General features: G+C 39.8%; 1 pseudogene; it reads left to right on the plus strand.

Moving 5' to 3' along the window:
* The first annotated feature begins 9,563 nt into the window (after positions 1 to 9,563).
* On the plus strand, positions 9,564 to 39,895 carry LOC132684262 (large ribosomal subunit protein eL20 pseudogene; annotated as a pseudogene).
* The last annotated feature ends 32,194 nt before the right edge of the window (positions 39,896 to 72,089 follow it).

A 72,089-nucleotide genomic window follows, 5' to 3' on the forward strand; every position in this document is an offset into this window, starting at 1 on the left:
AACTAACAAAGAGTGATCTTTTTCCAAGAAAGTTTTGTTCTCTCTCTCCTCCCTCTCCTGATAAAAACCAACACCAAATATTCTGAGAAGTTGGAGTGAGAATTTTAAATGCTCTTGAACTTGCACCCCGGGGCTGTGCTTTAACATCTCAGCCTCTTAGATGGTTTGGGCTCTTTTCTCTGAAGGTGTGGAGAGCTTAATACTCGGAATATAATGTTTTGGTGCCATCTGGTGGATGATTGACAGTTTAGCGACTTCACTTAAGTAATGAGAGGTTTCTGAGGAAGGACAGAAGGAAGAGCCACGGGAAGGAAGGAAGAAATTGCTAATTTCTGCAAGTCATAGTAGCGTGGAGCCTGCCATAAGACATGCTGTGAATTATGGGTAAGGATGTGGAGGAGGGGCGCTAGTGAGATGACAGCAGGGTTTGGAGCTGTGACAAGCCAGTGGTGGTGAAGCTCAATTAGCAAGAGTAGAAGCCACGAGAGAGCAACTAGACAGCCCTAATCATTGTCAGGAGGGGTCGTGCATCGTGATCTAAATCGAAGTCACAAGCCTAAAGCACCTGAGCCCACTGGAGCCTATTCTGGGTGGCTGGGCTAGCTCTGGCTTCTGCAGGAGGGAGAGGTCAAATCTGAGGGGCTCAAGGGCATATCCAGCAAATGGTGCTAGACAGCAACACTTGATTGTCAGTCTGGGAAAACCAAGTTAACCCATACGATAAGAACTGAACCACGAGTGGGAAAATCAGAGGTAGGTGTCAGCAGGAACGGAGTTGAAAAGTTAAAGCTAAAACTTCATTACCAAAAATCTTTGAGGTCTCCAAGGTGCCTTAACTCAAAATTCATGGTCTTCCCTGCCACTCTCAACCCAATCCTTAAAAAAATAAAAACAAAACAAAATAAAAACCTGTTTCTAGTTTTCCTTTTTCGATGATGGCAAACCATCTAGTTTCCAAGTCAGCAACACAGAGTCTGCCTGATGCCACCCCTATTCTTCATCCCCCCCATATCCAGTCAAGTACAAGCTTCTGTTGATTTCACCCCCTACATAACTCTTGAATCTGCCCACCTCTTCCTTGCTGAAACCACCTGGCTCAAGCAACTACTCTCTCATCTGGTTGACTGATCACCTCCTAATCCTTCCCCCTCCTCTCACTTCTCTTACTTCCAATCTGTTCTCCACAGTGTAGTTAGGGCTGTATCTTCAAAATGATTCCTCTCCTGCTTAAAATAGTGTTATCAGAACACCTTGCCTTTAGGATAAAGATCAAACTCTAGCATGAACTGCAAGAATCTACGTGACCAGGTTCCTACTTTCCCATCTTATTCTGCACGCTGTCTCCCTCTGGGGTGTTCAACTCTAACCACTCAGGCTTTCTTTACAGCCCATCCTTCTTCCTACTACAGGACTTTGCCTATGCTGCTCCTGCCACCTGGGTGCTCCTCTCTTACAGCCTTATGTACTTAACTCTTATCTTTCAGAGCTCAGTTCTAGCTCACTGATTCACCCCTGGCCTTTCAAATCAAAGCCTTTCATGTTAAGCTCTAAAAGCTCCAAATTCCTCCTATTTGGATACAAATCACACCTGCAATTTTACTCTCAGAAATTATTTGAGAGGAGGAGTCAAGATGGCAGAGTCGTAAGGGGACCCTGGGCTTGTCTCATCCCTTGAACACAGTTAGATCAACATCAAACCATTTGAACACCTAGGAAGTCGGCCTGAGGAGAACGATCTGCATAATTTGAGAGAGAGAACATGGCAGGTACATGGTACAGAGAGGTGAACTGGGGGAGAGAAGAGCCGTGGTGTTGCAGAGGGGAAGGGGTTATTTTCACAGAGAGGAGAAAGAGTGGGAGAGAGAGATCAGTTCATCCGTTTTGCGCAAGAGGGAACTTCCCTTGAAAAGCAGCTAGAGACAAAGGGTGAAAACATCCATGGAAGCCTGCATAAGAAAACTGTTCCCCAAAACCATTGACAGGGAGTAAAAGGAAACAGTTTCAATACCTCCAGTTTTTTATAAACAGTGGAGCACAGAGTCTGAAGTTTCAGCGGTCAGTCCCTGGTGGTGCTCTGGCAAAGAAGCAGGGAAGAGCCTGGGAGCAGGCAGCGTTGTCTGGGGATCCCCTCAGTGACACGGGGACAAGTAGTTCCCCCGCTTGGAGTGCATTTGGTAGAGGTAGAGAAAGGTACGGCCTTTCTCTGGGCAAAAGACCTGGCAGGAACCATTAAGCCACCACGTTCCCCTGTATAGGAACAAAGATGCTCACTGAGGGCAGCGAATCTGGTGCTGGCTGTGTGTTGTGATTTGCCATGAATTCTGCACTGCTGCCACTGGATGGTGGCACGACTGTTTCCTGAGACAGGCCAGTGCCGGCTACAGAGCAGCAAGACCCTCCATCAGAGGATCGCTGCAGGTCTGACCCCCCGGGGTCTCTGAAGTTTGGGCTTTTGAAACACAGCCATGCCTGAAATACAACTCTGGACAGAGGTACCTCCTGGTAGGCAGATAGCTCAGACGCAGACAGAGGGAAGGTAGGGAGCTGATGGAAGCAGGGGACATGGGGGGACAACTGATCTTGCATCTGTGAGGGCGCGAACTCCCCGCTCTGGAGGCTAGAGAGCTGGATGAAGCCATTTTCACCATTAGCCTACCAAGACTGATCCACCCCAGAGAAGAGAGCCACCAAGTCAAGAACAGAGCCACTACACCAAACCCCACCCCACTGTGCCCTCCAGGCACATTTCCACTGAGGGCAAGTCAGCCTGAGAATCAGAGCAGCAGGGTCCTCCTCCAGAAGACCAGCACAAATCCCTTCCACAAGCTTAGTCTACCGACCATAGAATGCTGCAAAGTTTCAGCTCTAGGAGAAACTGGATCTAGTTTCATTTGGGTTTTTACTTGTTTGTTTGTTTGTTCGTTTTTGTTGTTGTTGTTTTTCTTTTCTTTTGTTTCTTGGATGCAAAAAGAGAAAAAAAATTTTATTATTTTACTTTATTATTCTTTAATTTTTAGTTCCTTAATTTTTTTTCCCTTCTTTTCTCTTTTCTCTAATAACAAGGTACTTTAAAAAGCAGGCGAAAGCACATCTAGGATCTTGCTTCCTTTATTTGATTTTTTAAATGTTTTACATTTTTATTTCATTCTATTATTATTATTGTTGTTGTTTCTTCCTCCAAATGACAAGACAGAGGAATTCGTCTCAAAAGAAAGAATAGGAAGAAATGATGGCCAGCGATTTAGTAAATGCAGATATAAGTAAGATGTCCGAACTAGAATTTAAAACAACAATTATAAGAATACTAGCTGGGCTTAACAAAAGCATAGAAGACACCAAAGAATCACTTTCTACAGAGATAAAAGAGCTAAAATCTAGACAGGCTGAAACAAAAAATACTATGACTTAGGTGCAAAACCAAATGGAGGCCAACAAACTCAGGATGGACAAGACAGAGGAGTGAATTAGTGATATCGAAGATAAAATTATGGAAAATAATGGAGCTGAAAAGAAGAAGGAAACAAAGGTCAGGGATCAAAAAGGCAGACTTAGGGAATTAAGTGATTCCTGAAAGAGTAATAATAGTCTTATCACAGGAGTCCCGGAAGATGAAGATAGACAAAAAGGGGCAGAAAGTTTATGTGAACAAATTAATGCTGAAAACTTCCCCAATCTGGGGAAGGAAACAGACATCGAAATCCAAGAAGCACAGAGAACTCCCATTAAATTCAACAAAAGCTGACCATCACCAAGACATATCATAGTAAAATTTACAAAATACAACACAAGAATCCTGAAAGCAGCGAAGGAAAAAAAAAAGTCCTTAACCTACAATGGAAGACAGATCAGGTTCACAGCAGATCTGTCCACAGAAACTGGGCAGGCCAGAGGAGTGGTGAGATATACTCAACATGCTGAATGAGAAAAATATGCAGCCAAGAATAGTCTATCCAGCTAGGTTGTTATTCAAAATAGAAGGGAAAGTATTAGCCTCACATTTTGGTAAAGAAACCAAAGTTTATTAAAGCGACTGATAGCTGTCAGAGTAAGATAAATACCATATGATTTCACTCATATGTGGAATTTAGGAAACAAAACAGATGAATACATGGGAAGGGGAAAAAAAGAGAGAGGGACGCAAACCATAAGAGACAATTAAGGATAGAGAACAAACTTGCACCTTGCTGATTTGGATGCCTTTATTTCTTTGTTTTCTGATTGCTATAGCTAGGACTTCCAACCCTATATTGAATAACAGTGGTGACAGTGGACATCCTTGTCACGTACCTGACCTTAGAGGGAAAGCTCTCAGTTTTTCCCCATTGAGGATGATATAAGCAGTGGTTCTTTTGTATATGCCTTTTATGATCTTGAGGTATGATCCTTCTATCCCTACTTTCTTGAGGGTTTTTATCAAGAAAGGATGCGGTATTTTGTCAAATGCTTTCTCTGCATCTGTTGAGGGGATCATGTGGTTCTTGTCCTTTCTTTTGTTAATGTGATATATCACATTGATTGATTTGCAGACATTGAATCACTCCTGCATCCCAGATATAAATCCCACTTAATTGTGGTGAATAATTCTTTTAATGTATTGTTGGATCGGTTGGCTAGTATCTTTTTGAGAATTTTTGCATCCATGTTCATCAGGGAAATTAGTCTATAGTTCTCCTTTTTAGTGGGGTCTTTGTCTGGTTTTGGAATCAAGGTAATACTGGCCTCAGAGAATGAGTTTGGAAGTTTTCCTTCCATTTCTATTTTTTTGAATAGTTTGAGAAGAATAGGTATTAACTCTTCTTTAAATGTTTGGTAGAATTCTCCTGGAAAGCCAGCTGGCCCTGGAGTTTTGTTTGTTGAAACATTTTTGATCACTGATTCAATTTCTTTGCTGGTTAAGGGTCTGTTCAAATTTTCTATTTCTTCCTATTTCAGTTTTGGTAGTTTACGAGTTTCTAGGAATTTGCCCATTTCTTCCAAATTGCCCAGTGTGTTGGCATATAATTTTTCATAGTATTCTCTTATAATTGTTTGTATTTCTATGATGTTGATTGTGATCTCTCCTCTTTCATTTGTGGTTTTTATCTATTTGGATCCTTTCTCTCTTCTTTTGGAAAAGTCTGGCTAGGGGTTTATCAATTTTGTTAATTATTTCAAAGAACCAGCTTCTAGTTTTGTTGATCTGTTCTACTGGGTTTATTGTTTGCTTGTTTGTTTCTATATCATTTATTTCTGCTTCAGTTTTTATTAATTCCCTTCTTCTGCTGGTTTTGGCTTTATTTGCTCTTCTCCTTTACCTCATTAAGGTGTAAGTTAGGTTGTATATTTGGGACCTTTCTTGCTTCTTGAGATAGGCCTGAATTGCAATATACTTCCATTTTAGGGCCACCTTTGCTGTATCCTAAAGGTTTTGGACTGTTGTATCTTCATTTTCATTTGCTTCCGTGTATTTTTTATTTTTTCTTCAATTTCCTGTTAACCCATTCATTCTTTAGTAGGATGTTCTTTTTTCATATTTATTTATTTATTTATTTATTTATTTATTTATTTATTTATTTTAACATTTATTTATTATTGAGAGACAGAGAGACACAGAGCATGAGCAGGGGAGGGGTAGAGAGAGGGGGAGACACAGAATCTGAAGTAGGCTCCAGGCTCTGAGCTGTCAGCACAGAGCCCGACGTGGGGCTCGAACTCACAAACTGTGAGATCACGACCTGAGCTGAAGTCTGACGCTTAACCAACTGAGCCACCCAGGCACCCCTTGTAGGATGTTCTTAAATCTCCATGTATTTGTGGTCTTTCTAATTTTTTTCTTGTGGTTGACTTCAAGTTTAATAGCATGATGGTCTGAAACCATACATGGTATGATCTCAATCTTTTTTTAACTTTTTGTACTTATACATCTATGATTTGTTTGTGACCCAGTGTGTGATCAATGCTGGAGAATGTTCCTTGTGGACTCAAAAGAATGTGTATTCTACTGCTTTAGGATGAAATGTTCTGAATATGTCTGTTAAGTCTATCTGTTTCAGTGTGTCATTCAAAGCCAAGTTGCCTTGTTGATTTTCTGCCTGGGTGATCTTTCCAGTGCTGTAAGTGGGTGTTAAAGTCCCCCACTATTATTGTATTATTATCAATGAGTTCCTTTATGTTCATTATAATTGATTTATATATTTAGGTTCCTCAAAGTTGGGGGCATAAGTATTTAAAATTGTTAGATCTTCCTGATGGATAGAACCCTTAATTTTGTTAGATCTTCTTGATGGATAGACCCCTCCTTCATCTCGTTACAGTGTTTGGCTTAAAATCTAGTTTGTCTAATACAAGTATGGTTATTCCAGCTTTCTTTTGGTGTCCATTAGCATGGTAGATGGTTCTCTATCTTTCATTTATAGATGTCTTTCAGCCTAAAATGAGTCTTTTGTAGGCAGCATATAGATAAGTTGTGGGGTTTTTTATCCATCCTGATAGCCTATGTCTTTTGATTGGAGCCATTTACATTCAGAGTAATTATTGAATGATATGAATTTAGTGCCATTGTGCTACCTGTAGAGTTGGTGTTTCTGGTAAAGCTCTCTGGTCCTTTCTAGTCTGTGAACAAACCCATAGTTTGTTCTCTATCATTAGAGTCTCATGTGGTTTGTTTCCCTCTCCTCTCTCCATCCCCTTCCCATATGTTCATCTGTTTTGTTTCTTAAATTCCACATATGAGTGAAATCGTATGATATTTGCTTTTCTCTGACTTATTTCACTTGGCATAATACATTCTAGCCCCATCTGTGTCATTGCAAATGGCAAGATTTCATTTTTTTTGATGGCCAAGTAGTATATATTTACATCTGTCTATCTATATATGTACACACACATCACATCTTCTTTATCCATTCATCAGTTGATGGACATTTGGTCTCTCTACATAGTTTGTATATTGTTGATAATGCTGTTATGAACATTGGGATACATGTACCCCTTCAAATCTCTATTTAACACTTGCCATGTCCAGCACGGGACTGTTTTATAACCTACCTCAGAGGACTGTCTGGGGGAAGTAATAGGATGGCAAGCAATTAAGTCTGCACTGTGGACCCAGAAGGAAACAAAACAAAACAAAACAAAACAAAACAAAAAACCCAAAAAACAAAAAACAAGGACAGTGAGAGGAAGTAGCTGATTGGAGGACAGTGCATTGCCTGCATCTGTAGGAGATTCTCAGAAGAGGCCCCTGAAGTACATACAAAAATGATCCACATTCAGCCTCCTGCCGGCCCCTGGGCACAGTGCCATCTTATAGCAGGTGCCAAACAACTAAGAGCTTTCCTCTCCCCTTCCCATCTTCCAGATGACAGAAAAAAGAAATTTTAACTTTAAATCAAATTTGGAGCTTTTACTTTTATATAGGATCAGACAATTTTCAGAATTGAAATAGTATTTGCAACCTTGAATATCTGAAAAACTTCTAAATCTCTAACATGAAGCAGAACATTCATCAATCAACCGGCATTTTCAACCAGCAACTGAGGAAGGACTTTCCTGCCAAATAAATTTTAAAAGGACAACGGGAGATTAAAATAAAGATGACTGTATCTTTATATTCTAATTATCTTGAGCCCTGCTTGTTCAACATACCAGATATACACATATTATTTATCTTAATTCTCAGAATGCTGTGGGGTAGGCCTAGAATTATTATGCACCATTTCCATTTTAAAGATGAGAAAACATTGAGAGTTTACACAAGTTTCTCAAAATGATCAGCAAGTAAATGAAATTCAAGATTTGAACTCATTACTTAAAACCAGGTTACGTTAAACTACTCTGTTATAAGTAGGTACACTTACAGCCATAATATTATCTTATGCAATCATATTAAGCATTTTAAGTTAATTTTTTATATCCACCATTTCTTTTCTTTCCTTAAAATGGGATCACCAAAAACTCACTCTATCAGTTTGCTGAAATGTTTGGAGGTTTCTGGGGAAATCCCAGTACCTAGGATCTCTCCTCCATAGAAAACCATGAAGCCACTCCTCCCCTCTCCTCAACCCACAGAGGGACTGCCATGAAGCTCTAGCTAACAATCTTTATTTCTGTGCAACTCATGATTTTATATTTCTTTCTGAATCCAGGAAACTCCATCTTTTGTCTTGGGGGAACCTCTCTCTTTTTCTAATTCTCTTCTTCCAATAAGGCTGGAGCTGGAACTTCTTAGTATTAAAAAAGTTGGATTTCCACTTTCGCTTTAAAAAATTGGAAGTCTGGCCTTTCTGGGCTCAGATCCCACAGAACAAAAGCTGGGGCAGTTCAGCAGCCGCCTTCTTTATCCAAACCACATGCCCTGCAGCTCGCCACAGACCCTTCCAGCTCACCCCTCCCATCGCTTTATCTGCCAGACTCTTCTAAGCATTTGGATTTGTTAACCTTGGCTTAGGCTTTTGGAAACAAAATCCAGGAAGGTTTGCTGTGACTTCTTCTTTGGAAAGTGTCATAATCCTCCCTGGAAAGAATGAGACAAAACAAGCTACCTTTCTGGATGACAGGAGAACAAATTCAGGGCGAGAGGGGACAAAAAGAAAAAAAAAACCTCAAAATTTGATCTATCTGCTACTTCTCCCTAGTAAAGAAAATTTATTTCCATTCTTGTACACCTGAGTTGGTCGTCTGAAATACATACCTGCTCCTGCTGAGATGTAATGTCTATATTCAACATTTTGCAATGAACTCAATGATTCAATAAATGTTTACTGAATCAAGGGGTTCTGTTCCCAAGCAGATTAGCACAAAAATATTAAAGATCAGCCTCCAAGCCTAAACACGGACAAGAATTTGTTCTAGGAACTTTAATTATATCTAGATTCACTAACAAATTTCCCAACTATAACCCTCTGGAGTTGCAAAGTACACGAGTGAGAATGACATCTTTGATGGCTGGCTAAATAATTAGTTCTCTGGGCCCTGGACCATTATCTAAAAGGGAGTCTTTAGAAAGCTGTCACTTTATCCCAGATGTGCCATCTGTATGTATCAAATCTACATAAAGTAACAAAGGATTCGGAAAAGTGACCTGGATAAATTCAGTAACCTGGGATTCCCTCTAGGTGACAGTGCTCCTGACTCGTCAGTCAAAGAAGTGCTTGTGCTCTTTGGGTAAATTTTCAAAGTAGTTCAATGTATGTATATCTGACCTAAGAAAGAGAAAAGGATAGCAAGGGAGTGCCTAAAACAACAAGCACTCTATAATATGAAGATGTTTGAAAGGATTTGTTGCCCTAACGGTTAATGATAGGCTGCTTCTCCAAGAATTCTCATGCTGGCTTTTGCCACTAGTGGAGCTCAGCAAAACAACACACTGCCAGCTTTCCAAACCACCTTCCTTCTTCTTTTTCACTTTTTCCACAGAACAAAATACTTCAAGGATTGAATCATAGGAGGCATATAAGAACAAATACTGGAACCATTATATTTCCAGAGCTCACTTGCTGTTTGGAAGCCCGGATCCCTTGCCACAGAGGTCGTACCAGCTTATCGGCTGAGTTCAGTGAATACAATGGTAGGTAATAATAACAATGGCGTCCATTGATTCTATATCGTGTGCCAAATATTTGGCATGTGTTTTAAGCATTACCTCATCAATTCTCACAAGAACTCACGTTTTAAGGTAGGATCAAAGCTCAAAAAGGTGAAGTGACTTGTTCCAAGTCACACAGTAATTGAACCGTGAGTTAAGAGCATCTCATTTAGTTTTAAGTCATCGTTCAATTCACGATGTATCCCTACACCCAAGCCCTTGCTGGTGCCTTTAAAACACTCTACAGAGGACCAGAGAAGGGTTGTGGCATGATGACTTTTGAATAAGAAATAGGAAGATGCTTTGTTCTTGTATTTGTTTGAGGGACAAAATGAAATCTGAAATGTAAGATCCTGAGGATTCATCACACACACACACACACACACACACACACAAATACTTTGAGTCATTAGCCCCAAGCCACACACTTGGCTGTGGTTGTGCTGTTGAGGGCTGGAAGTGCACATAGGCTTTTTTGTCTAATTGTTTTAAAGGACTTAGGGAGCATCCTCTGATTACACACAACAGCCCTTTGAGAGAGATCTCATTATTGGTCCCATTTTACAGATAAAGAATCTAGCAATTACAGAAGTTAAATCACTTGTACATGATCACACAGCCAAAGGGATTTACAGCCCCAGATTCAAATCCAGTGCTGCAGATTCTAGCCTTAACGATGAACGTCCTCCTAAAAATGATTTCTCCCTTCTCAATATCCCATTTCACTCTAAGCCCTGTATCACGGCTGAAATCCCACCATTCAGAATTCTTTTCCGTGGGGACAGGGATTGCTAATCAAACATCAGAGTTCTCCCCTTTCATTAAAACACCTATAGGCAGGTGATACTAGCTGCCAGTCCTTCAAACTTGCCTGTGTCTAAGAGTTGTCACTGGATCCTGTACGACTTGCTGAACTAGATGAAAGGAGCACCTGACACGGCAGAGGATGGAGAGAAGGGGGACAGAGTATAGCTCCTCCTACTCCCAAAGGAAGTTTGTAGGTCCTGAGCCCTTAGGGTCCAGGAAACGGGGGCTGCCCAGGGTTAAGAACGTTCATCTGTAAACGTACCCCCTGTGATTCTGCCAACAGTTGGATCTGACTGCATCAAAGTGATGTTCTACTTTCAAGCACGTGTTTAAAACACTTGGGCCTTGTGGGTGGCTGTGAGCCGAGAGTGCACCGTGAAGGCCTGAGGCCTGGGGCATACTGCAAGAGTCCAAGGTGGGCAGCGCTGCCTGCCCACCCCCAAATACAGCACTCAGCCCCTTGATCACCTGAGAACCTTTCCATGTAATCATGTTGTCGCCAAGTCCCGCTTCCGGTACTTTGTGTCTCAGCTGAAGAAGAGAAGTCTTCGGGGGAAATTGTCTACAGTGGACAGGAGTTGGAGAAGTCCTCCTTGCTGGTGAAGAACTTTGGCACCTGGCTGTGCTACGACTCCCCCAGCGGAACCCACGACGGGTACCGGGAGTACCCGGACCTGACCACTGCAGGCGCTGTCACCCAGTGCTACAGAGACACGGGCGCCCAGGCCCACTCCATCCAGATCATAGAAGTGGAGGAGACTGCAGTGAGCAACTCCCACGGATGGGCAGCCAAACCGTTCCACGACTCCAAGATCAAGTTCCCACCGTCCCACCTGGCCCTGTGTTGTCAGCCCAACTCAGGCTTCACCGCCAAGAGGCCAATGTCTTCTAGATGCAGAGCCTCCCTGTCCCCAAGTATGACCAAATAAACTTAGGAAAACCAGAGTGCTCAGAGTAAATAAATTAATTAAAATTTAAAAAAAAAAAAAAAAACAAAAAAAAAAAACAAACTTGGGCTTGAGGCCTACTTCTGAGACGTTCCAAGTGAGTCGGGTTGGCCATACCTGTCCCAACTATTGGAGCCCTTGCTCAGTAGTCATGCTTTGTAAGGTCTGGGGCTGTTTTCAACAGTCCTAGGAGAGCACATGACCCCATAACATGTAAGATACCAGGGGAGTAAGCTAGCCCTACATTAAGTGAGACTCATAAAAGGAAACTTTCCCTAAGATTTCATTGATGAGAATTCACCCACTCTTTCTTTTTTATAAAAATGTACTTATTTATTTTGAGAGAGAGAGAGAGAGAGGGAGGGCATGAGCAGGGGGAGGGGCAGAGAGACAGGAGAGGGAGAGAATCCCAAGCAGGCTCAGCACCATCAGCACAGAGCCCAATGCAGAGCTCTAACTCACAAAACAGCAAGATCAAGAATGGATACCAAAAGCCCCATGCTTAACCCACTGAGCCACCCAGGTGCCCCTCACCCACTCTGTCAATATTCTCTCTCTTGTCTCTCTGCCAGTCGCCATATCCTATGTACCATAATGAACACCAGTAAGTAGAAGCTTCTTGGTTAGATTTTCATAGCCTCATGTTTCTAAACTCCATAGTACATAATGTTATCAAAAGTAAAACAGAATTAAAAAAAAAAAAAGAAAGAAACAGCCTACAATCGACATCAGATTTTTTTCAAGTTATTTAACTTTTGTATAAGGAAACTCAGTGCCCTTCAAGATCCATAAAATGATACAGCTAAGCAAAATACAGAATATAGTATTATAGATTGTAATTCTAAAGAATTAGTGAAGAGGATAGAACAGCTTAGGATTTAGGGTCAGCAGGCCTGGGTTGAACTCTGTTTAACCATTTACTGGATGTATGATCTTGGGTAATTAATATCTCCAAATCTCAGTTTCCACATCTATATGTACCCACTACTTGAGGTACGTGATGACTACAATGTGAATGTACATTAAATGCTTTTTATACAGCCTGTCAGAGAGTAAGAACTCAGTAGATGGTGCCTGAAAGCATTAAGAAGTCAAAGGACAAACAGCAACATTTCTCCTATGCCACACACAGTTAAATATCTTTATCCACTTACTAGCAAGAATTAGGGAACACTCACCATAGTCTCATTTTTTCACAACGTCTTCTTATGAGACCTTGGGTAATAAAATGATTCACCTCAAAAAACCAAGAAAAGAGGAAGAAAACTATCCCAGCAAGTTCATCTAATCTTTCTCAATTCCCTTAACGGTAACAAGGATCAGGGACACCTATCAGTGTTGTATAGATAAACTTAGTTCACATATGTGAAAATACTTTCTAACTTACATGATGCAGTTGAGTTCAAGATATTTTTATTTCTTATTTGGGATAGGAGGGATTGAAGACATAGGAAGTAGTTTTATTTATTTATTTATTTATTTATTTTTTAATATATGAAATTTATTGTCAAATTTGTTTCCATATAACACCCAGTGCTCATCCCAAAAGGTGCCCTCCTCAATACCCATCACCCACCCTCCCCTCCCTCCCCCCCCCCCCATCAACCCTCAGTTTGTTCTCAGTTTTTAAGAGTCTCTTATGCTTTGGCTCTCTCCCACTCTAACCTCTTTTTTTTTTTTCCCTTCCCCTCCCCCATGGGTTTCTGTTAAGTTTCTCAGAATCCACATAAGAGTGAAACCATATGGTATCTGTCTTTCTCTGTATGGCTTATTTCACTTAGCATCACACTCTCCAGTTCCATCCACGTTGCTACAAAAGGCCATATTTCATTCTTTCTCATTGCCACGTAGTACTCCATTGTGTATATAAACCACAATTTCTTTATCCATTCATCAGTTGATGGACATTTAGGCTCTTTCCATAATTTGGCTATTGTTGAGAGTGCTGCTATAAACATTGGGGTACAAGTGCCCCTATGCATCAGTACTCCTGTATCCCTTGGGTAAATTCCTAGCAGTGCTATTGCTGGGTCATAGGGTAGGTCTATTTTTAATTTTCTGAGGAACCTCCACACTGTTTTCCAGAGTGGCTGCACCAATTTGCATTCCCACCAACAGTGCAAGAGGGTTCCTGTTTCTCCACATCCTCTCCAGCATCTATAGTCTCCTGATTTGTTCATTTTGGCCACTCTGACTGGCGTGAGGTGATATCTGAGTGTGGTTTTGATTTGAATTTCCCTGATAAGGAGCGACGCTGAACATCTTTTCATGTGCCTGTTGGCCATCCGGATGTCTTCTTTAGAGAAGTGTCTATTCATGTTTTCTGCCCATTTCTTCACTGTGTTATTTGTTTTTCGGGTGTGGAGTTTGGTGAGCTCTTTATAGATTTTGGATACTAGCCCTTTGTCCGATATGTCATTTGCAAATATCTTTTCCCATTCTGTTGGTTGCCTTTTAGTTTTGTTGGTTGTTTCCTTTGCTGTGCAGAAGCTTTTTATCTTCATAAGGTCCCAGTAATTCACATTTGCTTTTAATTCCCTTGCCTTTGGGGATGTGTCGAGTAAGAGATTGCTACGGCTGAGGTCAGAGAGGTCTTTTCCTGCTTTCTCCTCTAAGGTTTTGATGGTTTCCTGTCTCACATTCAGGTCCTTTATCCATTTTGAGTTTATTTTTGTGAATGGTGTGAGAAAGTGGTCTAGTTTCAACCTTCTGCATGTTGCTGTCCAGTTCTCCCAGCATCATTTGTTAAAGAGACTGTCTTTTTTCCATTGGATGTTCTTTCCTGCTTTGTCAAAGATGAGTTGGCCATACGTTTGTGGGTCTAGTTCTGGGGTTTCTATTCTATTCCATTGGTCTATGTGTCTGTTTTTGTGCCAATACCATGCTGTCTTGATGATGACAGCTTTGTAGTAGAGGCTAAAGTTTGGGATTGTGATGCCTCCTGCTTTGGTCTTCTTCAAAATTACTTTCGCTATTCGGGGCCTTTTGTGGTTCCATATGAATTTTAGGATTGCTTGTTCTAGCTTCGAGAAGAATGCTGGTGCAATTTTGATTGGGATTGCATTGAATGTGTAGATAGCTTTGGGTAGTATTGACATTTTGACAATATTTATTCTTCCAATCCATGAGCATGGAATGTTTTTCCATTTCTTTATATCTTCTTCAATTACCTTCATAAGCTTTCTATAGTTTTCAGCATACAGATCTTTTACATCTTTGGTTAGATTTATTCCTAGGTATTTTATGCTTCTTGGTGCAGTTGTGAATGGGATCAGTTTCTTTATTTGTCTTTCTGTTGCTTCATTGTTAGTGTATAAGAATGCAACTGATTTCTGTACATTGATTTTGTATCCTGCAACTTTGCTGAATTCATGTATCAGTTCTAGCAGACTTTTGGTGGAGTCTATCGGATTTTCCATGTATAATATCATGTCATCTGCAAAAAGCGAAAGCTTGACTTCATCTTTGCCAATTTTGATGCCTTTGATTTCCTTTTGTTGTCTGATTGCTGATGCTAGAACTTCCAGCACTATGTTAAACAACCGCGGTGAGAGTGGGCATCCGTGTCATGTTCCTGATCTCAGGGAAAAAAGCTTTCAGTTTTTCCCCATTGAGGATGATGTTAGCTGTGGGCTTTTCATAAATGGCTTTTATGATCTTTAAGTATGTTCCTTCTATCCCGACTTTCTCAAGGGTTTTTATTAAGAAAGGGTGCTGGATTTTGTCAAAGGCCTTTTCTGCATCGATTGACAGGATCATATGGTTCTTCTCTTTTTTTTTTGTTAATGTGATGTATCACGTTGATTGATTTGTGAATGTTGAACCAGCCCTGCATCCCAGGAATGAATCCCACTTGATCATGGTGAATAATTCTTTTTATATGCCGTTGAATTCGATTTGCTAGTATCTTATTGAGAATTTTTGCATCCATATTCATCAGGGATATTTGCCTGTAGTTCTCTTTTTTTACTGGGTCTCTGTCTGGTTTAGGAATCAAAGTAATACTGGCTTCATAGAATGAGTCTGGAAGTTTTCCTTTGCTTTCTATTTCTTGGAATAGCTTGAGAAGGATAGGTATTACCTCTGCTTTAAACGTCTGGTAGAACTCCCCTGGGAAGCCATGTGGTCCTGGAGTCTTATTTGTTGGGAGATTTTTGATGACTGATTCAATTTCTTCGCTAGTTATGGGTCTGTTCAAGCTTTCTATTTCCTCCTGGTTGAGTTTTGGAAGTGTGTGGGTGTTTAGGAATTTGTTCATTTCTTCCAGGTTGTCGGCATATAATTTTTCATAGTATTCCCTGATAATTGCTTGTATCTCTGAGGGATTGGTTGTAATAATTCCATTTTCATTCATGATTTTATCTATTTGGGTCATCTCCCTTTTCTTTTTGAGAAGCCTGGCTAGAGGTTTGTCAATTTTGTTTATTTTTTCAAAAAACCAACTCTTGGTTTTGTTGATCTGCTCTACAGTTTTTTTAGATTCTATAGTGTTTATTTCTGCTCTGATCTTTATTATTTCTCTTCTTCTGCTGGGTTTAGGCTGTCTTTGCTGTTCTGCTTCTATTTCCTTTAGGTGTGTTGTTAGGTTTTGTAGTTGGGATTTTTCTTGTTTCTTGAGATAGGCCTGGATTGCAATGTATTTTCCTCTCAGGACTGCCTTTGCTGCATCCCAAAGCGTTTGGATTGTTGTATTTTCATTTTTGTTTGTTTCCATATATTTTTAAATTTCTTCTCTAATTGCCTGGTTGACCCACTCATTCGTTAGTAGGGTGTTCTTTAACCTCCATGCTTTTGGAGGTTTTCCAGACTTTTTCCTGTGGTTGATTTCAAGCTTCATAGCATTGTGGTCTGAAAGTATGCATGGTATGATTTCAGTTCTTGTATACTGATGAAGGGCTGTTTTGTGACCCAGTATGTGATCTATCTTGGAGAATGTTCCATGTGCACTCGAGAAGAAAGTATATTCTGTTGCTTTGGGATGCAGAGTTCTAAATATATCTGTCAAGTCCATCTGATCCAATGTATCATTCAGGGCCCTTGTTTCTTTATTGACCGTGTGTCTAGATGATCTATCCATTTCTGTAAGTGGGGTGTTAAAGTCCCCTGCAATGACCACATTCTTATCAATAAGGTTGCTTATGTTTATGAGTAATTGTTTTATATATTTGGGGACTCCGGTATTCGGCGCATAGACATTTATAAATGTTAGCTCTTCCTGATGGATAGACCCTGTAATTATTATATAATGCCCTTCTTCATCTCTTGTTACAGCCTTTAATTTAAAGTCTAGTTTGTCTGATATAAGTATGGCTACTCCAGCTTTCTTTTGGCTTCCAGTAGCATGATAAATAGTTCTCCATCCCCACTCTCAATCTAAAGGTGTCCTCAGATCTAAAATGAGTCTCTTGTAGACAGCAAATAGATGGGTCTTGTTTTTTTATCCATTCTGATAGCCTATGTCTTTTGGTTGGCGCATTTAGTCCATTTACATTCAGTGTTATTATAGAAAGATACGAGTTTAGAGTCATTGTGATGTCTGTATGTTTTATGCTTGTAGTGATGTCTCTGGTACTTTGTCTCACAGGATCCCCCTTAGGATCTCTTGTAGGGCTGGTTTCGTGGTGACAAATTCCTTCAGTTTTTGTTTGTTTGGGAAGACCTTTATCTCTCCTTCTATTCTAAATGGGAGACTTGCTGGATAAAGGATTCTTGGCTGCATATTTTTTCTGTTTAGCACACTGTAGATATCGTGCCAAGCCTTTCTGGCCTGCCAAGTTTCAAAAGAGAGATCAGTCACGAGTCTTATAGGTCTTCCTTTATATGTGAGGGCACGTTTATCCCTAGCTGCTTTCAGAATTTTCTCTTTATCCTTGTATTTTGCCAGTTTCACTATGATATGTCGTGCAGAAGATCGATTCAAGTTACGTCTGTAGGGAGTTCTCTGTGCCTCTTGGATTTCAATACCTTTTTCCTTCCCCAGTTCAGGGAAGTTCTCAGCTATAATTTCTTCAAGTACCCCTTCAGCACCTTTCCCTCTCTCTTCCTCCTCTGGGATACCAATTATGCGTATATTATTTCTTTTTAGTGTATCACTTAGTTTTCTAATTTTCCCCTCATACTCCTGGATTTTTTTATCTCTCTTTCTCTCAGCTTCCTCTTTTTCCATAACTTTATCTTCTAGTTCACCTATTCTCTCCTCTGCCTCTTCAATCTGAGCTGTCGTCGTTTCCATTTTGTTTTGCATTTCGTTTAAAGCGCTTTTCAGCTCCTCGTGACTGTTCCTTAGTCCCTTGATCTCTGTAGCAAGAGATTCTCTGCTGTCCTCTATACTGTTTTCAAGCCCAGCGATTAATTTTATGACTAGTATTCTAAATTCACTTTCTGTTATATTGTTTAAATCCTTTTTGATCAGTTCATTAGCTGTTGTTATTTCCTGGAGATTCTTCTGAGGGGAATTCTTCCTTTTGGTCATTTGGGATAGTCCCTGGAGTGGTGAGGACCTGCAGGGCACTTCCCCTGTGCTGTGGTGTATAACTGGAGTTGGTGGGCGGGGCCAGAGTCCAACCTGATGTCTGCCCCCAGCCCACTGCTGGGGCCACAGTCAGACTGGTGTGTGACTTCTCTTCCCCTCTCCTAGTGGCGGGATTCACTGTGGGGTGGCGTGGCCCGTGTGGGCTACTTGCACACTGCCAGGCTTGTGGTGCTGGGGATCTGGCGTATTAGCTGGGGTGGGTAGGCAAGGTGCACGGGGGCAGGAGGGGCAGGCTTAGCTCGCTTCTCCTTAGGTGATCCACTTCAGGAGGGGCCCTGTGGCAGCGGGAGGGAGTCAGATCCGCTGCTGGAGGTTTGGCTCTGCAGAAGCACAGAGTTGGGTGTTTGCGCTGAGCGAGCAAGTTCCCTGGCAGGAACTGGTTCCCTTTGGGATTTTGGCTGGGGGATGGGCGGGGGAGATGGCGCTGACCAGCGCCTTTGTTCCCCGCCAAACTGAGCTCTGTCGTCCAGGGGCTCAGCAGCTCTCCCTCCCTTTGTCCTCCAGCCTTCCCGCTTTCTGAGCAGAGCTGTTATCTTATGACCTCCAAGACGCTAAGTTGCGCTTGCTGTCGGAACACACTCGTCTGGCCCCTCCGCTTTTGCCAGCCAGACTCGGGGGTTCTGCTTGGCTGGCGAGCCGCCCCTCCGCCCTGGCTCCCTCCCGCCAGTCCGTGGAGCGCGCACCGCCTCGCCGCCCTTCCTACCCTCTTCCGTGGGCCTCTCATCTGCACTTGGCTCTGGAGACTCCGTTCTGCTAATCCTCTGGCGGTTTTCTGGGTTCTTTAGGCAGGTGTAGGTGGAATCTAAGTGATCAGCAGGACGCGCGGTGAGCCCAGCGTCCTCCAACGCCGCCATCTTCCCTCTCCTCCTAGGAAGTAGTTTTAAATATGAGAAGAAAGAACACTGAATAACTGCCTCATCAAAAAGTGACAATTTCTGTCTAATTGTATCCTTACTACTGAAGGTCAACCTACACCACTTTTTTTTAACTTATCAATGGCAATGATAAATTATGAGATTAAAAATATGTTAACTAGTGGGAAAGAAAGAACCATTATCATCATAGGACTTCATATATTTATAATTTGGCTTCCCAGATATGTTTGATGAAGAGAAAAATCACCTAAAGTACCAAAGGGGATTACCTGCCAGAACCTATATCTAGCATTCTGGAATAGACATTTGACCAAAATGCTTCCTTCAAAAGAGACAATGGTGCCTGCAGTAATATACTACAATTAATATTTAAAAATAACAAGGACTTGACTTAGTTTTTTATATTGGCGGAAACACTTTTATCCACAGGTATTTTACTAGCACCAGCTTGAAATTTTATTTATTTAATTATGCTCTGCATATGTATTGAAATCTGGCAAGGTGAGCATTTTTAAAAATTTTTTAAAAATGTTTTTATTTATTTTTGAGACAGAGAGAGACAGACCATGAGCAGGGGAGGGGCAGAAAGAGAGGGAGACACAGAATCCGAAGCAGGCTCCAGGCTCTGAGCTGTCAGCACAGAGCCTGACGCGGGGCTCAAACTCACAGACCACGAGATCATGACCTGAGCTGAAGTCGGACACTTAACCGACCGAGCCACCCAGGTGAGCATTTTTATAGCCACATATTCTTATCCTATGTTTAAAACAAAAATCCTACACTTCCTTGCCAAAAAGCTATTTTGGTTTTGGGTGTAGAACTCAGGTGGTTTCCCTGAGTAGGTCTTGGGTAAGGCTCACTTTGCCAGGCTGATGAGACTATTATAGCCTGCACTTAAGACTTGAATATTTATATATCACAGTTTATTTACTGAAGTAGGTGAAATATTTTTAGCTCCCACTCTGTCTTTATAGAGGAAACAATTACCATTGGAGAGAAAGAATATTATTAGCTTGGAAATCAGGAGGTGTGATGATTTAAAAATAGCAGAGAGGTGAAAAGAGCAAGTCTGGGTTCACACCGCCTGGTTCTGCAGAGGCTCTGCTTGTGGTAGCTGTGTGACTTCAGGCAAGTTTGTTAACAACTCTGCGCCTCAGTTTTCTCATCTTTAACCTCTGTGGCATATACACACAAACTCTCCTAAGAATGTTGCAGACTTCATCCTTAAACTGAGTGATTAAAAAGAAAGAACATAAAGGACAACAATGAAACCCAGCAGAAGAATTTACACGTGTGCATGAACTCTTGGTGCAACGAAGATGACATATTTTTCCTTTGTACTAAGAAGGCACTAGCTGTGCAACTTGGCTCAGTGGGGGCTTTTCAGTTAGTGTCTAAATTTAGCCCTAGAATAATTTCTTTTAGGAGTGAAGCTAAAATTATTACTTGGGGGTGGAAAGTTTTAGTGTACCTGTGTGTTATCACTATAGGTGAGCCTGTGTGTTTATATATGTGGTGGCTATTGCTACAAGTGAGTTAAACAAAGTTCTTCTTTTCCTGGTAGATTCAAGAACATTCATACACAATGAAATGTGAGCATCTATGTTTTGTCTTCTGTGTGCCCTGCACTACTTGGGATTTATGCTTTACCTTTCACAGGTAATTCTTTCTTCAAGGTGACAATAGTCTGGCCCAGAGATGGGTAAATTCTTTCCCATGGGCCAAACTGAGCTCACTGCCAGGTTTTATATGGCCTAGGAGCCAAGAATGGTTTTGATTAAACGGGTAGAAAAAATATAGAGAAGAATTATGTTTTGTGACACGTGAAAATGACATGAAATTAAAATTTCAGTATGCATTTTTAAAAGTGTTATTGGAACACAGCTACATTCCTTCTTCGCATAGTGTCTATTTTCTTGGCTGCTTTTGTGCTACAACGGCAGAGCTGAATAGTTTGGACAGAAATCATATGGCCCACAAAGCCTAAAATATTTAGTATCTAGCCCTTTAAGAAAATGTTGCTGACCCCCTGTCTAGCCTAAATCTATCCCAGAAAGAAAGGAAGATTGGCACACTAACAAGATTATAACCAAGGTTCTAGTAAGCAGAGGATAAGCTGGTATTTATCTGATGACTATAGAATAATCTTCTGCTTCAAGACGAGAGAGAGAGAGAGAGAGAGAGAGAGAGATAGAAAGAGAGAGAGAGAGAAACACACACCAGTTCTTTGCCAACTAAGAAACTTCACTTAAGGATTTCTCATAATAAGAATTTTCCCAAATTGTCTTATAGTGGTAGTTTGATCCTAATTATACTGAATGGGGACTTATTTGGGTTATTCCATTATGATATTACACAGACAGGGAGTCTGAAATTCAAGCAATTGAGACCAAGCCTACCCCATATCCCAGGCAAGTTGATGACATGTTAAATATCTACCAGGTTCACGCCTCTTCTGGGAAAGTGACGTGGAGAATTCCTTCCCAAAGAGGAACTAGCATGTTTCGTACCATTTAACATCCATCAAGTCACTTCTTACTCAGTTGAAAGCATTGCTGTCACTTCTGAGGATACAGGGATGAGCAGGAAAGCACCATCCGCGCTCTCATGGAACTTAAAATGCAATGGAGGTGACAAACAATAAGCAAATGAAGAAAGAAAGAAGTGCTGAAAAATGCTCTAAAAACACAAGATACAAAACCTGTGTGATTCCACTCATATGAAGTATGTAGAGTAACCAAATTCATAAAGACAGAAAGAGGGGAGGTGGGAATAGGGAGTTATTATTTAGTGGATACAGATTTTAAGTTTTGCAAAATGGAAACAGTTCTGGAGATGAATGGTGGTGATGTTTACACAATATCAATGTACTTGACGCCACTGAACTATACATTTAAAATGGTTAAATGGTAAATTTCATGCTATTGTCTTTTACTACAATTTATTAAGTTGGGGGAAAAACACTAACGATACAGAGATGGTTCTAAAAGTTTCCATAAAGAGGAGGGAAAAAAAGTCACCCATAAAAAAGAAAAGAACATTCCATTTCTGATCAGGAACACTGGATACTAGATAACAGGGAAGGAGAGTGTATTCAAAATTTTGTGCTGAAATTATCTTCAACTTAGCCTTCTATGCTCAGACACATTATTAACTAACCATGAAGGTGGAAAAAATCATTTTCAGAAAAACACACACACAAGTTAGAGTGATGGTGGCTGGCTAACAGGCTGCTGTTCATGTTAATGTATTTTAAGTTTTTAAAAATATTTTGAATAGGTAATTAATCCACATGGTTCAAAAATCAGAATATATAGGGGCGCCTGGGTGGCTCAGTCGGTTAAGCGTCCAACTTCGGCTCAGGTCATGATCTCATAGCTCATGGGTTCAAGCTCCGCATCAGGCTCTGTGATGACAGCTCCAAACATGGAGTCTGCTTTGGATTCTGTGTCTCCCTCTCTCTCTGCTCGTCCCCTGCTCATGCTCTGTTTCTTTTTCTCTCTCTCTCTCTGTCTCCTCTCTCTCTCTCTCTCAAAAAAAATCAGAATATATAAAAAGGTATATATGGTAAAACTCCCCCTCCCAGTGCTCATCCCCATATTCTCAGGTTGTCCTTACTGCTCATGCCCAGAAGTAACCATTCATGTAACTTTCAGAGTATCACTATGCATATATAAGCAAATTTGAATTAAAGATTCTTTCTCTTCCCTTCCTTTAAAAGATTGCTTAAGGCCTGAGTAGCAGGAAGTTTGAGCCATGTGCAGATCCAGGAGGAGAATGTCCCAGGGAGAGGAAAGAGAGACCAGAGGCTCCAGGGCAGGAACTGGTGTCATGTATTTAAGGATCAGAAATAAGGTCAAAGCAATGAAGAATGTCAAAGTAAAGATCAAAGTGAAGGTCAAAGGAAAGTCAGAGTGCATGAGGGATAGTGTAGAGGAGAAAAGGTAGAAAAGAAAGGAAAGGCCAGTGACCCCACCTAGAATAATAGTTGATAGCTGGCCAACCCTGTCTTCATTGAGAAACTGCCTGGCGTGGTAACCATCCCTGTCCATTCCCAAAGGACCATTACGATAGTTTGACATCAATAAAAGGATTCCATGGACACCCCCACTTGTTCCAGAAAATGGTCAGCTATGGAACACCCCCTCCAACACTGAACACTTCTTCCTCTTTTGAAATATCCCCAGATGGCTCAGTTGTCCCCACTGAAGCCAACCAAAGAATCTGAGTGTTCCTGAAGTACAAATAGAAAGTCTCCCCCACTTCCAAAAAGCCCACCTTTTTAAAAAAATTTTTTTAACGTTTATTTATTTTTGAGACAGAGAGAGACAGAGCATGAACGGGGGAGGGTCAGAGAGAGGGAGACACAGAATCTGAAACAGGCTCCAGGCTCTAAGCTGTCAGCACAGAGCCCGACTCGGGGCTCGAACTCACGGACCGTGAGATCATGACCTGAGCCGAAGCTGGCCGCTCAACCGACTGAGCCACCCAGGAGCCCCTAAAAAGCCCACCTTTTTGCCAATCAGAGACTGTGTTTCCTCTTTTTCCACTATAAACTTACTCTACTTTTTCTACCACTTTAGAACACTTGCTGGGGTGCCTGAGTGGCTCAGTCGGTTAAGTGACCAACTTCAGTTCAGGTCATGATCTCATGGTTCCTGTGTTTGAGCCCTGCATCAGGCTCTGGTGCGAACAGCTCAGGGCCTGGAGGCTGCTTCAGATTCTGTGTCTCCCTCTCTCTCTTTCTGCCCTCCCCTGCTTTCTCTCTCTCTCTCTCCAAAATAAATAAACATTAAAAAAAAAAAGAACACCTGTTAAAAAGAAAGTAATGACAGATGGGCTCCCTTGCCCAGTTTAGGAAGAAGCAGGCTTTGCTCATTTTCTCTCTAACACAGTTTTGTCTTTAACATCATGAAACATTTATACCTTTGGCCTAAGTTTAGGGCCCTACCTTTCCTTTGTTCCTAAATGGACAGGGAAGAGAGGAAGGAGAACTCAGCAGATTCTTCTTGTTTAATTTTATTTTATTTTGCTGTATTGTATTGTATTGTATTGTATTTTAGCATTCACTGTACTTCTTAAAGTCTACTATCTCTCAATACTATTTCTAAATATTTATTTTAGCCCCAAATTTGACATTTAGAGGAGTTTGAGTTTTGGGTTTTTTTTTTTTTTTTTGAGTGAAGATTGTCGAACATATGCATAGATACAAACATGAAACTTTTCAAGATTTATTTAAATAGTTCTTTGATGTGGTTTTCATAAAGCAATATTGTGACTCAGTGTGAATTTTTAGAAAAATTATGATGAATTCTTTTAAAATTCTAATTATAGTTTAAATGACTTAATTGCTATTCAAAATCAAGCACATCATACACCCAGTTCAATATACTTCTTTAAAATATTGCCAAGCATTAAAATAAATTATCATGTATACTGCATAATTTCACCTTAATTATGTATTCCTGTGATTGGTTTTCAGTTTCACTATTTCTGTTATCTTTACACAATATCTTTCTTCTCCACAGTATTTCTTGTTTGATAAAGGGGTAATGTTAAAAAGAGGAGATTCTTAATTTTTTAAATGTTTTTATTTTAAAAGTAATGTATACTTAGAAAAATTTAAAACAGTATGGAACTGGGTAAAACAGAGGTGAAATTTGTCCCTGTCCCCATGAATTCTACTCCCATGAAGTAATCAAAATATGATGTGTGTGTGGGTGCATGTTTGTGCACACATGCATGTGTGTATTTTTTAAAAAGTCAAGAATGGGACTTTGTGAAGAGTTTCAGCCAATTGCAGAATTAAAGAGCACATAGTCACACAAGACTGCCTCCATTTCGGACACCAACAACAGGTTTGTGGGGATCCCAAAGCCACCCACATATTTGTAAACTTTCTAGGACTCAGAACTCACTGAAAGCTGTCATACTCATGGTTACAGTTTATTTCAGGGAAAGGATACAAATGAAAATCACTCAATGGAGGAAGCACATGGGATGGAGTCCAGGGAAGTACCAGACACAGAGCTCCCATTGTCCTCCCCTGGGGCATCAGGACACATTACTTTCCTGGCAGCAGTGTGTGACAATGTACATGGAATATTGACAAGGGAAATACATCCAAGCCTCAGTGTTCAAAGCTTTTATTGGGGTTCCGTTACACAGGTATGGTTGAGAGGTTTCATTGCCCACATAGTTGAACTCAGTCTTTAGGTGGTCTGAAACAGCATGACCCTAAGTAACATTGCTGGGTTTTCTGGTGTGGTTGCCCCCTGGGCATAGCCACGCCCCACCATGCATCATATTGTTAGACCATCTGGTGAAGCAAGGCCCAGGAAAACAGACACTGCTTTCTGACCTGTCATTCCAAAAGCTTAGTGATTACCCCACAGAAGCCAAGGTAAAAGCTCTTTACTACACAGGCTTAAACTCTTTACTACACAGGCTTCCAAGTGAAGAAACTATTAGACGAGTATAAGGACACTGATTCATTTTTTTTTTTTTTCAATTGATTTCAGACATGATTCTATGATTTTTATTTGTTAGAGGAGGGAACCATTAATTGTCTTTTTGCAATCATACAGAGTATTGGGGATAGTATGGGAAATAGGATACTATTTATTTTATGCTTCTGCTGTTTGTCTCTATTTTTTTTTTTCCTCTTTCTTTCCACTTGCCCTTCTCCAATCCACTGCTGTTAGTTTTAATTACTAAAATGTCACTCTGAGTTAGGGATCACCTGTACAATGCCCAAAGAGGTAGGTAAAGGAATAAACTTCCCATTTGATGTTGGCTCAACATTGATATACTTTGTTTGCATATTACACATAAAAGAATATCCTTCTTTTCCAGAAAGGAAATCTGTTTCCTTACTTTTCCACTGAAACTTATTTTTCTTTAAAGGTGTAGATCTTTCAGCAATTTTTTTCTTTTTCCTGCTTTTGATGGAACATGTAGAGAAATAGCTCTGGTACAGTAAAATGAACAGCTAAGGCATGTAGAAAATTGGCCCTGACTTTTACTCTCAGACTCAAGTCAAGAACAGTTTGGTCTGACTTCAGTAAGCAAAACAGCACCACCAAGTGGAGCCTGGGGCTGCTTACACCAAGCCCCACCCCACTGCACTTTGCAGGTGCACCTTCACTGGGGCAAACCTGCCTAAGAATTAGTGCAGCAGGCCCCACCCTCAGAAGACCGGCACAAACCCCTCACATGAACCAAGTCTACTGATCATAGAGCACTGCAAATATTCAGCTCTAGGGGAAACAGGACCTCGCTTCCTTTATTTGTTTTTTTTTTTGTTTGTTTGTTTTTTTGTTTTGTTTTGTTTTATTTTGTTTTGTTTGTTTTTTGGATCTAGGGTTTTTTAAACAAGCACACCAAACATACATAGGATCTAGCTTCTTTTTTTTTTTTTTTTGACCTCTTATTAATATAGCCATCATTCTCAGGAGCAGGAACACAACAGACATTCCTAACAATTACACACACACACACACACACACACACACACATACACACACACACAAACAGTAGCCCAGACAAAATGACAAGACAGAGGAATCCACCCCAAAAGAAAGAACAGGGGAAGTCACAGCAGGGATTTAATCAATACAGATACAAGTAAAATGTCTGGACAAGAATTTAAAACAATAATCATAAGGATACTAGCTGGACTTGAGAACACACAGAAGACACTAGAGAATCCCGTACTGCAGAAATAACAGAATCAAAAACTAGCCAGGCCAAAATAAAAAATTCTGTAACTAGGATGAAAACCTGAATGGATGCCCTGACAATGAGGATGGACAAAGCAGAGGAATGAATCTGTGATACAGAAGATAAAATTATGGAAAATAATGAAGCTGAGAAAGAGGAAAAGAAAGGTATTGGATCATCGATGTAGACTTATGGAACTCAGTGACTCCTTAAAACATAGTAACATTCATGTCATAAGAGTCCCAGAAGAAGAAGAGAAAGAAAAAGAAGCAGAAGGTTTATTTGAGCAAATTATAGCTGAAAATTTCCCCAATCTGGGGAAGGAACCAGACATTGAAATCCAAGAAGCAAAGAGAACTCTCATTAAATTAAACAAAAGTAGGCCATCACCAAAACATATCATAGTCAAATTCACAAACTACACAGACACAGAGAGAATCCTGGGAGCAGCAAAGGATAAAAAAAAAAAAGTCCTTAAGCTACAAAGGAAGACAGATCAGGTTCACAGCAGATCTGTCCACAGAAACTGGGCAGGCCAGAGGAGTGGTGAGATACACGCAACATGCTGAATGAGAAAAATATGCACCCAAGAATAATCCATCCAGCCAGGTTGTTATTCAAAATAGAAGGGAAAGTGTTAGCCTCACATTTTGGTAAAGAAACTAAAGTTTATTAAAGTGATTGATAGCTGTCAGAGAAAGATAAATACCACATGATTTCATTCATATATGGAATTTAGGAAACAGAATGTATGAACATATGGGAAGGGGGAAAAAAAGAGAGAGGGAAGCAAGCCATAAGAAACATTTAATGATAGAGAACAAACTGAGGGCTGCTGGAGGGGCAGGGGAATGGGCTAAACGGGTGATGACATTAAGGAGAGCACTTGTTATGATGAGCACTGGGTGTTATATGTAAGTGATGAATCACTAAATTCTACTCCTGAAACCAACATTATGCTATATGTTAACTAACGAGAATTTAAATAAAAATTTGGAAGAAAAACTTAGAGTCTGGTAATGGTGGTCCTTAAAACATAGTTTCCTGTCTAATGGAGTAATGTCCACTAAGTTCTAGCTGGTGTTTACATGGTGAGAATAAGAGAACAGTTTCCTAAGAAAGGCATAAAACTTGACATCACTCCACTCATTCATTCATTCATTTATGTGAAAGTAACATAGCATAAAATTAACCATTTTAAGGTAAAAAACTTCAGTAGCATTTAGTACATTCATAATATTGTGCAATCACCACGTCTATCTAGTTCCAAAACATTTATATCACTCCAAAATAAAACCTTGTACCCATATGCAGCTCTCTCCAATCCCCCTTTCTTCCAGCAACTGGAAATGACCAATCTGCTTTCTATTTCTATGGATTTACCTATTCTGGGTAGTCCATATAAATGGAATTATATAACATGTTCTCTTTTGGTTCAAATTTCTGAAATAAATCCATTTTAAATATGGCCACAATGCTGAAAAGAAAAAAAAAAAACAATGAACAATGAACAACATTATGGGGTTAGATAAACATGTTAGGGTAGGTATGGCCCAGCAGCCACTAGCTAATAGCATCTGTTCTGATGTGAAAAGAGACAGAAAAGGCCATAGATAGAAGGGGACTGGCAAGATGTTTTCCAGGAAGGGAGGGATTGAGCTGGGTCACCACATTTATAAATCCAGTCAAAGACACAGAATTTTATTTTATTATTTTATTTTTTTAAACTTTATTCATTTTTTAAGAGAGAGAGTGTGAGCAGGGGAGAAGCAGAGACAGAGGGAGACAAAGAATCCAAAGCAGGCTCCAGGCCCTTAGCTATCAGCACAGAGCCTGACGCGGGGCTCGAACTCATGAACTGTGAGATCATGACCTGAGGTGAAGTCAGATGCTCAACTGACTGAACCACCCAGGTGCCCCAAGACACAGAATTTTATAAAAAGAGTCTAATAGAATCATGGTTTAGATAGGAAAGCCAAGCCCAATATTCCAAGAAGTCCTAGAAAGTAGAGAATACAGAAAAGTATTCCAAAAGTGGCAATCAAGTAGACTGCAGATTTACAAAGCATGGAGGATTAAAGAAGAAGAAGAAAAAAGTTACTGGGTAATGGTGCGCCTCGGTGGCTCAGCCGTTAAGCATCCGTTAAGCATTCGGCTCAGGTCATGATCTCACGGTTGGTGGTTTGAGTCCCACATTGACTGAGTTTGAGCCTCGCTTTGGGTGAGCTCGTGCCCTGCTTCAGATGAACTCGAGCCCTGCATCGGATAAACTTGAGCCCTGCATCGGGTGAGCAGAAGCCCCATTCATCTCTCTCTCCCTCTCACTCTATCTCTCTGCCCCTCGCTCACTTGTGCCCTCTCTGTTTCTCTCAAAAGAAAGAGAGAGAAAGAAAGAAAGAAAGAAAGAAAGAAAGGGAGAAAGAAACTTTGTTGGTTATTGGGTAAAATAGAAATGTGAGGGATTATGCCAATTGGAACTCAGCTTGAAGTATAGCTTTGCTTTGATACTTAACATTTTAGTCTCAGACTCTCCATCAGGAAAAAAAAAAACCACATTGCGCTGAATTGCTGTTAACTTATAGATATTATTTATATAGTACCTGGCACAAAAAATTATTAAGTGTCAATTATTATAATAATAACATTGGTATTGACAGAGTTATTTTTTTTATTTTCTTTCAACAGAGTTTAAACCAATGCTCTTAGAATAGACATTTTTGCTCTCTGGACTGCCTTGCTATTCCCGTTGTGTGTAGGTGGGACAGATATGGCATATCCTCAAAGTGTTTAAGTAGATCCCAAATAGAATGTAGAGGTGTGTTTTACAAAAGTATATGAAACAGCCTTACCACTGGTTAAGGGGAAGAGTCATGGGCTTTTAAATTGAATATAAAATATTTTTACTCATCGGAAAGGATGACAGATGGACAGTGTGACCCCCTGTAATCCTTTTTAGTGGTGGAAATGACAGTCAGTGAGGGATTAAGCCTGTCAGTGTCACACTGCCAGCTGGACAGATCTCAAATTTAGAAGGACAACTTCTGTGTCAGACTAAGTAGGTCAAATTTTTGTGCCTTTTCCATAAAGTCCACTGCCAAGCAGAGGGTGAAATTCAGGGCACTTGTTGATTTGACAAGACTTAGATTTAACTTTTTCAAATATTTTTAGTAATTATCTCGGAATTTAACAACAGTAAAGAATTATGTCAACACCTTTATAATATAAACAGTATTTTGGTCTATATTCAACTAGTTTTGTGGGGCGCCTGGGTGGCTCAGTCAGTTAAGCGTCTGACTTCAGCTCAGGTCGTGATCTCACGGTTCGTGGGTTCAAGCTCCTCATTGGGCTCTGTGTTGAGAGCTGACAGCTTGGAGCCTGGAGCCTGCTTCAGAATCTGTGTCTCCCTCTGTCTCTCTGCCCTCCCCTGCTCACCTCTCTCTCTCTTCCTCTCTCTCAAAAATAATAAACATAAGAAAAATGTAAGGGGAGGGGCCAAGATGGTGGAGCAGCATGGAAGTTCTCTGCTTCTCTTTTCCCCAAAATGCAGCTAGATCAGCACCAAACCATTTTGCACACCTAGAAAAGCGATCTGAGGATTAACACAACTACCTGCATAACTTGAGCCACAGAATTCAGCAAGTTGATTGAAGTTAATTTTCTTAGTGGAGATGAATGCAATCTTACCATGACAGAATTTCCCAAATAACAGTGTAAGTTTTAAAAAACTAAAAATGCTTCATGAAAAATGGGCATGTCCATGTGACGCGTACAAAGATAAGAACAAGAGCAGGAAGGAAGGTCATCACCAAAAGGATGAGACGCCAAAAGAACAATCCATTAGAGGAATAATTGAGCTGGAATTCATTAAAATTTAAAACTCCTGCTCTGTGCAAGACACTGTCAAGAGAATGAGAAGGCAAGCCACACACTGGGAGAAAATATTTACAAAAGACACATAAGATAAAGGACTTTTGTCTAAAATATACAAAGAACTCCTAAAATTCAACAATAAAAAAACAAACCACCTGGTTTAAAAAATGAGCCAAAGACCATAACAGACACCTCACAAAAGATACACACATGGCAAATAGGCATGTGGAAAAACTATTGACATGATGTGTCATCGGGGAAATGCAAATTAAAACACCAGCGAGGTACCACTACATGCCTATTAGATGGGCCAGAATTTGGAACACAGACAACAGCAAATGCTGGTGAGGATGTAGAGAGACAGGAACTCACATTCGCCACTGGTAACAATGCAAAACGGTATAGACACTTTGGAAAACAGTGTGGCAGTTTCTTGCAAAACTAAACATACTCTTACCATACAATCCAGCAGTTGTGCTCTTTGGTATTTATCCAAAGGAGTTGAACATTTAGAATCCACACAAAAACCTGCACATGGATGTTGCTAGCAGCTTTATTTATAATTGTCAAAATATAGAAGCAAGCAAAATGTTCTTCAGCAGGTGAATGGATAAATGGTAGCATATCCAGACAATGGAAAATAATTTAGATCTAAAAAAAAAAAAAAAAAAAGAGCTATCAAGCCATGAAAAGACATGAAAGAAATGTAAATGCGTATTATTAAGTGAAAGAAGCCAATCTGAGAAGATTACACGCTGTATGATTTCAAATATATGATACTCCGGAAAAGGCAAAATTATGGAGACAGTAAAAAGATTGCCAGGGGTGAGGGTTGGAGGAAGGGATGAATAGAGGACTTTTAGGGCAGTGAAAATACTCTGTATGACATATAATGATGGATACACATCATTACACATTTGTCCAACACCACAGAATGTACCACAATGCCAAGGGTGAACACCAGTGTAAACTGTGGAGTTTGGTTGATAATGATGTATCAGTGTAGGTTCATCAGTCATAACAAATGTACCCCTCTGGTGGGGGGGCTGGTGATGATAATGGGGGAGGCAGTGCATGTGTGGGGACAAGGGCTATATGGGAAATCTGCACCTTCTCAGTTTTGTTGTGACTCCAAGACTGCTCCAAAAAATAAAGTCCTTTTAATTAAAAAAAAAAAAAGAAGAAAAGAAAAAGAAAAAAAAAAAGTACAATGAGTTTGAGAGAGGTTAGGTAACTTGACAAAAGTTATAGAGTGAGCAGGTGGTAAAGCTAATCTTTAAAACCCTATTTGAGGGCGCTTGAGTGGTTAGTCAATTAAGTGTCCAACTTCAGCTCAGCTCAGGTCATGATCTCATGGTTCGAAAGTTCGAGCCCTGCATCGGGCTCTGTGCTGACAGCTCAGTGCCTGGAGCCTGCTTTGGATTCTGTGTCTCCCTCTCTCTGCCAGTCTCCCCCTCATGCTCTTTCTCTCTCTCTCTCAAAAATAAAATAAACGTTAAAAAACTTAAAAAATATCTCTTTAAAAAATAAAATAAATAAATTAAAAATAAAACCCAATCTGACTCCAATCTCTTACTTTTAACTACAGTGCTCTGGTGCCTCCAAAGTATAATAAAGCAACTGCTTCCCAAATGTTGATTTTCTTGATCACCAAGTTTTCTAAGCAGACTTTCTATATTTTCATTTATATCATTGATTTTAAAAGAAGAGACCCCAGTGGCAAGCTTTGAGAAGCCCTTTTAAAGGCTGAGGTCTTATAAGAAGTTGATGCATCTGATGTCAAAGAGGTTACTGCCTGTGTTCTCCTCTAGGATTTTGATGGTTTCCTATCTCACATTTAGGCCTTTAATCCATTTTTGAATTTATTTTTGTCTACGGTGTAAGGAAATCGTCCAGTTATATTTTTCTGCATGTTGCTGCCAAGTTTTCCCAACACCATTTGTTGAAGTGGTGTTCTTTTTTCTGTTGGATATTCTTTCCTGCTTTGTCAAAGATTAATTGCCCATACAGATATGGACTTATTTCTGGGTTTTCTATTCTGTTCATTGATCTATGTGTCCATTTTTGTGCCAGTATCACACTGTCTGGAAAACAGTATGGATGTTCTTCAAAATTTAAAAATAGAACTACCTTACTGTCCGGCATTTGCACTAATAGGTATTTAAATACCCAAAGGAAACAAAAATATTGATTCAAATATTGAATCAAATTTAAACATACAACCTGATGTTTAAAGCAGCATTATGAACAATAGCCACATATTGGAAAGAGCCCAAATATGTCCATCAACTAATGAATGCACACACACACACCCCATGGAATATTACTCAGCCATAAAAAAGAATAAAATCATGCCATTTGCAATGATATGGATGGAGCCAGAATGTATTATGCTAAGCAAAATAAGTCAGTCAGAGAAAGGCATACCATATGACTTCACTCATATGTGGAATTAAAAAAACAAATGAATATAGAAGAGAAAAAAAAGAGAGGCAAACCAAGAAATAGACTCTTAACTATAGAGAACAAACTGATGGTTACCAGAGGGAAGATAGGTGGGAGGATGGGTTAAATAAATGATGGGCATTAAGGAGGGCATTTATTGTGATGAGCACTGGGTTTTTTATGTGGGTGATGAATAACTAAATTCTATACCCGAAACCAATGTTGCATTGTAAATTAACTAACTAGAATTTAAATAAAACTTGAAAAAATATAAAGGCTAATGTCCTTATTTTAATCAGCACCCACGGGTACATTAAATCCATTTTATTGAAATATTATCTACTCCGTATTTCTCAAACTTTCCATAAGAACGAAATAAGTCTTTTCCAAATCCTTAAGTCCATTTGCATTGTGCCTACAATTTTCCCCTGATAGAACAGTCAAATTACTTTGTCAAAAAAGTTGTATAACCTTTCCAGAAAACAATTCAGAAGTACATACCAAGGCTCACAAAAATGCTCTTATTCAATCATCTCATAAAATTGCCCTTCAGGAATACATGCCAAGGAAATAACTCAGCTTTTTGTACATAAATCTTTTTCTGGGTTTTAGATTCTCTTATAATTTTTCTATTTTAATGTTCTGCGCTACTTAGAAAGATAAAAACACAAGAACAGTAAAAATGAAATTACAAGTCATGTTACAGTTCACACTGAACTGCTGCACAGACTTAAATACTGATTTTGAAAAATATGTATTAACGTGGGCAAAATGTTTATAAGACATGTGAAAAATAAAGATGCAGATGCATAAAGTATGATCTAATGTCTAAAGTATATTTACATGTATAAATGGTGTTTATTATATACATATACTAAATATTTAGACTTTCCTATGCTTCATTAGTCTATAGATGTAATGAATATATATATATATTCATTATTCATATATATATTTTTCACTGGGTTATCCAGTCTCCTGCAAAGCTGTCCCCAAGAATTTCTGAAACACTAAAAGTATTTCCAAAACATAAGTCTATGTATTTCTAAATACAAGTAATTTAAGTATATTTCTGAAATATACATACCATTGACCATTGAATAACACAGGCTGGAGCTGCTCAGATCCACTTAACATGTGGATAAATACTGCACAGTACTGTAAATACATTTTCTCTTCCTTATGGTTTTCTTAATAACATTTTCTTTTCTCTAGCTTACTTTGTTATGAAAATACAGTTTATAATACATATAACATACAAAATATGCATTAATTGACTGTTCATGTTATCAGTAAGGCTTCTGGTTAACAGTTGGCTACTAGTAGTTAAGTTTTAGGGGGAGTCAAAAGTTTTATATGGATTTTCAACTATGCAGAGAGTCGGTCCCTCTAATCCCTGCATTGTTCCAGGATCATCTGTATATTCAAGTACTTAGCTATATTCAGGAAATTCAAGTATTTCTGAAATATATGTACTGTGTATTATCTAGCCTCCTGCAAAATTTTCCACCAGTATTTCTGAAAGTCTTATGGAAGTACACATGGATATGTTACTTAACCACCACTCTCCACTCAGAATGTTTTCTCTGGGGCTGCCCTACTAAGCATAGCTGTCTTCTGCCAGAAAGTCTCACCATTACCTTTCATCAAACACTATTCTCAAGTGACTACATAATCCCTCCCTCCCCCAAGAAAAAGAAAAAGAAAGCTTACAAGCTTCCAACAGCTCCAATGGATAATAACTTCTGCCTTCCCTAAAATATTCTAGATGCTTGTTTTCATGTATTATTTTCATAGTGGCTTGCTGATTGTCTGGAACCTGCAGTTCAAGATATTGAAAGCCCTAGCAAATCACTAAATCTGAAAAATGTTTTAAACTCTCCCATATTTTCTATAGGGCATACCAGCAAGATTATTACCTATATTTTCTTAGGATTTGTGCTTACCACCTATTTGGAAACTGAATATCTTACATATTTTATGGCATCATTCAAGGAGCAATGCTGAGGTTATATCACCAAGACATTTATTCACATGTCTGCAAGATATTGCTAGTATAATTATTTCATGTATTTAAACTTATTCTTGCCATGAATTCACAACACTAATAATTTATCCATGATCCACTCAAAGAGAGTAAGTATCATTAAGATTCCTTAGGGGATATTTTGAATTTTGGTAGAGTCCCCTAGAAATGATGGATACTATCTTGACCATTTCTGTCTTAGCCATAGGGATATAAAATATTATTATTCTGTGTACAGTTCTATACATTGTATACTGCTTGATGATAGGGAGCACAATATCTAAGGGAGTGCCATTTACATCCTAGTCACCACAGATTCATATAAAATGTTTTATTATAAATAATTGCATAGTTGAAATTATTATATGTTGTTTTAGGAAGCATTATATCTCCTGTAAGGGATTGACTTTGTCTAGTTTGCAAAAAGGCATCATGCGAACTTCCAGAAGAGCTAGGACTGATCATGGTCACTTACAAATTAAACTTTGAATGGTCCCAGGTAATACTCAGGTAACTAAGAGGGGCTGGGTTGATAGAATGATGACACTAAGAGAGAGAGGGGAAGGAAGGAAAGATAAATTATACTCAAGAATTGGAACTGTGAAACAGAACTCAGAAAAAAATTAGGGTTGAAAATCTAGAGTTGAATTCATGAGCATATATGAGACCAACCAAACAGATGGTGTACATGTGACACAAGAATATACTCAGGGATGGGGCGCCAGGGTGGCTCAGGCAGTTAAGCATCTGACTTCAGCTCAGGTCATGATCTTACAGTTGGTGAGTTCCAGCTCCCCATTGGGCTCTGTGCTGCCGGTGCACAGAGCCTGTTTTGGATCCTCTATCTCCCTCTCTCTTTGCCCCTCTCATGCACGCATACATTCTCTTTCTCCCTCCCGCCCCCCCCCCCCACCTTTGAAATAAATAAACATTAAAAAGAAGAATATACTCAGGGATAAGAAAATCAATAATTGAGCCCTGAAGGCAGAAAGGGGAAAAGGGTAGTCAGAAACCCAAATAGAAAATGGTCAGAGTATTAAGAGGATAGATGAAATAATACCATGGAAACAAAAAGAAACTCTTAAGAGGAATAGACAATCCATACTGTCAAGAGTAAAGACAGGTCGAAGAGAATGAGAATTGAAAAGAGTAGATTCTATGTAAAGATTGGTGTGGGAATTAAATGACAATGAGTTGCGAGAGACCGGAAAGTGAATAACTAATAGTAATAAATAGAGACTGGATTCTTACGAAATCTGGTTTTGAATCAAGAGAGATTATCATTCCAAATGTAATTTTTCATAGAACAAAAATGTTACATTAGAGATCAGTCTTTAGTACTGACTTAGTTCATAATGAAAGAACAGTACTTCTTTAGTTCATAATGAAAGGCCAAAACTGCAGATTTAGGATTAATGCTGCAGGAGATAGATGCTGTTGCAACTCTTGTAATAAAAACACAACTAAATAAAACAATATATGTTAATAATAAATTGCTTTTTGGGGTGCCTGGGTGGCTGAGTCAGTTAAGCGTCCAACTTCAGCTCAGATCACGATCTCACAATTTGTGAGTTCGAGCCCCACATCAGGCATGCTGCTGTCAGCACAAAGCCTGCTTCAGATACTCTCTCCTTCTCTCTCTGCCTGTCTCTGTGCTCTCTCAAAGATAAATAAACATAACTTAAAGATAAAATAAAATATTAAAAAGTAATAATAACAAATTTCTTTTTATGTATCTTGAATGTGGGTGGCTGGGGAATATAGGTTTTATTTAAGGATTTTGAGTTGGTAGATAGGTTTTATAGAAGGACTCTGATGTGAACTTCCAGAAATTCATTGTCTTTAATTTCACTTCTTAACAAACGATTGGGCTTTACCTCTATTTATCTCTGTCACTGTCATTAGTCACATAGTTTCTGGCTTTTATTTGGAGTTGTTTAGGTGTTTATGAGTATGAAAGGGGGGGAGGGAAAAGATACGGTAGTGAAAACATGTATAAAGAAACCAGCTCAAGGCTAGTGTGGAGAAAAGTATCTTCTGCGATTCAAAGGCATTTTTTTAAGTACTTTTATATCCAAGGTGATCAAATCTTGAAACAGTCTATATTCTAATTTTTACTTAAAAGGAAAAGGGCAAGAAAAGCAAAATGGTGAAAGAGAAAGTTGCAAGGGGTCGACAATGAAGGAAGAGTGAGAAGAAAAAGGTCAGCATTCAACTGACCAAGAAATTAAATTAATTTTCCAGAATAGATGAGTCTCATAAACTCTCACCATGCTGCCGCAATAAAATACTTCGGCTGCCCATAGGATAAAACGAAAGGATGAAATTTAGTTACCTACACTGTCATGGAGAGAAAAGTCAACTGTCAAGGGGAACTTCTTGTATCTTAATGGTTTCTCAGCCACAGGAAAACCAGACTCATTTAAAGACAAAATTGAATGTGTTAGTATTTGGAAGACTATAAATATGACGCCTTACAAAGAAAAGGGGGAAAAAAGCTGACCAAAGCGTTGTTTCATGTCTGCAAATACTGTACTGCTGGGGCGTCCTAAAAGCATTAAATGGGCTTCAAAAGATTAATATCAACAGTTGCTACAAAGTATGTAATAGGAAATATTAAGGTAACAATTAAAAAGAGTCTTCCTTACTTCCCCTACCTCTCTCCCCCTACCATCTCCCCTGAACCGCTCCAGGCTCAGATTCCTTCACAGATGCATTCTACCTAATACTTAAGGAATACGTAATACTAGTTGTACACAAACCCTCAGAATATAAAACGGGAGGACATCTTTCTCGACTCCTTTTATAAGGCCAGAATTATTCTAATCTTAAAACCAAACCAACACACGATAAGAAAATTACACACCAATATCCTTCATGAAAATAGATGTAGAAATATTTAACAAAATATCAGCAAATAAAATTCAGCAATATATAACAAGATAATATGGCTTGACAACTGGCATCTATCATAGGAATGTATAATGTTAACAAACTTTAAAAAATCATATCACCGTCTTAATAGATACAGAAAAGGCATTTTATAAAATGTAAACCTATTTCTGATTTCGAATTCTCACCTAAGTAAGAATCAAAGGCAAATTTCTCAATCTGACTTAATACTCAAGGTGAAAAATAGAATATTTCCCCCCAAGATTGCAATATTTACTTTCACTGTTATATTCAACACTACTCAAAATCCTAAACAGTGCAAAAGGCAAGAAAAAGAACTAAATGGCCTAGAAACTGGAAAGAAAGAAAGAAAGAAAGAAAGAAAGAAAGAAAGAAAGAAAGAAAAGAGGCACTATGTCTAAAAAACCTTAAGTCATCTGCAAAAGAGGTGTCAGAGATAATAAATGAATTTAGCAAGATTGCAGGACACGAAGTCAATAAAGAAATCAGTTATCTACATACTAGCAAAGAACAATTGGAAATCTTGAAATTTAATTTTACTAACATATGCAATAGCTTCAAAAACCATGAAATACTTAGGGGTAAATTTAGTAATAATGTGCAAAACATGTCACACTGAAAATTATAAACCATTGCTAATAGAAATAAAAGAGTCCCCAAGTAAATGGGGAGATACACTATATTCATGGATCAGAAAGTCCAATTTCATTAAGGGGTCAATTCTCCCTAAATTGCTTTGTAGATTTAATTTCAAAATCCTAGCAGTCTTTTTGTTGTTGAGATTGACAAGCTGATTTTATAATTAATATGGAAATGTAATGAAGAATAAATTCGAAGGGCTTTTGCAAAAGTAAAAATATAGATCAATAGAACAGAGTCCATAAATGGGCTCACATATATATGAACAATTGATTTTTAACAAATATCTAGAAGCAACTCAATAGGTAAGTATAACATTTTCAACAAATGGTTCTGAAACAACTGCATAGCCATATGCCAAAAAATGAACCTTGATTGCTACTTCACAGCACGTACAAAAATTATTGTGAAATGTATCATGAACTAAAACATAAGAGCTAGAGGAGACTGGGTGGCTCAGTCGGTTAAGCGTCTGACTCTTGACTTCAGCTCATGTCATGATCTCAGAGTCTGTGAGTTCAAGCCCTACCCTGGGCTCTGCACTGCCGGTGCAGAGCCTGCTTGGGATTCTCTCTCTCTTTCTCTCTCTGCCCTTCCTGCTCACTCTCTTTGTCAAAATAAATAAATAAACTTTAAAAAATTTTTAAAAATAAAACATGAAAGCTAAAACTATCAAACTTCTAAAGGAACACATAAGAGAAAATCTTTGTAGCATTAGTTTAGGCAAAGATTTCCTATTTAAGATTAGAAAAGCACAAACCATAAAAGATGAAAAAAAATCAATAATTTGAACTTCATCAACATTTTAAAACTTACTTATTAAAAGACAATGTAAGCTTCTTGTCCAGACGAGATGGCATAGACTCATTTCTCACTGCCCCTCAACTATATACATTACAACTATAAACATTAAAATAACGTATGAGGCAACCAAGGGAGAAACCTGGAAGCTACTAAGAGAAACAATAGTTTGGGATAGCAGGACTAGAGAAATGACACAGAAAAGGGCATCTTACCTCTCTCCCTACCCAACAGAAGAAGGAGATCAAGATCTGGTGTTTCTCTGTTCCCAACCTAGAGATAAAAGGCAGCCCAGGCAAGCCCATTCCAAACCTAGGTTGAAATGAAGCATAGATGAGCCTGGCACCACTGGTGAGGAGGAAATATCTCAGAGCCCTGTTGAAATAATTGGCCAAGGAAGTGCTCTTCTTCCCCTCCAAGCCCGAGACTTCCCTCCTATAACTAAGAAATTTAGTTTTACTCTGACTCCTATAAGTCAGAGTATCTGGGAGCCCCAGCCACAACAAATTGTCCAGGCCTAGAAACCTCTTTGTCTTGCAGACCTGAGATGCTCTTTTCCCACCAGGATACAGCAGACTGCCCATCCTGGGGATACCCTTCTACCCCCTCAGCACTAGCAGAGACCAGTGGGAGCCCCAGATAAAGCAGAAAGAACAAAATAACACCACAGAGTGCCTGAAAATTGAACTGTCAGAGGAACCACAGCCCACAAAAGAAGCCTATGACCTGTATTCTAAACCTAAAGCCTGCTGAAGGAAAAATCTCAAAGGAATTTAAAAAATACAGACAACTGAATGAAAATACTATATCAAAGTATGCGGAATGCAACTAAAGCAGTGCCAAGAGGGAAATTTATTCCACTAAATGTCTTCATTGGAAATAAGAAAAGACCTCAAATTAACCATCAAAGTTCCTGCCTACACAAACTAGAAAAATGAAAGAAAAATAAACCCAAAGCCAAAAGAATGAGAATATTAAAGCGTGACTAGAAATCAATGGAACTGATAACAGGAAATGGGTAGAGAAATCAATGAAACAAAACTGGGATCTTTTTTAAAAATTCAATAAAATTGATAAACTTCTAGCAAGATTGACGAGAATCAAAAAAGAAAACACTCAAGAAAACACTCAATACTTCAAGCGGTATTACAAACCTGTACTCATCAAGACAGTATGGTACTGGCACAAAACCACTCAGATCAATGGAACAGAATAGAGAACCCAGAAATGAAATGTACCCACAAATGTACGGCCAACTAATCTTTGACAAAGCAGGAAAGAATATTCAATGGAATAAAGACAGTCTCTTCAGCAAGTGGTGCTGGGAAAACTGGACAGCGACATGTAGAAAAATGAACCTGGACCACTTTCTTACACCTTACACAAAAATAAACTCAAAATGGATGAAAGACCTAAATGTAAGACAGGAAGCCATCAAAATCCTCGAGGAAAAAGCAGGAAAAAACCTTTGACCTTGGCTGCAGCAACTTCTTACTCAACATGTCTCCAGAGGCAAAGGAAACAAAAGCAAAAATGAACTATTGGTACCTCATCAAAATAAAAAGCTTTGGCACAGCAAAGGAAACAATCACAAAACTAAAAGGAAACCAACGGAATTGGAGAAGATATTTGCAAACGACATATCAGATAAAGGATTAGTATCCAAAATCTATAAAGAACTTACCCAGCTCAACACTCAAAAAACAAATAACCCAGTGAAGAAATGGGCAAAAGACATGAATAGACACTTCTCCAAAGAAGACATCCAGATGGCCAACCGACACATGAAAAATTGCTCATCATCATCATCATCACAAGGAGATACCACCTCACGTCTGTCAGAATGGCTAACATTAACAACTCCGGCAACAACAGATGTCAGTGAGGATGTGGAGAAAGAGGATCTCTTTTGCACTGCTGTTGGGAATGCAAGCTGGTGCAGCCACTCTGGAAAACAGTATGGAAGTTCCTCAAAAAATTAAAAATAGATCTACCCTATGACCCAGCAATAGTACTGCTAGGAATTTACCCAAGGGATACAGGAGTGTTGATGCATAGGGGCACTTGTACCCCAATGTTTATAGCAGTGCTTTCAACAATCGCCAAATTTTGTAAAGAGCCTAAATGTCCATTAACTGATGAATGGATAAAGAAGTTGTGATTTATATATAAAATGGAATACTACTTGGCAATGAGAAAGAATGAAATATGGCCTTTTGTAGCAATGTGGATGGAACTGGAGAGTGTTATGCTAAGTGAAATAAGTCATAACAGAGAAAGACAGATACCATATGTTTTCACTCTTATGTGGATCCTGAGGAACTTAACAGAAACCATGGAGGAGGGTAAGGGGAAAAAAAAAGTTATAGAGGGAGAGAGGCAAACCATAAGAGACTCTTAAAAACTGAGAATAAACTGAGGGTTGATGGGGGGTGGGAGGGAGGAGAAAGTGGGTGATGGGCATTGAGGAGGGCACATGTTGGGATGAGCACTGGGTGTTGTATGGAAACCAATTTGACAATAAATTTCGTATTTAATAATAATAATAATAATAATAAAAATATAACTACCCTGTGACCCAGAAATTGCACTACTAGGTATTAATCCAAGGGATACAAGTATGCTGCTTTGAAGGGGCACATGTACCCCCATGTTTATAGCTGCAATATCAACAATAGTCAAAGTATGGAAAGAGCCCAAATGTCCATCGATGGATGAATGGATAAGGAAGATGTGGTATGTGTATGTGTATATATATGTGTGTGCGTGTGTGTGTGTGTGTGTGTGTGTGTGTGTGTGTGTGTATATATCCACAATAGAGTATTACTCAGCCATCAAAAAGAATGAAATCTTTCCATTTGCAACTATGTGGATGGAACTAAAGGGTATTATGCTTGGGTGCCTGGATGGCTCAGTCGGTTAAGCGTCCAACTTCAGCTCAGGTCATGATCTCACAGTGTGTGAGTTCGAACCCCACAGTGGGCTCTGTGCTGACATCTCAGAGCCTGAAGCCTGCTTCAGATTCTGTGTCTCCCTTTCTCTCTTCCCCTTCCCTACTTGTGCTGTCTGTCTGTCTGTCTGTCTCTCTCTCAAAAATAAGTAAACATTAAAAAACTTCTTTTAAATAAAAAGTAAAGAGTATTATGCTAAACAAAATTAGTCAGGAAAAGACAAATATCATGTGATTTTACTCATATGAGGACTTTAAGAGACAAAACAGATGAACATAAGGGAAGGGAAGCAAAAATAATATAAAAACAGGGAGGGGGGCAAAACATAAGAGACTCTTAAATATGGAGAACACACAGGATTACTGGAGGGGCTGTGGGAGGGGGGATGGGCTAAATGGGTAAGGGACACAAAGGAATCTACTCCTGAAATCATTGTTTCACTATATGCTACTACCTTGGATGTAAATTAAAAAAATAAATTAAAAGAAATTAAAAAAAATAAATCAAAAGAAAAAAATTCATCTGTCTCAGTCCAGGACCGCAATGAGGCATATCATTATAGGTCCTGAAGTTATTACACAACTTAATAAGGGAATATTACAAGTAATTAATCTATTTAAATATTCATATGCTCAAAAACTTAAATGAAATGGACCAATTCCTCAAAAATCACAAACTACCAAGACTCAACCTAGATGAAATAGATTAATTTACTTTTTAATCATTAAGTTAATGTATTAGTAATTAAAAGACTCTCAAGAAAGAAGACTCAGATGGTTTCACAAGAAAATTCTACCAAACATTTAAAGAATTAACCCTAATTTTACACAATTTCTTCCAAGAAAGAGAAGAACAGAAAACACTTCCCAGCCTATTTTATGGGGTCAATATTACCCTGATACCAAAACCAGACTAAGAGAATATAAAAAAAAGAAAACTACTGTGAAAAAAATGAAAAAAACTCACCCAAAACTTAGTAAACCAAATACAACAATGTATAAAAAATATACATCATGACTAAATGAAATTTATTTCAGGTATTCAAGTCTGGTTCACTATTCAAAATTAATTGATGTAATTCGTCATGTCGAAAATGAAACATAGGTATATGTTTATAACATATACAGCATATTTTTGCTGAAAATTACAAAATGCTGATAAAAGAAATCAAAGACCTATGGGCACCTGGGCAGCTCAGTCAGTTAAGTGTCCAACTTCAGCTCAGGTCATGATCTCACAGTTCATGGGTTCGAACTCTGCATCAGGCTCTGTGCTGACAGCTCAGAGCCTGAAGCCTACCTCAGATTCTGTGTGTCCCTCTCTCTCTGCCCCTCCCCTGCTTGTGCTCCATCTCTCTCTCAAAAATTATAAACATTAAAAAAAAAAGAAATCAAAGATCTAAATAAACAATATACTATGTTCATGAATTGGAAGTCTCAGTATAGTATAGTTTCAATTCTCAAATTGATCTATACATTTGATGCAATTCCTATTAAGACAGCAGCACATTTTTCTGTAGAAATAGACAAGTTTATTCTTAAAGTTATACAGATGGGTGCCTGGGTGGCTCAGTTGGTTAAGCTTCTGACTTCAGCTCAGGTTATGATCTCATGGTTCGGTTCATGAGTTTGAGCCCACATGAGGCTTGCTGTCAGCATTGAGCCCTCTTCATATCTTCTGTCCCCCTCTCTCTCTGCCCCTCCCCTGCTCACACAAGTGCTCTGTCTCTCTCAAAAATAGATAAAGATATTCTTAAAAAGTTTTATGGAAAGGCACAGGCCCTAGAATTGCTAAATCAATCTTTACAAAGGAGGATAAGGTGATAGGAATCACTCTATTTAATATTAAGGTTTATCATACAGCTACAATAATGAAGACAATGTGGTATTGGTGGAGAGATAGTGTCATAGATCAATGGAACACAATAGAGAACCCAGAAATAGAGCCGCTCAAATATACTTAACTGACTTTTGGCAAAGATACAAAAGCAATTAAACAGAGGAAGAGGGGCGCCTGGGTGGCACAGTCGGTTAAGCGTCAGACTTCAGCCAGGTCACGATCTCGCAGTCCGTGAGTTCGAGCCCCGCGTCAGGCTCTGGGCTGATGGCTCGGAGCCTGGAGCCTGTTTCAGATTCTGTGTCTCCCTCTCTCTCTGCCCCTCCCCCATTCATGCTCTGTCTCTCTCTGTCCCAAAAATAAAATAAAAAACGTTGAAAAAAAAAAAAAATAAACAGAGGAAGGATAACCTTTTCAATAATTGGGCATCCACAGGCAAAAAAAAATCATCAGAATAAGCCACACAGTTTATACAAAAATTAACTCAAAAGGGATCATTGACTTAAATGTAAAGCACAAAACTATAAAATTTTTAGAAAATAAAGAGAAAATCTTTGGGGTCTTGCACAAGGCAAAGTGTTCTTAGACTTGACACTAAAATCGTCATCCATAAAAGGAAAAATCCATGAATTAAACCTCAACAAAATTAAAAAGTTTTGCTTTCAGAAAGACAACGTGAAGAGAAAGAAGAGACAAGCTACACAACAGGAAAAAATATTTGCCAATCACATATCCAACAATGACTAGTATCTAGAATACATGGAAGACTATAAAACTTAACAGTAAATCAATAACTCAATTAGAAAATGAACAGACATTTCAATGAAGAGAACAGATGACAACACATGAAAAGATGTTCAACATCATTAGCCCCCAAGGAATTGCAAGTTAAAACTATGATGAGATATCACTACACATCTATCAGGATGACTAAAATTAAAAAACAGTGATAAAACCCCGTGCTGGTGAGAATGTAGAGAAACCAGATCATTGATGCATTCCTGGCAAATATGTAAAGCAGTACAACCTTTCTGGAAAGTAGCTTGACAGTTTCTTAAAAGACTAAACATGCAGTTACCGTATGACCCAGCAGTTGCACTTTTGGGGTTTATCCTAGAGAAATGAAAAGTACATTCAGATAAACATCTGCACATGAATGTTCATATAAGCTCTGTTACTAATAACCCAAAACTGGAAATAACTCAGCTGTCCTTCAGTGGGTGAATGGTTAAAACACCTGTGATACGAGCGTATTATGGGAAAAAACTGAGCTTTAAAAGGAATAAACTATGGGTATATAACAATCTTTAGAGAATTGTGCTGAGTGAAAAAAATCAATTTCAAAATGTAACATATTGTCTGAATCCATTTATATAACATTTTGAAATGACAAACTTCAGTTGTAAGTGAAGGTAAGAACAGGGGAATCGATGGATGTGGTTATAAAAGAGCAATACCAGGAATCTTTGTGGTAATGGAAGTGCCTTGATCTTGACTGTGGTGGTGGATATACAAACACAGACGCCTATAGAGCTAAATATTATAGAGCTAAATCATACACATGCACACACTCACAAATATGTACAACCAAAAAAAAAGAAAGGAGAAATTATAACTGTAACTTCAAGTTATAGTTTGATTTAAAGTTTGGAATAGAGCCATCTCTTTGCAGGTTAAGAGAGAGAGTTGGGGGGGGGGAGGAGACAGAGAAAGGATGCTGGGAAAAAAAATGGAAAAGCAAGTCATGGTGAGTGAGCAAACATATGCAAAACACATACAAATCTGATAAGAGACTTGTATCTAAAATATATTTCAGGGGTGCCTGGGTGGCTCAGTCAGTTAAGTGTCCGACTTTGGCTCAGGTCATGATCTCACAGTTTGTGGGTTCAAGCCCCACATCGGGCTTTACACTGACAGTGCAGATCCTGCTTGGGATTCTCTCTCCCTTTCTCTCTGTTCCCCCCTCCACTGCTCTCTCTCTCTCTCTCCTCAAAGTGAATAAACTTAAAAAAATTAAAAAAAATTAAAATAAAAAAATAAAATACATTTCAAAATTATTATTTAATAATGGAAAACAACAAACTCCATTTAAAAATGGACAAAGAGGATGAACAGACACTTAACTGAAGAAGATAACGTATTGTCAGTAAGCACATGAAGCAATGTTTGACATCATTATTCATCATGGAGGTGTAAAATAAAACCACAACGAGGGACCATTACACACACAAAGGAATGACTAAATTAAAAATAGTTTACAGAACTTCCAGGTTGGTGAGCATGTGGAGATTGGGGGAGACAGGTCCCCTGAAAAGGATGTGAGTTCCATGTGCTCTGGCCATACCTCATCCCATGCATTTCTTCCATCTGGCCTGTTCCCAAGCTGTATCCTTCCAGGATAAGCCAGTGATCTGTGCTGGAGGTCAAGGGCAAAGCCTTATTCATCCCGGATCAGCAACACCTCTATTGGAACAAGTTCTGGGAACAATAGAACACGTTATTTAATTATTAGAGGAAGATGGCGGCGTAGGAGGACGCTGAGCTCACCGCGTCCCGCGGATCACTTAGATTCCACCCACACCTGCCTAAGTAACCCAGAAAATCGCCAGAAGACTAGCAGAACGGATTCTCCGGAGCCAAGCAGAGACGAGAGGTCCACGGAAGAGGGTAGGAAGGGCGGAGAGGCGGTGTGCGCTACACGGACTGGTGGGAGGGAGCCGGGGCAGAGGGGCGACCCACCGGCCAAGCAGAGACCCCGAGTCTGGCTGGCAAAAGCGGAGGGGCCGGACAGAGTGTGTTCGGACAGCAAACGGGACTCAACATCTGGAAGGTTAGAAGCTAACAGCTTTGCTCAGAGGACGGGAGGGCTGGAGGGCAACGCGGAGGGCGGGGGGGAGAGTTGTTGAGCCGTGGATGACACAGCGCAGCTTGGCGGGGAACAAAGGCACTTGCCAGCACCATCTCTCTCGCCCATCCCCCAGCCAAATCCCTAAGGGAACCAGTTCCTGCCAGGGAACTTGCTTGCACCGCACAAACACCCAACGCTGTGCTTCTGCGGATCCGTCCCTCCGGCGGGTCTGACTCCCTCCTGGCGCTGCAGGGTCCCTCCTGAAGCGGATCTCCGAGGGAAAAGCGAGCTGAGCCTGCCCCTCCTGCCCCTGTGCACCTTGCCAATCCACCCCAGCTAATACGCCAGATCCCCCGCACCACAAGCCTGGCAGTGTGCAAGTAGCCCAGACGGGCCACGCCACTCCACAGTGAATCCCTCCGCTAGGAGAGGGGAAGAGAAGGCACACACCAGTCTGACTGTGGCCCCAGTGGTGGGCTGGGGGCAGACATCAGGTCTGACTGCTGCCCCGCCCACCAACGTAAGTTATTCAAGACAGCACAGGGGAAGTGCCCCGTAGTCCCACACCACTCCAGGGACTATCCAAAATGACGAAACGGAAGACTTCCCCTCAGAAAAACGTCCAGGAAATAACAACAGCTAACGAACTGATCAAAAAGGATTTAAACAATATAACAGAAAGTGAATTTAGAATACTAGTCATAAAATTAATCGCTGGGCTTGAAAACAGTATAGAGGACAGCAGAGAATCTCTTGCTACAGAGATCAAGGAACTAAGGAACAGTCAGGAGGAGCTAAAAAATGCTATAAATGAGCTGCAAAATAAAATGAAAATGACCACGGCTCAGATTGAAGAGGCAGAGGAGAGAATAGGAGAACTAGAAGATAAAATTATGGAAAAAGAGGAAGCTGAGAAAAAGAGAGATAAAAAAAATCCAGCAGTATGAGAGGAAAATTAGAGAACTAAGTGATGCACTAAAGAGAAATAATCTACACATAATTGGTATTCCAGAGGAAGAAGAGAGAGGGAAAGGTGCTGAAGGTGTACTTGAAGAAATCATAGCTGAGAACTTCCCTGATCTGGAGAAGGAAAAAGGCATTGAAATCCAAGAGGCACAGAGAACTCCCTTCAGATATAACTTGAATCAATCTTCTGCACGACATATCATAGTGAAACTGGCAAAATACAAGGATAAAGAGAAAATTCTGAAAGCAGCTAGGGATAAACACACTCTAACATATAAAGGGAGACCTATAAGACTTGTGACTGATTTCTCTACTGAACTTGGCAGGCCAGAAAGGAATGGCAGGAGATCTTCAATGTGATGAACAGAAAAAATATGCAGCCGAGAATCCTTTATCCAGCAAGTCTGTCATTTAGAATAGAAGGAGAGATAAAGGTCTTCCCAAACAAACAAAAACTGAAGGAATTCGTCACCACTAAACCAGCCCTACAAGAGATCCTAAGGGGGATCCTGTGAGACAAAGTACCAGAGACATCGCTACAAGCATGAAACCTATGGACATCACAATGACTCTAAACCCATATCTTTCTATAATAACACTGAATGTAAATGGGTTAAATGCACCAACCAAAAGACATAGGGTATCAGAATGAATAAAAAAACAAGACCCATCTATTTGCTGTCTACAAGAGACTCATTTTAGACCTGAGGACACTTTCAGATTGAGAGTGAGGGGATGGAGAACTATTTATCATGCCACTGGAAGTCAAAAGAAAGCTGGAGTAGCCATACTTATATCAGACAAACTAGACTTTATATTAAAGGCTGTAACAAGAGATGAAGAAGGGCATTATATAATAATCACAGGGTCTATCCATCAGGAAGAGCTAACAATTATAAATGTCTATGCGCTGAATACAGGAGGCCCCAAATATATAAAACAATTACTCATAAACATAAGCAATCTTATTGATAAGAATGTGGTCATTGCAGGGGAGTTTAACACTCCACTTACAGAAATGGATAGATCATCTAGACACACGGTCAATAAAGAAACAAGGGCCCTGAATGATACATTGGATCAGATGGACTTGACAGATATATTTAGAACTCTGCATCCCAAAGCAACAGAATATACTTTCTTCTCGAATGCACATGGAACATTCTCCAAGATAGATCACATACTGGGTCACAAAACAGCCCTTCATCAGTATACAAGAACTGAAATCATACCATGCATACTTTCAGACCACAATGCTATGAAGCTTGAAATCAACCACAGGAAAAAGTCTGGAAAACCTCCAAAAGCATGGAGGTTAAAGAACACCCTACTAACGAATGAGTGGGTCAACCAGGCAATTAGAGAAGAAATTTAAAAATATATGGAAACAAACAAAAATGAAAATTAAACAATCCAAAAGCTTTGGGACGCAGCGAAGGCAGTCCTGAGAGGAAAATACATTGCAATCCAGGCCTATCTCAAGAAACAAGAAAAATCCCAACTACAAAACCTAACACCTAAAGGAAATAGAAGCAGAACAGGAAAGACAGCCTAAACCCAGCAGAAGAAGAGAAATAATAAAGATCAGAGCAGAAATAAACACTATAGAATCTAAAAAAACCGTAGAGCAGATCAACAAAACCAAGAGTTGGTTTTTTGAAAAAATAAACAAAATTGACAAACCTCTAGCCAGGCTTCTCAAAAAGAAAAGGGAGATGACCCAAATAGATAAAATCATGAATGAAAATGGAATTATTACAACCAATCCCTCAGAGATACAAGCAATTATCAGGGAATACTATGAAAAATTATATGCCAACAAACTGGACAACCTGGAAGAAATGGACAAATTCCTAAACACCCACACACTTCCAAAACTCAACCAGGAGGAAATAGAAAGCTTGAACAGACCCATAACTAGCAAAGAAATTGAATCAGTCATCAAAAATCTCCCAACAAATAAGACTCCAGGACCACATGGCCTCCCAGGGGAGTTCTACCAGACGTTTAAAGCAGAGGTAATACCTATCCTTCTCAAGCTATTCCAAAAAATAGAAAGGGAAGGAAAACTTCCAGACTCATTCTATGAAGCCAGTATTACTTTGATTCCTAAACCAGACAGGGACCCAGTAAAAAAAAGAGAACTACAGGCCAATATCCCTGATGAATATGGATGCAAAAATTCTCAATAAGATACTAGCAAGTCGAATTCAACAGCATATAAAAAGAATTATTCACCATGATCAAGTGGGATTTATTCCTGGGATGCAGGGCTGATTCAACATTCACAAATCAATCAACGTGATACATCACATTAATAAAAGAAAAGATAAGAACCATATGATCCTGTCAATCGATGCAGAAAAGGCATTTGACAAAATTCAGCAAACTTTCTTAATAAAAACCCTTGAGAAAGTCAGGATAGAAGGAACATACTTAAAGATCATAAAAGCCATTTAAGAAAAGCCCACAGCTAACATCATCCTCAGTGGGGAAAAACTGAGAGATTTTTCTCTGAGGTCAGGAACACGACACGGATGTCCACTCTCACCGCTGTTGTTTAACATAGTGTTGGAAGTTCTAGCATCAGCAATCAGACAACAAAAGGAAATCAAAGGCATCAAAATTGGCAAAGATGAAGTCAAGCTTTCACTTTTTGCAGATGACATGATATTACACATGGAAAATCTGACAGACTCCACCAAAAGTCTGCTAGAACTGATACGTGAATTTAGCAAAGTCGCAGGATACAAAATGAATTTACAGAAATCAGTTGCATTCTTATACACTAATAATGAAGCAACAGAAAGACAAATAAAGAAACTGATCCCATTCACAATTGCACCAAGAAGCATAAAATACCTGGGGATAAATCTAACCAAAGATGTAAAAGATCTGTATGCTGAAAACTATAGAAAGCTTATGCAGGTAATTGAAGAAGATATAAAGAAATGGAAAAACATTCCATGCTCATGGATTGGAAGAATAAATATTGTCAAAATGTCAATACTACCCAAAGCTATCTACACATTCAATGCAATCCCAATCAAAATTGCACCAGCATTCTTCTCGAAACTAGAACAAGCAATCCTAACATTCGTATGGAACCACAAAAGGCCCCGAATAGCGAAAGTAATTTTGAAGAAGACCAAAGCAGGAGGCATCACAATCCCAGACTTTAGCCTCTACTACAAAGCTGTCATCATCAAGACAGCATGGTATTGGCACAAAAACAGACACATAGACCAATGGAATAGAATAGAAACCCCAGAACTAGACCCACAAACGTATGGCCAACTCATCTTTGACAAAGCAGGAAAGAACATCCAATGGAAAAAAGACAGTCTCTTTAACAAATGGTGCTGGGAGAACTGGACAGCAACATGCAGAAGGTTGAAACTAGACCACTTTCTCACACCATTCACAAAATGGATAAAGGACCTGAATGTGAGACAGGAAACCATCAAAACCTTAGAGGAGAAAGCAGGAAAAGACCTCTCTGACCTCAGCCGTAGCAATCTCTTACTTGACACTTCCCCAAAGGCAAGGGAATTGAAAGCAGAAATGAACTACTGGGACCTTATGAAGATAAAAAGCTTCTGCACAGCAAAGGAAACAACCAACAAAACTAAAAGGCAACCAACAGAATGGGAAAAGATATTTGCAAATGACATATCGGACAAAGGGCTAGTATCCAAAATCTATAAAGAGCTCACCAAACTCCACACCTGAAAAACAAATAACCCAGTGAAGAAATGGGCAGAAAACATGAATAGACACTTCTCTAAAGAAGACATCCGGATGGCCAACAGGCACATGAAAAGATGCTCAACGTCGCTCCTCATCAGGGAAATACAAATCAAAACCACACTCAGATATCACCTCACGCCAGTCAGAGTGGCCAAAATGAACAAATCAGGAGTCTATAGATGCTGGAGAGGATGTGGAGAAACGGGAACCCTCTTGCACTGTTGGTAGGAATGCAAATTGGTGCAGCCACTCTGGAAAACAGTGTGGAGGTTCCTCAGAAAATTAAAAATAGACCTACCCTATGACCCAGCAATAGCACTGCTAGGAATTTACCCAAGGGATAAGGGAGTACTGATGCATAGGGGCACTTGTACCCCAATGTTTATAGCAGCACTCTCAACAATAGCCAAATTATGGAAAGAGCCTAAATGTCCATCAACTGATGAATGGATAAAGAAATTGTGGTTTATATACACAATGGAATACTATGTGGCAATGAGAAAGAATGAAATATGGCCTTTTGTAGCAACGTGGATGGAACTGGAGAGTGTGATGCTAAGTGAAATAAGCCATACAGAGAAAGACAGATACCATATGGTTTCACTCTTATGTGGATTCTGAGAAACTTAACAGAAACCCATGGGGGAGGGGAAGGGAAAAAAAAAAAAAGAGGTTAGAGTGGGAGAGAGCCAAAGCATAAGAGACTCTTAAAAACTGAGAACAAACTAAGGGTAGATGGGGGGTCGGAGGGAGGGGAGGGTGGGTGATGGGTATTGAGGAGGGCACCTTTTGGGATGAGCACTCGGTGTTGTATGGAAACCAATTTGACAATAAATTTCATTTATTGAGAAAAAAAAGAAAAAAAATAGTTTACAATACGAAGTGCTGACAAAGATGTAGAGCAACTGAAATTCACATTCATTTATGATGAGAGTGCAAAATTGTGCACAACTTTTGATAACGGTTTGACAATTTCTTATGAAATTAAACACACGCCACATGATCCAGAAATCTTACTTCCAGGTGGGATTTCCTTTCAGTACCCAGTGATTTTTCTCTTGCGATGAGAACTATGTTCCAACAATCTGAATAAGGTACTCAGAGAAAGTAACATTTTCTATTGCATACAATGCCAGCAATTGTAGCCTTTCCATCGAAGGAGGCTGTTGAATAGCGAACTGGACCTCATCTTCAGGAAAAATATGTATCAGTAAGGAGGAGAGATTAAGTAGAAACACCAGATTGAACAAGATATCAGAGTGGTCCTTGAATTGGGCTTCTTTGAATTCACATGTCTGCTTATTATAATTTAAGTAATAAAGTCAGCAATCCAGCAATTGGCCTCTATTATAGTGTTTTGCGTGCAGTTGATCCCCTTTTAATATATATTTGGGGAATTAAGTTAAAGTGATTCAAGCCCCACTCTTTCTGTGAATCCAGTTGAATTCCCACCGTTTATGTGAAAGTTTTGCTGATTTCGTCTCCTACCACTAACCAACCTTCCTTCTTTCCACCAAAGCTATTTCGTACTCCTCTAAATTCCAAGATTTCTTGCCATTTTCACTCACTGGGAATTTAATATATACTATATATTTGTGATCCATTCATACACATGTATATGGCACATCTCCCCAACTAGGTTGTAGACCCAGTATGTCCCATAGCCTGGGAGAATAAATTCATTCTGTTTATTGCTCAAGGTGCAATCTGGTTACTCTAACCAAGGAAACATTTTGTTTTTATATTTATTCATCTTCCATTGATTTTTTTAAAGATAGATCATTTTTAGAAGGTTTAGATGTACAGAGAAATTCAGAAGACAGTACATGTAGTTCCACTATACCCTTACCCCAATTCCCCTATTATTAACATTTAACAGTTGTATGGTGCATTTGTTAGAATTAATCAACCAATATTGATACATTATTATTAACTGAAGCCCATAGTTTTTTCAGATTTTTTTAGTTTTTACTTAATACTTTTTCACTGTTCAACGATCCCATCTAGGGTATCACATTACATTTATTTGTCATATCGCTGTAGGTCTTTCTTTGCCGTGACAGTTTTTTGGACTTTCCCAAGGATACCTTCTTAGAAATTTTTATCATGAGGTAACTCTTCTCTTAAGAATCATCCAAAACATGGAGTTTCTTTTTTGTGGCCTTTTATCTGTGTGGACTATATCATAATTCTAATGGAGAAAAACAGATAAGAAATTCATGATGGCCCCTGAGACTGCAACTTATCATCCTACAGAGTCATTCTCCAAAACACATAAGGAAAAACAACAAAACAACAAAACAACAACAACAACAACAACAACAACAAAACTCTAGTGAAACTTACTTCCAGACATGTCTTTTCAGGGCACAGTCTTAGACATTCCTTCCACTCTCCACTTCCACACTCAGAGTCACCATGTTTGATTGGGCAAGACCATTTACTTCACAGAGGCACCGAGGCAAGGGGTGGGCCCAATCTAGACCCCACTATTCTCCAAGCTATCTACCCACACCTTGCCTCTTCCTGTAGGAACTGCTTTCATTCAATTTGCACAGAGGTGCTATTTGGGCTAGAGGAGACTGGGGTTTCCAAGTATAGTTAGCTCTGCCACATTGTCTCTTAAACTTATTTATTTGTTTATTAATTTTATTTTAGAGAAAGCACACAAGCAGGGGAGAGGGGAAGAGAGAGAGAGAGAGAGAGAAAGGGAAAGAAAGAAAGAACCTTAGGCAGTCTCCATGCTCAGCACAAAGTCCAACATGGGGCTCGATCCCACAACCTTGGGATCATGACCTGAGCTGAAATCAAGAGCTGGGTGCTCAACCGACTGAGTCCCCGGGTGCCCTGACCAGTTTTTAAACTGAGTAGAAAAACTCCAATGTCCAAGTCAGTATCATTTCATCTTTTACCCAAACTATTGAAATAGCCTTCTAATTGCAATGTATATATACAACATTCTTTAGCATAACATTAAAATCTCTTACTATCTGGTCTCAGTTTACCCTATTGGTCCTATCTCCCTGTGCTGTCCAACATGCAGATTGTGATTTAGCCACACAGAAATATTTGAATGTAACAAGCTCTCCCATGCCTCTAGGAAATGGGACAAAAGAAGCCCAAGGGAGATCTGGAGAATTTGAGGTAAAAAGGACCTGTGACCCAGTTCCCAGAGAAAACCAAAGGAAGCATCAAGACACCAGCATAAAAAATGAATGTTCAATGTGCCTAATCATGCAGGGCAGTATACAGCCTCATGGAGGAGCAGAATGTCTGAGAAGGTGATGGAACTATTGGAGAGAGATATTTTTAATTGTACTGAAAATTGCTTAATGTGATTTTATTACATTCAAAAGCATTCTGGGAAGGGTCCACAGCAGAAAAAAGGTTAAGACTGCCTTTATCTGGTATGTTCCAGGCAGAGGCTGCTCCATCAGCCGCGTCCTGAACAGAAGACCACAAGGCACAGAACGCTGACTGGCTCTGGGAGACACTGGGAGGGGCCAAGCAGCCTTCAGTTGTCACTGAGATGAACATTCCTCCCAGCCTAACCTACACTACCTTCCCCACCCACCGTGTGGATTCTCAGAGGGTGATCCAAATCCTTCATTCCATGAACAGTTTTGAAGTGGCAACCTGGATAGCAACATTGACCTATATTGGCCAATGTCCAAAGAGCAGACAGAAATAAAACCATGTTGGAGAAGACTTGTGGTGGACGGAAACATGGAGCACTGATGGGGATGCCTCCCACCAGCTAAACCCCAGAGCTCAGACCTAACCAAGGCAATGGGTGTAGGGCCACTAAAGTGACTGAGATTAAGTCTTCATCACCAAACAAAATGGAGGTTTAACATATTAATATAGATTTTAATTATGTTATATAAAAATAAAGGTAGAATTCTTGGCTATCTGGGTTGTAGACTCAACCACAAATATTTATTTTTTAATGTATATTAATTTATTTTTGAGAGACAGAGTGCAAGCATGGGATGGGCAGAGAGAGAGAGAGAGAGAGAGGGAAACAGAGAATCCCAAGCAGGCTCCATGCTGTCAGCACAGGGCCTGACATGGGGCTCAAACTCAAATCGTGAGATCATGACCTAAGCCACAACCAAGAGTCAGACACTTAACCAACTAAGCCACCCAGGTGCCCCATAAATAATTATTAAATGACCTAGAACTTATTAATGTTCTTGGTACATAGTAAGTCCTCAGTGAATGTTTATTGAAAGAGTAAGTAAAACTTATAATAATTATTTTAATCCATCTCCAAGTTCTGAAATTGTCATCTTCCATTTTTTTTTCCAGAAAAGCTTCAGTTTCCCACTAGGTGGCGTCCATTATCTGGAGTTCTTTACTTCCTGGGTTGCTAAATGATTTTTCTCGGGCCCTGACCCATGCTTCCTTATTTGCAGTTGGCAGAGATATTTTCCACTATTTCACTAGAGACTTATATTTTTTCTTCTTATGCAAAACTGTTGGGATTTCCCCACTAATCTTTCTCAGGCCGCCTCTGCAACTGCTGAGGGAAAAGACTGAAGCATCTAGCTGCAGCTCATCTAAGTACCAGAGCAGCTGCAGGAAACACATCCATTTCGCCTTCTTGAAAACGTTCTTTGGACACAGACTTTGCAGTATTGTCCCCCTTCTGCATGTATCTCTCAGGCTCCTCTAAGTTTTATGTCCCTCATCCCCAATGTTCCATGAGAAGTAAGACTCTATTTTAACTTAAATATATTTTTTAAACCTTTCTGTTTAAAACTGTCTGGGGGCACCTGGGTGGCTCAGTTGGTTAAGCATCTGACTCTTGATCTTGGCTCAGGTCATGATCTCACAGTTCGTGAGTTCGAGGCCCACACGAGGCTCTGAGCTGGCAGCACAGAGCCTTCTTGGGATCCTCTCTCTTTCTGCCTCTCCCTATCTCTCTCTTTCTCTCTCTCTCTCACAATAAATAAACTGTAAAAAAATAAATAAATAAAATTGTCTAAATTTTGGACAATAATATAAGAAAATAGCTATGAGAAATGCCAAAGAAGCTTAGAAAAACTGACTTGGGAAACAAGCTTCTCAAAAAGTACCTTTACATTTTTGACCATTGTATTTCCACACTCTGAAAAACAAAACAAAGAAAAATCTCCATTACTTGAAGGGGAATAAGTGAGGGACTAGAAAGATTAGTGAAAGATTGTGGAAGAGAGTGAAAAGTACGAGCTGAAATATGTTTAATTTTTCTGGTCTGTACTTGGGAGAACACTACATCATTGTCCATGAGCTTCGTGGAATCTTATTGTTTCTGGGCGATCTCGTCTTCTTTCTAGGCTACACAGTCTGCTGAGGCATTATCCCAGGCAGATTTATCATCCACAGATTCTAGTATCTGGAAGCTGTTCCTTCCTGACTCCCAGCCATCTTGCCAGACCAGTACTTATCCCCCACTGCAGACAACTACTGTGCACCTCCACCTGGAGGCCTCCCAGGAGATTAAAATTCCACCATCACCACCACTGCCCCTTTTAGGCCTTAGCTGGACAATGACATTGCCATCCATTCAAGACAGAGACATGGGAATTCCCCTCAAATCTGCCTTTTCCCTCACCTCCTACCTAATCAATCATTTGGTCCTATCATTTGGATCTACTCTGCATTTCCTGTTTCCATCCTTTCCACTCAATTCCCAATATCCTTCTCTTGGCCTAAGCCCTCATCGGCTCTACTTGGAGTAACGCTGCAAGCTCTAATCCCATTTCCTTGCCTCACCACCCTCTGGCTCCTCATCCACTGTCCCCAGATTGGTCCTTCCCAAACACAAGTGTGATCATGCAACTAACTCCTGTTTCTCTGTTCTGTCTGTAGAATAAAAGTCCAAATTCACTAGAAGGCCCTTCTTCCTTATAGGAGTCAGCCCTTGCCCAGCATCCACCACTGCTCCTGACCCTGCATTCTAGCCTTCTAAACTACTGGCATTCACAAAGAGGCCCTCCTCTTCCATGTCCCATCCTTTTAGTAGTGCTCATGTTACCTCCCTTCTCTGTAACGTCCTTCTATTTCCTCTTCTCCTGCATTCATCTAGAAAACTCCTGATCATTCTTCAAGACTCAGATCATCCTCCAAATTGATCACTCCTTTCTCTGTCCTGTCTTGGTACCTTGTATATAAATCAATGAGATTGTCACCATGCTTCAATGCCAATACTATGAATTCCCTGATAGCAAGGACTGCTCCTTATTTTTGTGTTCTTTAGTGACAAACGCTATGCCTGGCCCTACTCAGTATTCAGAATGCCTCAAACATTGGATAAATGAAGAGACAGGATATTAATTATCAAAATTTACTGACAGCTTAATGAGACAAGAACTTCGCTAAACCTTTATAAACATTATCTCATTTAATTCAACAGCCCAGTGAGGTAAGCTTTATAATTATTCTGTTTTGCAGATGATAAGTTTCAGGAAGTTAAGAAATACATGTAAAATCAATATATGCAAATGAAGGGCTCAGATTCTTTGTTTAGTTTCCCCACCCCCGCCCCTGCCCAGAGCTCAGTCTCTTAACTCAAATCTGTGCTGCTTCCCCCAACTGAATATGAGGACATTTTATTCTGATTTTCAAAATGCTTTTTTTTTTAAAGGAAAGTCATGGACTCTGTAAGCTAACCACTTGAGAGCTTGATACTGATTGCAGAAAAAAAAAAAAAAAAGGCAAGAGTGACTTTTCAGCATGGTTTGTGAACACTTAATGAGGGGAGGCTTACTAATACCCTTGGGCATTACCAGTAAGCAGCATGGTTTCTGTAAGAACAAGCGATTCTAAACCAACTTTTTTCTCTTCTGGGAGACAGGATTACTTGAACTTAAACCAGGGAACTAGAGTGGGTGTGTGTGGCGGGGAGGGGGAGGTGTATGACTCCCCAATATCCTCCCCACCCTGCCCCACTGCACAACAGCCATGTCATTTTAGGTGTTGACATCAACTTCAGGAATTAGTACTGTTAGGTCCAATTCAGTGTTTCTGAAAGTACTGGTCTGTAGGATTACTATCGGCAGTGCTTGATGAAAATTAATTTCCCATTTCCGTGCTCAGAGATTCTGTATGAATAGATCAAGGTACCCAAGAATCTTCTCCCAGAGGAATCTGATACAGGTAGGTCAGAGGCACACTTCAGAAGAAGGTCTCAAAACCAATCATGAGATCACATCCCTTTGCTGGGAGTCTTAGTTCAAGCCAACCAGGATCAGGTTTTATCCCGGTAATGGTTACTGGTCTAGGTGTAGGTTCTAGGGTGACGAGCTGTCCATGTTTGTCCAGGATTTTCCTGGTTTTAGCACTGAAAGTCCACATCCCAGCACACCCTTCACTCCCAAGCGAATCAGGATTATTGGTCACTCTAGAGGTGATCTAGGAGGTTGTCCTAGTCCAACTGGAAGAACAGTCTTCTATTCACACGCTCGTCCCTTCCCACCCTCCCTCTGTACACAAACAAGGCAGCATGTTGTCTCCACTGCTGTTGGCAGCCAGCTCACAACCACAAGGGAAGCTGGCCTGTGGACAACACACGGGAGAAGGTAGAGCAAACGACAAACAGCAGAACAGAGTCACAGTCCTGGTTGTACATGCCCAGCGCCCTCCCTACCTCTGTGCACCAATAAATGTCCCTAATGTTTATCCCAGGTTGATTTAGAGCTCCACCCTTGTGTGCAAAAACATTTTAACCAATGCAGTTTGGCAAATCAGGATATTGGGAAGAAATATGACAAAGTCTCTTTCAGACAAAATGAAGATGTGGACTAAGAAACAGGACAGTAGGGTAAACCCATTGCTTCTGAATGTGTGTAAGAGATTCCCCTGGGTTCTGTCTTACTGAAAGTTAGGAGGAAAAGTGTATGAAAACCTGAACCCATACGAAAAATATTCTATGAAAGCTGCTATAATGACTTAAATGTAACGAGATGAAATTTAATAGCCCTAAATGTAAACCCCTACTTCTGGACCCCAAACAGTAATTTCACAAGTGCAAGATGGTGGAAACATGGCTTAAGAGCAGCACGTGTGAAAGATTTAGGGATTTTCGTTGACTGTAAATTCAATATAAGCCAACAATGTGATGTGGTTGCCAAAAATGCTAATGCTATTGTAGGCTGCCTAACTAGAAGTGTAACAAAGATCTCCCTCAGGCCACACCAGTCATAATAACCTTTTACAAAACAGCATTTTTCTACTTTTACAACCACCTGTGTTCTCCTGTTTAACCCATGGAAATTCTAGATACCCTCCACCACCAACTCTTTCTTTTTTGTTTTTTAAGAAGACATTTTACTTTTTTTCCTTAAGTTTATTTACTTATTCTGAGAGATGGGGGAGTCGGAGTGGGGCAGAGAGAATCCCAAGCAGGCCCCACGATGTCAGCACAGGGTCTGACCGGGAGCTCAATCCCACAAACGGTGAGATCATGACCTGAGCCAAAGTCAAGAGTCTGACTAAGCCACCCAGGTGCTCCCTCACCACACACCAACTCTTACTGAGAATCCTTTGGAGTCTTACTATAAGCGTGTCCCTCTACTCTCTTTTTAGAAACTATTTCAACCATGGATTAAGCTAGCTAGCTGTCTACTTTTCACATTCTTATACTCAAGATACAAAACACTGAGGAAAATCAGATAAATGATAGCACTACAAACTTACCATCACTATTTCCATCAAGACCCCTCCATACTATTCAGCAATCTTTCATTATCCCCAGACAGGCTCTGTCCTCTTCCCCATTAACTTTCACTCCTCTTCTCAAGGACCCACACCTCATTTTCTCCCCGTGGGTGACCTAGTCTCTTTCTTTGTGAAAATGTAATCTGAATTAACACAACTCTTGCCTTCATCTCCCTCAGGACATCAACCCCATGATTTTCTGGACATTCCCATGGAGTTTCCATCCCAAACTGAGAGATACTGAGACCTGTGGAGGCCAAGAAGCATTTCCAACTGGACATCCTCTGAGAACCTCCATGTTTTTCATCAATCCCTTCGGTTCCAAGACCTCTTTCATTGCAGAACAAACAACCAAAGTGCCAGGGTCTTCTAGGTGACAGGTAGAGCTGTGTTCCAACCAACACTGTCACCTGGTGCCAGCTGGTACCTCCATATCTTAAGAAAAATAGATCCCTCAGCTTTTGCTGGTGGCATCCCTTCAGAGGGGCTAGAAGTTAATGTATCTTCTCCTTTTTTTATCCTCCCTACCTTCATTGCCCCCAATCCTACACCCATCCTGGGCAACCAAAACCTTCTGCATCATTTCACCAAGTGATAAAGCTTTCCTGGAAACTGGTTCATACAACTGACTACTCCATAGAGTCTGTTTCTCCAATTTATATGCATCATGCCTAGGCATGCTTCGGCCTAGCCGCAAACACAACCCAGGCTCAAGATGAATCTCTTCCACCTGGAAAACTAGAAGCCAATGAACAAGAAGTCAAATTCCTGGCTGAGCACATCTGAGCCTCTCCTCCCCGCTCTCCTACCTCCTCAAGACTCTCTCTCTATCCTCACCACTGCTCTGTTCCTGACACCTTGCATCTCTTCAGAGCTCATTTTTCTCCAGAATTGTTATCCTCTTGGGGGAGGGAGGGATTTTCTCTTTGTGCATATGTCCATACTCAAATTTTTCCAATCCCTCTAAGAAATAATAGAACAAGAAAATTTGAAAAAAAATCTCTTGAGCCAGTGGCATAAACTAATAAAAATGTGCCCTGGAGTAGAATCGAATGTAAATCCTCCTCAAAAATAAACTCACATCTCTCTTTCTCCTTTAAGTATTTTAAGTAGAATTAGCTAAGCAATAGCAGGTGTTCGTTTGTTTTTAGGGTTTGATGTGAGGAGTATAGTAAAGTGAACAGACAGAGGCTAAATGCATATTTTCTGTTTTCTCCTCCTCTTTCTACAGTATTGGGGCTGAATTACAAAAGAAGAGAAGGTAGGATCAGTTTCCTGAGCTTGAGTGCTCTGGGACTGTAGCACAGTGTGGGCTGTGAGCTGGCCGAGGTTGGTCAGCCCCTTCTGTCTCTTCCAGGGGGACTCAGCATGGACACATCTGTGTCATCTTCAATTCCAGATCCTGGGCCTCTTCAGAAGGACCATAGTCACCACAGCAAGCTTCCTATTCACAGCTGCTCTATGATCACTAAGGTCCCCAAACGTCTGTCACTAAGGACCACCTTGCTGCAAATTCAATTAACGTTCTCCAGGCCCTTTCCTATTTGAATTCTCTACAATATCTGTTGTTGGTTTTTATGGACTTTTTCTTGAAAGTGTTCTTCCTTGTCTCCCATGAAATCACTTGTGTTAGTTGCTCTTTCTGCCCCCAGGCCATTCAGTCTTAGTCTCCTTAGTTGCCATCTCTTATTTAAGTACTAGTGTTCCCCAAGATTCTGGTCTTTTTCCTCTCCTCTTCTCTCTTCACTCCACCCTTGAGTGATTGCATCCCTTCCCATGGTCTCTTCCAGCACCTACAGACTGCCAACTTCCAAAGCCACATCTTTATTTTTTAATTTTTTTTAAGAAAAAAAAAAAAAGAGGTTTTATTTTTAATTTCTTTTTTAATTTTTTTAATGTTTATTTTGAGAGAGACAGAGACAGAGAGAGACGGAGAGACAGAGTGTGAGCAGGGGAGGGGCAGAGAGAGAGGGAGACAGAATCTGAAACAGGGTCCAGGCTCCAAGCTGTCAGCACAGAGCCCGACGCAAGTCTTAAAGCCATGAACTGTGAGATCATGACCTGAGCCAATGTCAGATGGTTAACTGACTGAGCCACCCAGGTGCCCCAAAAGAGGTTTTATTTTTAAGAATGTGTTTGGACTTAGGGTGCCCGGGTGGCTCAATTGGTTATTTTTTTTTTTATTTTAACTTTTTAAAAATTTAAATCCAAGTCACTTAACATATAGTGTAATAATGATTTCAGGAGTAGAATTTAGTGATTCATCACTTACATACAACACCCAGCGCTCATCCCAATTAGTGCTCTCTTTAATACCCATCACCCATTTAGCCCATCCCCCTACCAAACACTCCTCCAGCAACCCTCAGTTTGTTCTCTGTATTTAAGAGTCTCTAATGGGGCCATCTGTGTAGTTCAGTCAGTTAAGTGTCTTGCTTCAGCTCAGGTCATGATCTCACAGTTCACGGGTTCAAGCCCCATGTTGGGTTCTGCACTAAAAGTTCAGAGCCTGGAGCCTGCTTCAGATTCTCTTTCTCTCTCTCTCTCTCTCTCTCTCTCTCTCTGTCTCTCTCTCTCTGTGCCCCTCCCCTGCTTGTGTTCTGTCTCTCTCTCTCTCAAATACAAATAAACATTTAAGAGTCACTTATGGTTTCCCTCTCTCTCTCTTTGTATCTTATTTGTCCTTCCCTTCCCCCATGCTCATCTGTTTTGTTTCTTAAATTCCACGTATGGGTGAAATCATATGATATTTGTCTTTCTCTGACTGACTTATTTCGCTTAGCATAATATGCTCTATCTCCACCCACATTGTTGCAGATGGCAAGATTTCATTCTTCTTGATTGCCGAGTCATACTCAATTGTATATATACACCACATCTTCTTTATCCATTCATCCGTCGATGGACATTTGGGCTCTTTCCATACTCTGGCTATTGTTGACAGTGCTGCAATAAACATGGGGGTGCATGTGCCCCATTTTTGTATCCTTTGGATAAATATCTAGTAGTACAATTGTTGGGTCGTAGGGTAGTTCTATTTTTAATTTTTTGAGAAGCCTCCATACTGTTTTCCAGAGTGGCCGCACCAGTTTGCATCCCCACCAGCAGTGCAAGAAAGTTTCCCTTTCTCCTCATCCTCCCCAAAATCTGTTGTTTCCTGAGTTGTTCATTTTAGCCATTCTGACAGATGTGAGGTGGTATCTCAGTGTGGTTTTGATTTGTATTTCCCTAATGATGAGCAATGTTGAGCATCTTTTCGTGTGCCTGTTCACCACCTGGATATCTTCCGGTGCCACACCTTTAACACCCACCTGTCTTCGGAGTTCCTAACCCAGTTCCCCTCCCCAAATATATGTTGGATATACAGTAAGACACTTCAAACCCAACATGTTCAAAATTGAACCTCAAATCATGCTTCTCCACCCCACCTAAGGCCTTCTTCCCTCATGATCTTTACCTCTGTTAATGACACTATGTTCATATAGCTGGGGGCATCTGGAACTTCTCTCATTCCCTCACTCACCCATGTCTCTTCTGTGGGTTAAAACTTTATGCCTTGTCTAGAGGCCCAGTGTCTACTGATTTAGTTCAGGTTTTTATTATTGTCCAAGTTGTGGCAACAGCTCCCTAAATGTTCTTCTTCACCTCGGCCTCATGTCCCACGCCCTCCCCACTGCCTGTCTATTCTCCTATTACCAGAAAACTGTTTTTTTCTAATGATATGATAATCTCATTCCCTTGCTTAATGTTTTTTTAGTAGTGCCTTTTTACACACTTCCAAGACAAATGCCAAATTCCTTACCATAAACTATAAAGCCATTATTATCTGCTCCTGGTTCCCTTTCCAACTCAGTTCTTATGCTGCAGCTACAGGAGTCATAGTCTTAGTCCCATGAGAATATTCTGCTGCCATGAAAGAGTAAATGTAACAATAAATAACAGAGAGCAAAGCCTTCCTTCCCTTAAAAAACATCAGTTTGGTTCCAAATATCATTGTTAATTGTGTATCTGTATGTTTCTCCCAACACTAGACTGTTCGGTCCGTAAAGGCAGTAGTGGAATTTTGGTCATATTTTTATCTCTAATGCTTAGCATGGTTGCCCAGCCTATTGCATCATTCAGTAAATTCCATGAAGCAAAAAACAAACAAAGGGGGATGGGAATGAGAGAAAGCAAAAGGAAAAGATTCAAGAGAAAGAAATAGAAAAGAAAAATAAGCAGAGAGAATAAAAGAAACGAGAGATGGAAAGAAAGAAAAGGAAGAAGGGAAGGAGGAGCAGAGGTGGGAGAGGGGGAAAGGAAGAAGGAAGGAAGGAAGGAAAGAAGGAAGGAAGGAAGGAAGGAAGGAAGGAAGGAAGGAAAGTCTGTACTTAATGGTACTATTTTACAATCTTTTCAAGCCATATTCTGCTCTTGGTCTGTCTCTGTCTGTCTTACAAACACATGAGGCCCCTAAAGCTTACCACATAATTTTTTAATTAAAAAAACTAATAAAAGAATTTTTATTTGAGAGATGGAAAGAATATTTGTCCTAAAGCATCAAAGAATCTTGTTGGAGAGCAAGCATCTAAGCATCTGCAGACAGCTGAGGACTTTTTTGGAAAAAAAAAAGAAGAAATGTTAGGAATTGAACAGAATTATTAACTTTGTCTGACATTAATATTTAACCCTAGGTGTATCTTTAGAAAACAGGAGAGAGAATATTAAAGTTCCCTGTCTTCTAACTGAATATTCTAAGTATACTAGACTCTCAATTTCGACAAAATCAGGAGCCTGGAGTAGTAACAGCTGCAAGATTAAATAACATTAAGTTCCTTTCTTCCTGTTTTCTAACATATAACTGACACCATGTGCGAGCCCTTTCCCTTTGTCTTAAGTGCTATACCTCTCTCCCAGCAAATACGTGAGACCTAGAATAACCTGGATAATGATGTTATCAGGTGAGGCTCGACATGGGGAAGGGATTTGTGCTAAGGTATCCAGGAACCACTCCCCCCCCCCTCCCCCGCCAACACACACACACACTGCTAAAAAGACTGTCATAAGCTGCCCTCAGCTCATACAAAGATCAGAGGGACTGCTCAGGATAAATTCCCGGGCTAAGGTGAAAAGGCTTGCAATCAAGGTAAAGTATACTCTCTCTTCCAATAGCAGTCATACAATTTAGGAGCTCATGGGCTGATGTTGAGAGGCCAAAGATGACATTTTTGACCGTTCAAGCCTTGGCTAGAAATGCATACTTTTAAGGGATTTGATTTGCTGCATTGCCTATCTCTGGTCAACGGGGAAGAAATAGAGAGATGGAATTTCATCATGGCTCAATGAGCCGCAATCAACGTGGTGGAACATGACTTCAAACTGCATGTGAGGCAGTGAGTGACTGAAGTCAAGGAGGGAAAAGGTTGTTGGGAGCCAGGGTGTCTTCCCTGGATGGATAGGGTTTTGGACTTGACTCTGTAGGCAATGAGAAACCATTCATTGAAAGGTTTTAAGCTCAAAAGTGACACAGATCTGGTTTTAGGAAGGGGATTTGAGCAGCAGGTAGAAGAGAGAGAATAAAGACCAGGAGAACATTGGGACGTTTTTGCAAAAATCCAGAGTAGGTGCAATAGAGTCCAAGTTTAGGCAGCAGAAAGGGAGAGCTTGGTGGTGAAAAGATCAATGAGAGAAAGGGAGAAACTATGTAAGAAGAATGGAAATGGTAGTAGGAGACCTTTCTTCCCTAGTTCACCTGACTCCAACCAGGTGGTCTAACTTCACTAGCTGCCCCTCAACCTGACAAGCTCTCAGGATAGGACACTTTTTGCATGCTCTACAAATCGGACCATTTAGAGCAGAAATTCTCACCATCATTGTCCGTCCGCAGCACCTATGACGTATTTTAGCATTAATGCTTCCTGGGTGCCCAGCCACACTCTTCTTGTTACCAGTTCCGTTGGGTACTCTTGGTCAACAAAATCGCTACTTTAAAGTGGAAATCACACTGGGACACCTGGGTGGCTCAGCCAGCTAAGCGTCTGACTCTTGATTTCAGCGCAGGTCATGACCTCACTGCTGGTGCTGACACGGAATGTGCTTGGGATTCTCTCTCCCTCTCTCTTTGCCCCTCACCCCTGCTCATGTTTTCTCTCTCTCTCTCTCTCTCTTCCAGTCTCTCTCTCTCTCAAAATAAATAAATAAATGTTTTTTGAAAGTAAAATAAAATTACACCATTAAGTACCTGCTCCAGACATTAAAAAGATGAACTTTCTTTAATTCTTCAAAGGTCTCACCCACACCATGCATTTTTTAAATATCCAACATAAAAATGAGTGACACACTTTGTGTTCAAGTGTTTGAAATATATTTTCTGCTTTATGGTTATTTATAGAGTTCCACTGACTGCTTATGAAAAATTTTCTTTAGGATACAATTAAAATAAGAATTAGCAAAGAATAATGAAAAACATAAACTTGCCAGGTTAATAAAATGATTTCAGATAAAATAATGTACTTGTTCAGTCACCCTCCCACCTGATGTCCATCAGAATTACATCTGGTGGGTGTTAAACACTAACCTTCTGGGGTCTCTCGAGGTTCTTAGTAAGATTAGAGAAGAAGCCAGAAACTGAATTGTATTTAGCAGCGTTCCCAGATATTTCATGTGCATAGCCCATGAGCCATGCTTTGGGAAACACTTTTGTACTTGATGAGTAGTGTATCTAGTAAAATGTCTCCCACTTTTGCCTCATCTCCAAAGATTTTTGATTCCCTGCTCACTGAATCCAGATGTCACAATCATTTTGGAACTCATGCTCATCAAAACTGTAAAGGAAAATCTTTGGATGTTTTATTTGCTTGGGGAGAGAAAATCATGACCTCTTACACCCTGGGAAGGGGTGCAGACTAGTTAGAGACCAGGGGTCTCACTCTTAGGTTGCTCCGATGTTAACTTCCCTGACTATGGGCTGGGTCTGGCCCTCGCACGGAGGGATTTGCAGAAAGAGCGTTCCATGCTCAGAGGGGTTATAAGAATACGGCATTTATCATCAGATTTAGTTCGGTATCTAACAGATCCAAAATTTGATTAACGAAAAGAGTGGCTCTCACGTCCGGGGCAGAAAGCTGGGTCAGGAACCAGATGAAACCGTCAGAGGACACAGACAGTTTAGAGGGAGATCAGGCAGGCACAAGAGAGCTATTATAAGGGTCTTGAGTGGACACTAGGATCACCTGCAGAATGTAAACAGCAACAACAGCAACAACAATAAAATAATACTAATGCCCAGGTCCCAAGTGAACTAAGTAACTCTGGAGGTGGACCCAAGAATAGGTATTCTGAAAGTTCTCCAGGTGATCCTATGTGAAGCCAAGGTTGAGAGCCACTCCTCTGAATACCTCCTTTCTCTGTGTAGCTTGTTGCCCTGACTGATGACATTCACTGGCCCAAGTGCAAATGAAAGCTCTCAAATTCCAATATCTTTGGTCAGTACCTATTGATCTTTCAAGACACAGTTCCAATAACGTTTGTTATGTTGTCTTTCCTGATCCCCATTCCAACCTCTTTTTTCCTGTGTGCTTTGATACACTGCATATTTATAGTTTTATTACAACACCTGTAAATTCCATGCACTTAACTGTCTCCTTCATTGGCATCTTGAAGGGCATGATTTATATATCTTCATATCCCCATCCCACTCGGCATATACTCTGGAAGGTAACAGACCCTCAACAAAGGTTTCTTGAATTCTTAAGAATCCAGTAAATATTTATTTATTCTTAAATACATATTTAACCACTATGTAATTCATTTTCAACATTTATAAAACAAAAAGACTGAACTGTATTGTCTCTAAATCTTAAGCCCTTTGAGGTCTAAAATTCTGTGATTTTTTTTCTCTGTATCAAACAAAATATATATATGTGTGTGTGTATACACACACATATATATACATATACATATGTATATATATATACATATATACACATATACATATGTATGTGTATATATATACTTATATATATACATATGTATATATACATAATTCCAGAAATAATGCTTTAGGCCTATATTTCCCAAACTTTAGTATGCACTCTACCTACCTGGGATATTGTTAAAATGCAAATTATAATTGGATAGGTCTGTGGTGAGGCCTGAGATTCTGTACTTTTAATAAGCTCTCAGGTCTCATCTGGTTAAGGATGACACTTTCAGTAACATGATTTTAGAAGATGGAGGTGGATCCTAGCTTTCCCTGAGTTCACATCATACATTATGAGGCAGATAAGGTACTCCTCAGCACGAGACAGCCTGGGTAAGTTCCTGGCTCTGACACTCCTATAAGATGTTGAGTCATCCTAACATTTGTACTTCGACTTCCTCATCAGTAACAGAGGGATAACGGTAGGGTTGTTGTGAAATTAACGAGTTAATTTGTGTGCAATCCTTACAATGGTCCTTCACATATAATGTGCATAATACATATAAACTCTATAGTTTCAGTCCTATTCAGATGGTTTGTGTCAGCAGTGATCAGTTCTATTTGTCAGGAGCACTGAGTTTTCTTTTTAAATCTTGAAAACGGTAAAGAGAAACCATTTTCCGTTTCTTAGACTGAAAAGCAAATAGTGGATCCACAGACCAAGAAAAGATCACAAGAGAGAAAAAATTCAACTTGTCACTCTCCAGTATCATCACTCTCTGCTTTTTCACCCCAGCACTGCCCCATTGCAACATTGGAAATACATAACGTTACCATGTCAGAAAGAGTAAATTGCAAGGATTAGAAACCATAATAAAAAGAAACTCTGGCCAGAATATACACTCAGGTATATGACACTCAGCCCCGTGGAAATATCAGCACAAAAATCACACGTTTCTTTTCATAATAAAATTTAAAGCTTAGGGTGCCTGGGTGGCTCAGTCAGTTAAGCGTCCAACTCTTGACTTGGGCCCAGGTCATGATCTCCCAGTTTGTGAGTTCGAGCCCCACATAGGGGTCTGTGCTGACAGGGTGGAGCCTGCTTAGGATCATGTGTCCCTCTCTCTCTGCCCCTCCCCTGCTTGCTCTCTCTCTCTCTCTCTCTCAAAATAAAAATAAATAACTTAATAAACTTTAAAATTCAAAGCTTATTTCCTGACACTAAGATATCAGTTCTCTGGCAAGCCAATTGCTTTTCAATGAGATGTATCAAAGTCTTGGGGAGTTGTCAGAATGCAAGAAGGATCGCCCCAACTTCAAATAACTTAATAGCAAACATAGGGCTCAGTTTCAGAGAAGGAGGAAAGGAAGAATCAGAGAGTAAAAAGAAAAAGAACAAAAACAAACAACAAAAAGAAAATCTGACATTACTAGGAGCCTGGCATTATCTTAAAAAGGAGGAGAAAGGAAAGAAAAAGAGGTTCAAAACAATCGTTACTGAATCCTTACTATGTGCCAAGTGCTTCAAATAACCCTTCTCCTCTCACATTTCTCAACTGAGAAGTGAGGTTCATGACGCCTTCTGTGGAGAGTATTACGGGATGTTTACAACTCGAATATACTCAAAGCACTTGGCACATAGCAAGGATTCAGTAGTGATTGTTTTGAACCTCTTTTTTTCTTTTCCTTTTGTTTGTTTGTTTTTGCTATTTTTTTCTTTTTCCTCCCTGATTCTTCCTTACCTCCCTCTCTGAAACTGAGCCAGGACCCAGGTTCGGCAGAGCTGGGGTGTGGATCTCCTACCAGTGTATGTTCTAGGACTCTCTCGTTAGTCCTATCTCCCGAGAAAAACTTCTACAGAACCTCCAGGTCTGAGCTTTCTCAAGTTGAAATCAAGTTTAAGGTCATATAATAAATAACAAGCCAGCACAAAGTGAAGTAGTAATGAATATATAAAACAGCTGAAATTGTGCCAGAGACACATTCCAGCTTTTAACAGTTTTCATTGAAAGAGTAAATCCTAGGACGCAAACAAGTTAGTCGGGCTCATTACCGGTCCTGCAGGCGTGATTCCAGCCAGGTGCTGTATGGTATGAGCCGCCCTTCTTTTGTTTTAAGGTATATTTGGAGAAGAATGTCTGCCCTGGTTGGTGACACAGAGTACGAAATTCACCAAAAGCGTGAGTTCTGCCCCTGGCTTCTTCTTGAACTAAAACTGAGGTTGCTTGTGTTGCCAGCACTGCTCTGATTAGTGTAAATTCCATCGGGCCTCTGAGCTCTTGTTAAGTGAAGGACGTTAACCCGGTGGGAGAAATGAATTCAGGGGCTTGAAAGAAGGTTGATTTAATACTCAGAGTTTAGTTAACCTAAGCCTAAAGTCCAACCTATTTACTTACTCATGTATAAGCAAAACAGAATAGAAACCCTGGCCTGTTGGTTTAATCTCTATTGTGTTATGCCACAAGATCCTTTTCATATCCCAATTTATCTACATTCACTGATTACTTACTTTCAATGCTGAACCTAACCTCTTGGTTTGGCTAAAATGAAAAAAGAAATTACCCCTAGTTAAAATTGTTTTTTAAATTTTAGTTAACATACAGTGCACTATTGGCTTCAGGTGTAGAATTCAGTGATTCATCACTTACATAAAACATCCAGTGCTTATCACAAGTGCCTTCCTTAGTACCCGTCACCCATCTAGCCCATTACCATCCACCTCCCTCCATCAACACTCAGTTTGTTCTCTATCATTAAGAGTCTCTTGTGGTTTGTTTCCCTCTCCTCCTTTTCCCCACCTTCCCATGTGTTCATCGGTTTTGTTTCTTAAATTCCACATACGAGTAAAATCGTATGGCATTTGTCTTTCTCTGATTGACTTATTTCACTTAGCATAATGCATTCTAGCTCCATCCATGTCGTTGCAAACGGCAAGATTTCATTCTTTTTTGATGGCTGAGTAATATTCCATTGTATATAGATATACGGCATCTTTGGGGGCTCTCTCCATAGCTTGGCTATTGTTGAACCCCAAGTTAAAATTTTTAGGGAGTCTATTTTTCACACTTGGAAAAGTCCAATGATCTCTTATTCAGTTATAAGCTCCTGTGTTAAAAGAAAGAAGGTCACCAATAATGATACTGTTAAGGGGGATCAAATAACTTGACAATGTTTCATTATTTTAAGTTTTCCTAAACAGAAAACTATTCAAGCCTTTTTATTTTAACTCTAGTGCTTTTCATAGAATGTATGAATAAAATTAATTAGTTTGTCAGGAATTTTCAAAATGCTGTAAAGATGTACTTGAAATGGAAAGTAACTACAAATTCCAGGTTGTTTTTTTTAAACACAGCCTAGGAATAAGGTATTCTGATAAAAAGAGGATTTTGTCTACATTGTATATAGATAAAAATTTCAAAGAATTAGAATTTTCTGAACACTGAAGTGACTTGGAAAATATATTCTTTCTTTGATAAATCAGAAGGTATTCTAAAATCTTCTACATTTCCAGGGTCACCATAGCAAACATGAATTAACACAATTTAACTTATTAATGGCAAAACACAATGTCATTATTAAGAGACATGCCAGGGGGCGCCTGGGTGGCTCAGGCAGTTAAGCGTCCAACTTCGGCTCTGGTCGTGATCTCAGTTCATGGATTCGAGCCCTGTGCTGGGCTCTGTACTAACAGCTCAGAGCCTGGAGCCTGCTTCAGATTCTCTCTCTCTCTCTCTCTCTCTCTCTCTCTCTCTCTCTCTCTCCACCCTCCCCCACTCATGCTGTCTCTCTCTCTCTCAAAAATAAGTAGATATCATTTAAAAATTTTTTTGAAAAAGATACATGCCAGGTTAATACAGTGACCAAATAAACCATATTTGACTGTAATATATAATGTTTTGAAATATGTTTCCACTGTTTGTATTTTCACTTAAGTCTATTGTTGAAAAATAACTATTTTAGTGGTTATGAACCTCCACATTCTACAGCTACTCA

This window comes from Panthera onca, chromosome C2 (assembly GCF_046562875.1).
Source record: "Panthera onca isolate mPanOnc1 chromosome C2, mPanOnc1 haplotype 2, whole genome shotgun sequence".
Taxonomy (NCBI): Eukaryota; Metazoa; Chordata; class Mammalia; order Carnivora; family Felidae; genus Panthera; species Panthera onca.